The 71756-nt window shown below is 38.9% G+C and overlaps 6 protein-coding genes and 1 pseudogene across 6 annotated transcripts in view; 6 read left to right on the plus strand and 1 right to left on the minus strand.

The window, feature by feature from the left end:
* Positions 1-4346: 4346 nt before the first annotated feature.
* LOC140949128 (uncharacterized) lies at positions 4347-25650 on the plus strand. The gene is made up of 11 exons (XM_073398363.1): positions 4347-4569; positions 16929-17110; positions 18616-18697; positions 18786-19031; positions 19917-19980; positions 21762-21924; positions 22722-22920; positions 23593-23659; positions 24078-24127; positions 24407-24670; positions 25480-25650. Exons 1-11 carry the CDS (start codon positions 4347-4349, stop codon positions 25551-25553), a joined length of 1614 nt encoding a protein of 537 aa, XP_073254464.1. The 3' UTR covers positions 25554-25650.
* A 5110-nt stretch (positions 25651-30760) lies between these two features.
* LOC140949129 (tachykinin-like peptides receptor 86C) lies at positions 30761-31789 on the plus strand. Its single transcript, XM_073398364.1, has one exon. The coding sequence runs from the start codon at positions 30779-30781 to the stop codon at positions 31787-31789; it is 1011 nt and encodes a 336-aa protein (XP_073254465.1). The 5' UTR covers positions 30761-30778.
* Positions 31790-38143: 6354 nt separating this feature from the next.
* On the plus strand, positions 38144-39577 carry LOC140948582 (neuropeptide Y receptor type 2-like; annotated as a pseudogene).
* Positions 39578-42129: 2552 nt separating this feature from the next.
* On the plus strand, positions 42130-43490 carry LOC140947924 (neuropeptide Y receptor type 2-like). The gene has a single exon (XM_073397151.1). The coding sequence runs from the start codon at positions 42260-42262 to the stop codon at positions 43391-43393; it is 1134 nt and encodes a 377-aa protein (XP_073253252.1). The 5' UTR covers positions 42130-42259; the 3' UTR covers positions 43394-43490.
* Positions 43491-47072: 3582 nt separating this feature from the next.
* Positions 47073-49619, plus strand: LOC140947817 (rhodopsin-like). Its single transcript, XM_073397018.1, has one exon. The coding sequence runs from the start codon at positions 47387-47389 to the stop codon at positions 48617-48619; it is 1233 nt and encodes a 410-aa protein (XP_073253119.1). The 5' UTR covers positions 47073-47386; the 3' UTR covers positions 48620-49619.
* A 4874-nt stretch (positions 49620-54493) lies between these two features.
* Positions 54494-57532, plus strand: LOC140948666 (diamine oxidase [copper-containing]-like). Its single transcript, XM_073397935.1, has one exon. It carries the CDS (start codon positions 54673-54675, stop codon positions 57046-57048), a length of 2376 nt encoding a protein of 791 aa, XP_073254036.1. The 5' UTR covers positions 54494-54672; the 3' UTR covers positions 57049-57532.
* A 2547-nt stretch (positions 57533-60079) lies between these two features.
* Positions 60080-71756, minus strand: part of LOC140949290 (transcription factor EC-like) — a 14491-nt gene continuing 2814 nt past the window's right edge. The window contains exons 2-11 of the mRNA XM_073398525.1: positions 69249-69492; positions 67641-67898; positions 66965-66993; positions 66258-66318; positions 65352-65414; positions 64352-64409; positions 63139-63195; positions 62526-62598; positions 62263-62410; positions 60080-61822 (exon numbers count right to left, since the gene is read on the minus strand). Coding sequence (XP_073254626.1) covers positions 61559-61822; positions 62263-62410; positions 62526-62598; positions 63139-63195; positions 64352-64409; positions 65352-65414; positions 66258-66318; positions 66965-66993; positions 67641-67898; positions 69249-69492 — 1255 coding nt within the window. The 3' untranslated portion in view covers positions 60080-61558. The remainder of the gene's footprint in view (positions 61823-62262; positions 62411-62525; positions 62599-63138; positions 63196-64351; positions 64410-65351; positions 65415-66257; positions 66319-66964; positions 66994-67640; positions 67899-69248; positions 69493-71756) is intronic.

Consider the following 71756-nt stretch of genomic DNA (forward strand, 5'->3'; position numbering starts at 1 on the left):
CAATATAATTACAACTAATTAGGCCGTTATGAATGAACGAGGTGCTGTGATTTGCATACTGAGTGAGCAGAAAGAAATAATAGCACTATGATTGATATTGAAATTTTTGGTTTGTCCTCGATCGAAAAACAACTGAAAGTAGGTAAGTAAATGCACAGGCTGCTTCGACCTAAATCAAATGGAGTGAAATACGGTCAGAAGTCCTAATTTGCCCTTAACTGACTCTGGAAGATGGCGGGGTAATTTCCAGTTGACATGATTTATATTCTGCCGTGGCCACAGGAGACGCAGGCTCACAACAACCTCCTCAGTGAAGCCGAATTATAATGATTTGTATGCATGGGAATTTATCGTATGATCAATCAAACGGTTAAAATGCACATTAACAGTACTAGTCGTTAACGTGTACATACCTCATACAGAGATGTCTCTACCAGAACACCAAAACTTGCTATAAAAATGTCGTGCCTTGATCAGAAAAGGTGGAAATTGAAAGTACCTTCTCATACAGAACTCCTGGGCCCAGTTGCTCGAAGCATGGTTAGCGTTAACCAGCGTTTAATACCTTGACAACGTATTGGTTTTGATACTGCTTAGCCAATGGTGAAAGCTAACCATGCTTTGAGCGACTCAGCCTGATCTATAGCCTCCTGCAATGAGGCAGCTGTTAAAGTCAGCCAGTCACAAGGCACTTCATTCCGCGGGGAGTACTGCCATATATGGGCTATACTGGTATGTGCCGCTGTGAAGGGTATGATTTTCAAGCAGTTTACTCTAGGATAGGGTATATAAATCAGAGCGTTTGAGTCTAGAATAGGGTATCATTTTTCAGGAAACTGATCAGTTGGTTGAAGATTTTATGTAGACTAGGGATTGTGTTATAAGGTTTTGTTTTGGTTAGACTGTGCTAGTGACCCCAGTAGTTTCTGGAAAACAGCTACTCTAGGATAGGGGGATTTGGGGAGTTTACTCTAGTATAGGGTAACAAAATTCAGCTGAACTAGCTCTGGTATAGGTTAAGGGTTCCAGGGTCCCAGCGGCACATCCCCACCCAGAAATTCCTAAAGTACCTCCCCCGGGCTTCATTCCAACGAATATTAATGGCCAAGTTATTTGAGACTAAGAGTTTAAGGACAATCGAGCTATGAAGGTCGAAACTTCCTTAGTTTGATTCACATACCCTCCAAGACCTAGCAGCTAAGAATTTTTTAAAAAAATACTTTGCCACAGAGTAAAACGAAAGTGCATTGGCTTTAAGGTGGCTCGATACAGTTTTTCAAGGCCAATACCTCCCAAGTTTGAGCATAGACTACGTCGCCATAAACAAAGTTTTGGAAAAATTGCCACCACAGTTGTATTAGATAAAGATGAAAATCTTTTATGATCAGGGTTGCAATGACATCGGAGTTGTCATAGCAACGAAATGACGCTATTACCTATTTTGCTTACAGAAGTATTTCTCGGCACTGCGAACTGTTCTTCCAAAATTATTCACGGGAGCTTTTTCCTCCAATAGCCGCCTCGATGTTCGTGAAGTTTAAGCGAAATCTGTAAGAGCGTTATCGAGATATTTTGGGATCAAGATTTTGTGGTTAGAAATACGGTAAAAAATGGATAATCTTTAATGCATAATAATGCAATTTCACCTGATAGTAGTTTCAATCTTTTTAAAAACGTGTGTGAAAGACCGTGGAGATAGCTCCAGCCGATTGCTAGAAAGAAGGATTTGATTAGTATGTATCGAGGCGCTTTTGTTAGCGGTTTTTGAACATTTTGGTCTACTTTAACAAATTAGCGAATAATTTTTAAACCACTCGATAGATTTTTTTGAAAAAAAAAAGATTCTTGAGATTAACCTTCCTTTTATATGACCCTTTAGTTTTAAGATTATTGATGTATTGTAAGGCAGTAAAATAAGGGTTACAATTCGCCAATATTTTAGCAGAAATTTTGTGTTTACAAATGTGAGCCTCTCATTATTCAGGGTTTTGTCTCCAAGTTTCATATTTTCGCGCATAACAATAGCTAGCATTTTTGCATATGTCAAATGCATTGTTAGTTGCTGTTGTTCACGTGAAAATGAAACTTGGAGACAATGCCTTGAATAATGAGAGGCTTTCACTTGTAATAACGAAACTTCCGACAAAAGAGTAACGAGTTGTAGCCCTTATTTTACTGCCTTACAATGTATCAATAATTTTGAAACTAAAAGGTCATATAGAAGAAAGGTTAATCTCAAGAATATAAAATTTTAAAAAAAATCTATCGAGCGGTTTAAAAATTATTCGCTAATTTTTTAAAGAAGACCAAAATGTTTACAAAACCGCTAACAAGAGCGCTTCCATACATACTAATAAAACCCTTCTTTCTAGCAATCGGCTGGAGCTATCTCCATGATCCTTCACACACGTTTTTAAAAAGATTGAAACTACTATCAGGTGAAATTGCATGACAAAAGCGCGTCATTTTCTACAGATAACGGCCAAACAACAATATTGTCCACTTTTTACTGTGTTTCTAATCATGAAAACTTCATCCCAAAATATCTCGATAACGCTCTTACAGATTTCGCTTAAACTCCACGAACATCGAGGCTGCTATTGGAGGAAAATTAAAAGCTCCCGTGAACGATTTTGAACGAACACTTCACAGTGCCGAGATACACTGTTGCAAGTGAAATAGGTAATAGCGTCATTTCGTTGCTATGACAACTCCGATGCCGTTGCAACCCTGATCATAACAAATTTTCGTCTTTATCTAATACAACTGTGGTGGCAATTTTTCCAAAACTTTGTTTATGGCGACGTAGTTTATGCTCAAACTTGGGACGTATTGGCCTTGAAAAACTGTATCGAGCCACCTTAAGCATTTTTGAAAGGTCACTTTTACCTTTTTCATAAAAAGGTCAATGATGACCCTTTAGACTTTAGCCAATCAATTAATTGATGTATTAATTATTATTTTACATTTCTAGTTATTTTTCTTTTTGCATTGTAAATAGGTTATAGGATATATTTAACAATTATTCCTCTCGCCCTCATGGCCTCTGAATCAATAGCCCATTCGGCCTTCGGCCTCATGGGCTATTGAATCAGAGCCCATTCGGGCTCGAGGAATAATTTTTAAATATCAAGCCGATTTTTTGAAAATCAACCTAAAGAAATTTGCAGTCATTCGAATGAAACGTCGTCAAAAGGCAGGTTTTTTTTGGACACTAACGAAGGAAAATGAAAGGAGAAAAAGAAAGAGCGAGGAGGAAGAAAGGAGGAGAGGAGAAAAAATGCAATGGTTGCACACTTAGTTTTATAATGACTACTTTGGAGATAGTCAGCTAGTTTTGGGCGAAAAAAAAAACTGTTGGACGCAACATTTCGAGGTAACCCTCTCAAATATCCGACTAAATATACGTATGTAATTATCTTAGTTAACCAGATTAAGAGACATTCAGTTGATACGCTGAAATAAATCCATTAATATTAATTATTATTATTATTATTATTATTATTATTATTACTATTATTGTTATATTATTATTATTACTATTATTGTTATATTATTATTATTATTATGGCAGTACAAACGACTGGATGCCCAGAGTAAAAAATAAAAGCTTTGGCTGGGCGGCAAACCGTAACCAGCCGCAGCATCGACTGAAATTTATGATAACAATTATACAAAAAAAATAAATAAATAAAAACCTGGGTAAAAATGATTTGATAAGAGTGACATAAAAATTGAATAAATAAATAAATAAATAAATAAATAAAAACCTAAAAGCTTTATGGACGTCTTAATTACGAAATGAAAATGTTCGTAAGTTGAAACCCATCGTTCATATACCTGTCCATTTAATTATGGGAACGTCTAAGGTATGGAAATAAAATTTCGATAATGTACAAGATTAAGTATTCTGTTAAAATAGGTGTCCAAAATTCCTGTAGATATCTAAGCGCTCAGCTGGAACATTCTAGCAATTTGTAATGAACTAGACAGGGTTAACGCCTTTTGCATTTGGCGCATAATTGATTCACACTTGTCCCCCTACAAGCTCTTTAATATTTTTCTCGACCTCTTTCGAACAGCCCCCAAGGACATCCTTGATGATGTTATACTGATTGACCTTGTACTTATTATTATTATTATTATTATAATTGGGAAATCCGGAAGTGAAATCCGGAAGTTTCGCTGACAAGGGATAAGGAACCAGTATAAACTGGAATCCGGAATCCACAGCTTGGACTCTAGACTCCAACACGTCTTGCGAGATCCTGAAAGGGGTGCCTTTGGATTTACTCAAATTTGATCTCATGGAATATCTATTTGTTAAACACTTTTTCAGTTTGTTCATGGTTAAAACTGGCGTAGCATTTTCTGGTGGAGGGATAAGGTCAGCGGCCTTCTGTTCTGGAGTCTTACGAAGACTGCTGCAGAAGGATGTAAAGATCGACTACCTCAGTTGTGTGTCGGGAGGTGGTTATACAGGCACGGCCTATCTGGACTGGAAATACAGGAACGGCAAAAAGGACGACAACGAGTGGCACGAGGAATTCTTTAACCACATGAGGCAAAGTGCCGGGTTCATATGCCACTATAATAAACCGCTGTTCCCGGCAATTCTAGATTTTTTAGCAATAACCTTGGTTATACTATTTGTGTCCTTTCTTGTACCGGCATTAAATTGGTTGGCATTTTCATAAATCGGTTGGCCTTTGCTGTAGATTGGCTATTTGGGGACACCCTTAGAAAGGAAACTCCTTACTGTGACGAAGATGTGCGAAAAAAATCCAAACCTAACCTTACAACAGTGCAAAGAAGAGCGCGAGTCATCTGGGACAGATCACGAGCTGCTCGCTCTGTTTTTGACGCCCCTGGGTATTGCATGTACATCTTTTATTCTCAGGGGAATTTTCTCAAAATGGAAACATCTTTTCAGTCTCTCTTCTCATTTTTCTGCTGGGTTTTTGAGTTGGTGTTTTTCCCTTGGTTCATGAAAGAATTTTTTCATCGAGCTCCGACTTGGATAAAGTTTCTTGTATTCATCCCTTTATTCTTTCTTTGGATTTCATTTCCTCCCATCCGTTCTACCACTACCATCATGAGCTTCATGTATCTGACCTCTTTTGTGATTTACTGGAGAGTTTATAACGAGAGTGTCTTTGATTGGTTTTGAGTACAAAGTAGTCACTTTCGATATTCTCCTGGGTGTGGCAGCTATACTGCATTGGATCCTTAGCTTTTTCATCGTTCAGCAACGCCTTGTTCACACCGCCGGGGGCATGATATTTAAGGTAAGCTGAAAACTGAAAGTCTTACAAACCTTGATCACTGTTTTCATTTTTGCTCTCTTTACCGGGGGTTATGAGCTGAAGATAGCGTTTCGGAGCCTCCAAATTGAAAATGTTTTAGGGGAGGATACCCCCGACCCCCCTACAAGGCTCATGCCTTTGGCACTCGCGATAATGTCCCCCCGTTAGCAAATCGTTGTCTTACGTTCACCTCCTCCATAAAACGTGAAATTAAGACGTTTCACATTGTACTACGTGCAACGACGGCAACCTTTCAACCTGTGTGATGCGAGGGTTTTAAGTTGTTGCTTAATAGGGAGCTTGAGCGAAGATAAAGACTTTTTGAGCGACGCACGTCAACCGCAACTTGGAGTGGACCTCCTTTGGAATTCCTGGGAAGCGGTTTTACAATTTTAAGGCAAATCGTCTACATAAGAGTAAAGACAGTTAGTAATACAAATTTGGTAGCGCAAGACATATAAAAGGGAAAAGTTAAATTCCGGTTGACGTGTAGCCTGCGTAGCATAGCAGTTTTGTCGGGAGCACTACTGAGCGGCGAAGCCGCAAAAACACACGCGAAAGGGCGCTAGAAAAAATGAAAACGGTGGTTTCTCGTTACTCCCGCCCCAATCTCCTCGCGATTTCTCTGCCCTCGCCCGCCTGACCATCCGCCTATATTACTTAGCGCACCCAACCGAAACCGCCATTTCCCAGGCTAGTTGACGTGCGTCGCTCAAAAACGTCTTTGCCTAATCTCTTTTATTTTATCAAGCATTCCTTGTCTCGCACTCGGGTCCAGCCTAGTCCTTGCAGACGTCTTTAAGGTCTTTTTGGTTTTAGATCACGTGATGCAAAAATCATAGTCCGCGATGAATTTTATGAGGTCTCGTAACGCCGCCAAAATTAGAAGCATCACTGCTGATCGAGTCACTATGAATGGACTGATTAAAACCAAAACAATGACGCCCAATGTAATATCCTTGATGTCGAAATGTGTTTTGACTGTGTATTGCTATCTAATAACTAAAATGTTGCTCTTGAAATCGCTAAGAGCCTTCTTGTCTTCATTTATAGACTGTTAGGAGACGCCGGCGATGAACTGTTTTTGTTCATGAAAATAATGCCTTAAGTATCGCCTCAGGCCTCAGTCAGATAAACCAAACTTAAGGAGCGAAGAGGGGATATTGATTAGTTAGGGTGAAAATAAACCCAGCCAGGAAAATCAGTGAGGTATTGAAATGAATAAAAGATCGACGGATGACATTCATGCGTGGAGCTGATAGATCAAGGCTGAAAGAAGAGTTTTTAAATAAAAACACCATGGGCGCAAAGCTGTTTTAATGAGCATAGGCCTTCCATTGTGGTAATGATTCTGTCTGCAATTCGAAATCCGATTTTGAGGCCTTTGTTGTCGGAAGAGTCAAGTAGCAGCAAGTAAGGCCTGTTTCAAACGTCGTGCTACTGCCGTGCTAAGCTGGCTCGACTGTAGCTCGACTGCAGCACGACACGACTTGGTTTCAGACGTCGAATTTAATTCAGTCGAATAGAACGGCTGTTGCCGAAATCAAAACACACAAAAAAGAAACGGCTTTGCAAACTTTTAAATATATTCTAATGTATTTATAATTTATGAATTGAGTTCGGCACGGCGGTAGCACGACGTTTGAAACCAAGTCGAGCTACTGCCGTGTAGTAGGGCAAGGTTTGCCGTGCTACACGGCAGTAGCACGACTTGGTTTCAAACGTCGCGCTACTGCCGTGCTAAAGTCCAATTTTAATTCGATCGATTTAGTTCGGCACGGCAGTAGCATGGGCCTAATCGATGGTTAAATTAAGTTTACAAATCGATGGAAATGTTGCCTGCTGGTGTTAAAATCTTTTGTTCACGGAGGTAACGTCGAGTTCTAAAGGAGCATTATGCTGTGTTTCATATGTGACGCTTTCAATGAATAAAGTTTCGTCCCAGGTAAGCTATAATTAGAGCGAGAGCGAATTAATTTTATTTTATTTTATTTTTTTTTATAAAATACATTAGGTACATTTAATTTTAACTAATATTTAACGCTACAGCAAACATCCGACGGAACATCAGAGAAGAAACTTCTCCGCTATGATATTGCATCGTTACTTTTAATAACGTTATGTTTCATCGAAAACAGTATAAACGCCGTGTTATCATATCGATGTTACAGATAAGGTAATTTTAGAATATAAAATACGAGAACAGTAACCCAAACGCAAAAAGTAAACATAACAATTTCCTAACCAAAAAAAGCCTTTTGTGGCAAGTTGATTAGTTGGCGAAAATTGGCTATTTAGTCATAGTTTAGCCAAAATTCTGATTGGAACTTCAAGAAAATCAACTTGACTAGAGTAACACCGTTTGTTGATGATTGTTTCCATGATCTGAAAGAAATTTTCATTAGAGGGCAATAGTTTTCGGCCACCTGTGTTTATTTTTCGTATCTTAAGCTTGCCACCTAATTGATTTTACTATGCATGTACGAAAAGCTGTTTATAGAAATATGAAATATTGGGAATTGGATCATCTTCAACGTTGGATAATTTTCATATCTTACCGGTCAGCTCATTGGCTGATAGCAGTTAGGTCTACTAATAAAGGAAGTTTCAGTTATAAGTATCACTAGGTTCAATTTACAGTTCGGCGGGAGTAACATGGCGCTTGGTCAAAACACGGGGAGGCAGACAATCGCAACTTTTTTGCTCCTGGCAAACGGTCAGTATTCTGCTGTGTTATATTACATACAATTTAACATAAGCTACCTATTAAATGTTTTAAAATACATTTACTGAGCTATTTCAAACGTCCATGTCCTAGATGGAAAATTAAACAATCGCGTTTGGTCATTTCGTCAGAACAGAATGAAATAAAACTGATCTTTACAAGCAGCACCTCGAGCTCTCGTTTACTAAAAACTTGAAACTTGTACATGTTTTTTTTTTTTTTTCACTCTGAAGAATGACATTCTAGATCAAGTTCACTTTCGGGCTTGAATAGTTATACGAGCCTTACTAAATCGATCACCTTTACTGCTGTTAATTTTAAGACTTAGTGTTGGATTCTTGGCCCGATTTCATTATTTCTATTTTTTAAGTTGTTTTTTTTCTTGTCAGTTTTTTTAATGGTTGCTATATCACTAGACATCCAACAAATTAAAGCAGCTTGTAAAGTGACAGCGCTTTTGGCGTGTTAATCAGCCGTATCTGTGACAATGTTAGCTCTTTGGTTATTGGGTCGGTAGATTATGAAATACGGTATGACATTTTCATCTTTCTGGATGTTGCGTTGTATCGTTATAAAAGTGCGACGGATTCTTGATTACATGATCGGACGCGTATGAAGCTTTAAAATCGATCCTTGACGCAAAAGGAAATTAAAGCAAACATCGTGGTATTGCAAAAGTACATTTACTGAAAACGGTGCAACACTTACTGTGAACATGGTGGAAAAGAATTGAACTTATCATTCTAAAGTGACTGCGGATTATTGCACCTGCCCGCCGACGCATATCTTTTGTATTTGATGTGTGAATTTACCAGTTTGGTAAACGGAACTTATTAACCCAATATAACACCTTCGCCCAGACTCCCTGAAAATACCTCGATAAATCCGCTCAAATTTCAGCTGAGTAAAAGAAATATGGACTGAAATTTTAAAGCTTAGTCAAGGAAGAAGCGAAATGTGAAGAGGCGAAAGGAAACTTACTCTGAACAGTTAACAGTGCTAAGACGACTCAGGCCCATTCCCTGTGCTTTGTTTTACCTGTAAAGGATAAAAGCACATTTTATTCAGAAACAAAATGACCTAAATTGTTGAGTTGAATTTAGAAAATTTCCTTTTTTAACAAAGAATTTATTCCGGAATGGTTTGGCCAAAGTATGTTTGGTGTCCAAAGAATTTGTTCCTTCGTTGCCCTGATAGAGGAAACCACCATCTAGTCATTCGAATGCCTGAACTTGACTATTGAGTATGTAAAATACAGTCGTTGAATACCCCAACAATTATTTGACTTTTCCAGTCTGCAAATGACGTTTTGAAGGCAGGGAAAAACGGGAGACCGGCCTGAGAAAAACCTCTCGGCCAAATGGACAAGAAACAGCTAGCTAGAACACACTCAAGCCTCTTGTGGCATCGACACGAGACTTGAACTTTAACTGGCAACAATGAAGGAAGACGACTGTATCATCTTTGCTCACCAAATCTGTCTTTTCCCTTTTTACCCACTTCTACAGACCGTGAGTCGTTTTAACTGACCTTTGTCAGATGGACACCACCGTTTCGGGGTGTTGAGCTCGGCCCTCTTCACAACCTAATCAATCTCATTCAATAACTGCTTAGTATTTTACTCTACATAACTTTTATAGATTACCTCTTTAAAGTTGCTTGTGTCAGGAGACGCTTGGCGCCAATCGCAAAAGTGTTTGACTACTGAAGGCCCGGTTCAGATGCCGAACTTTTCACATCCTCGGAGACCCAGGGGCAGTCAGTCAGTTTTCAAGCACAGGCGGAAGAGCCCCTGGGTACCGACTCTCACCGGACCATTTCCAAACGGTCAAGTGAATACTGGCTCCTGATTGGGCACAAAAAATGCTTTGTATTATTGTGCCCAATCGGGGAACAGCATCTCCTGAGTTCTTTTCGTCAGTTCGTACACGACGCGACAGCTATTGACTCGATCACGGCTTGTCTGGCTTATGCACCAAACAAATGCACGCAGTCAGGAAACTTTCAGTTTGATATAAACACTTTATTTCAAAATACTGGTTGGTTGTCTTTACACTAGGCTGTTAAGTAAGACTTAAGAGCCGCTAAGTTTTACTTTAACCAAAAATTCGTGTGTGAAGGCCTAATTAAAATCTCAAGTAACTTTGATTTGCATCTCATTAAAGTCGGAAAGTTGAAACGGTTCAAGAAAGTTTCAAGCGACTTGAAAACCATCCTTATGACCTACTTAGCTGACTTGCGGTTTTGCGGTTTCTTGAGCTTTGAGAAAGGCGAGACATGTCAATCAATCTTAATTTTGTTGCGTGGGAAAATAACCTGAAGTAAAAAAGAATCGGTTGTGTGTGAAGCTTTATTTTACTTGAAGTAATTAAAACTTACTTGTCTTGAAATATTTCTTAGCTTATTTAGGCTCTAGTGTAAAGACTACCACTGTCTACCCGAAAACTAAAGACGCTTTTCCAAAAATACAAGCTTGAGCTTACAACAGGTATTCACACTTGCATCGATCATGCCTTGGTAAATCTTAAGGAGTTTAAGATTCCACGACAGCTGACAGCCACGAAAACGTCGCATGAAAAGTGAATTCACATTTTTCAAGTCTCTATCGTGATTATCCGAACTCGCTTACTTTGTCAAATGCAAGCGAACTCTTCTGGAGCTGATTTTCTATCAACCATATCCAAGTTCATAAAGAGAAAGAAAATTTTGTCATTGTTTGTTTACCTCCTTCACAAAACCTGAAATTAGGCATCTTCACGTGGTAGTCGTGCAGTGACGGCAAAGAAATCTGCAAAATGCGTGATGCACGTGCAAAGTTGTTGTTTTGCCTTGTCAAGCTATTGCTTTTTTATTATCTCGTCGCCGCCGCATCTTAAACTTCCTATTATCTGATTATTTACGATACATTGTGATCCGTCAGAAACAGAATTTTCTCAGTGCAAAATGAATTGTTCCTGCTGATAGCATCCGAAACGTTTTTCGACTCATCGGTAGGTCCTTCGTTTCTGGTTAGGAAAGTAGAAAATGGAAGTTTCCCTTGTACGCACAAGCTTGGTGAACGAACCGGGCAACTGTGGCTACATAATACCCATCGTGTACGAACTCACGAAAAGAACTCACGAGAAACTGTTCGCCGATTGGGCACAATAATACAAAGCATTTTTTGTGCCCAATCAGGAGCCAGCATTCACTTGACCGTTTGGAAATGGTCCGGTGAGAGTCGGTACCCAGGGGCTCTTCCGCCTGTGCTTGAAAACTGACTGACTGCCCCTGGGTCTCCGAGGATGAACTTTTCATGAACCAAAGCTAATTCATAAATTATTATAACGTATTTGGTAAGCAGTTTGAACGAACAGATGATTTTTCGCCTTTTGAACTTAGTTCAGCTGAAATTAAGATCGGCGTCTGAATCAATTCAGGCGGTCTAAATCATTTGGGTCGGCCTTAATTCAAATTAGGTTCGGCTAATGAAAAGTTCGGCGTCTGAACCGGGCCTAATTAAAAGAGAGTTGACTGGATTTTTTTTTTTTATTTCAGTGGCGTTATTAGGAGCTCAACGCGCTCTCACCGGAACAACAGACTTTCACGTACGGCGCGGCGAAGAGTTTACAGTCACCGGTCAGTATTATCGTATCAGGCAAGATTTAAAGGTGCTGTGTCACGAAATGTATGACCATTTTAACAGTAGGAACTGCCAGAATATATAAGAAGGTATAAATAGAACGATTTTCGTATGACCTTGGAAAGAAAACGCGCGAACAAAACAGAAACAACAAACGAACGGAAATAGATCGATTTCATTGGTTTATCGAATGGATTCAAACACGCGTGGCTTTGGTTAGCGTGGTTAAGCGAACGCTCGGGTGAAAATGCCCGAGAACTTTCTAGAAATCAATCGATACTTTGCTTTGACATTATACTGCTACACGCTGCAACACGATTGGCCAATCGAACAGTGCCTTCCCCATATTAGGGTTTTCTTTGGCGAGAAAACGCAGCGGCCGTGTTTTGATCTTTCCATCCACTGGCTCAAATAACGAAGACTTACCGAAACCATAAAAGGTCATACGAAAATCGCTCAAATACTTAACAGCAAATAAACAGATGGCAGGGATGGACAAACTTGAAGAAGTTTAAAGGGATTGCAATTGCAGGTTTTTGCAAACTCACGTAACAGTTAGGCCCCGGCCGTTTACACCGGTGTGGACAAATTTTTGAACGGACAAAGACTTGCACGGATCCGTCTTCCGTTTACACGGTTCTCGCGGAACCGTGCAAGTTTTTGAGCGGCAAAAAGTACTGCAATCTGTACCAAAAGTTCTGTGTAAACTGGTTGCACCGTTAAAATTCGTGAGTTCAAAAATTTGTCAAAAAAATCGTCATCGATTTCTATCGGAAAATCATCGATATTAATCGAAGTCATACTTTTTTTTATTTATCGATTCCTGTCGATCGATATCGGAAATCGTTATTCATCGATGATTGAAATCGATTACTATTGATTAATATCGATTATCAGCTTATCGATTAACTACGTCTGTTATAGTGTCTGTTTAAGGTGCGACTTATAGGTGCATCTCATAATTGCACGCCAATGTCATATGGAACATTACTTCAGTCTCTTAGGCCGGCGGTTCAGACGCCCGAACTTTTCGTGAACCGAACCTAAGTACAGTGAGTTACATGAAAGTTCGGCGTCTAAATCTAGTGGGAACGCCTGTTTCAATTTGGAACGGCTCAGCCGTTCTTCCCGCCTAGCCCGGCCGGGAATTTCGAATTTGGATCGAGTTTGGAACGGCCTTGCTTCAGACGCCGACCTTTTCCGGCTACGCAAAATATATATTTACTGAAAATTAATAAAGAGCTTTAGTGTTTTCAGTACCTATGTAGTCGTGCTGACTCTGTCAGGGCCATCGAAAAAGTCTTATTACAGGAGAAAACTCCTAAAAACTATTCTTGGAAGGGAAAAAATGAAATTCTTGCAGCCAGAATAAAATCTTGTTACACTGCCGGCCCTTTTCTACGTCTTTTGGATATTCCTGGGACTGAGCCTTGACGTTTTTCGAAAATTTTTCTCAGCTGGGATTGATGCCTAGTATAAGCCCACTTGAAGTGAAAACAAGAAAAGAAAATAAAGAAGAAATGGAGAAAGGGGACTAAAGAAAGCCAAAGATCTTAAGATCAAATCCAAAAAAACGCAAAATCCAAAAACCTTGTACCAGAATAATTTCAAGCTTATTGCATTCCTCTAAGTTTTTGACTCTTTTCAACCGCTATAAATGTAAAAACTTGTATAGAATAACTCCGAAGAAAAGGTTCTTATTGAAGCTGAGGAAAAAAATATCCAAAAAGCTCAAATTTCACGAAATGAGATCTTTCGCATGACAATTTTACCTGTGTTTTCTCAATTCCTCTTAAGTTTGTGATTTATTTTCTCGGGCTCCCGTCATAGTAAGAAATTGTCTTTGGTGTTGGATAACTAATTCCATCTATACATAATAGCCCTTGAAAAGTGTAAAAAAGAATGCGATATTGATTAAAATATTTTGGTACAATTTTTAGTCCACAGAAAATTAAAATGTCCTTGTAGATAATTTCCGTCCTAACAGTAAAGCTTGCAATTACGCCGTCCAAAAACGTTTACCCTCTGCGCATACCCTTCTTATTTGATCTCTCACCGAGGTGTCTCGTGTCATCGATTGGCCTGACCGAGCGAAAGAAAGCAACGAAAAAGATAACAAGTTCTTATAAATAATTCTCGCGGAGCGAGTTTATAATTTTGTCGCGCGCGCTTTAACTAGCTAAAATTTCTTCATTCTCGATATTTTTTACCAACTAGTTGGATTTTACTAAAACAATTATTCCTCTCGCCCTCATGGCCTGATGGCCGATAGAAAGATTTATGACCAAAGCGAAATCGTACTTAAAGCTAGACTTTTAATCCCTTTTTGCCGTCAAAAAGCCCGCGCTTTTCGCTACTAGTGGGCTCAACACCAGCATCATTCATTTTGTACAGTAGAACTTCGACAACTCGAACTCGGATAACTCGAATTTCCCGCTAACTCGAACTGTTTTTCATTTCTCTTAGAGTTCGAGTTGCCGCGGCTCTAATGTATTGCCAGCTAGTGCCCCATTAACAGAACATGCGTGGCTGAAAATTCGCTAAGCATTTTTCGGGTAATGTGGAGATGAGATGTAGAGATGTATAGATGAGATGTATTATGGAGGACAGAAGTGGAAGATAGTCGTTATGGAGATCACTGAATATATTGCATGGCAAGTATTTGAAGGAGAAGAAAAGCAGGGGGAATGAAGACGCGCGTTAACGGAATACCATTTATAAACTCAAGCGCTTGTAACGTAGATTTGGGAGATAAAGTGAGAAGGAGAATTGGAAACACAACGCTCTGTGTGAAAGTATTTAGAAAAGCTGGGAGAGCCTGGTAAAAAAGATTCAACATTTTCATAGTGATGAGTTAAGCAAAGACTTCAGTTTTGAGCGGCGCACGTCAAACGAAAGTGAACTTTTTGCATCCTTCGCTTGGGCAGTATGCTGCCCACATTTTCGGGAAAAGCGTTCTACATTAGAACTCTGGTAACTCGAACTGTGAAGGAAAACGAAAAACAGTTCGAGTTAGAGGGGAATCAGTGAGTCATCGAGGTAAATTTCAGGGAAATTTTGATCAAGGGATCAAAGGAAATTTGTTTCGATTTAGCGGAGAATTCAAGTTATCCTAGTTCGAATTATCGAGGTTCTACTGTAGAGGATTAATTAAAGGCACTTAGAAATAGAAATTTGGGCTTCATGACATATTTAAAAAGAAAAACGTCTCACTTCCTATTGACGCGTGCGTCGCTCAAAAACGCCTTTGCTTGAGCTCCGAGGAGACAATGTTGCGCCAAAGTTTAAAAAAAAACTGTACGAGGTCACCATGTCACAACGCTAATGCCAGTGGTTAGAAAGGATGTCAAGAACTTTGCATTGCGGGCTCTAAAGAAATGATGAGGCAGGGACATTAAAAGAATGTCTATTTGAGTTGGTCGTTTTTAGATATAACGAGTAAAAAATAGAAATAGTAAGTCTTGTTTTAAGCTCACCACCGACCTCAACTAACCAACAATGGTCAGAATGGTTTCCGCAAACACAATAACAATTTGCATAGTTACTGTTCCTCTAAAACAAAGGGTGTTATGATTCGCGTTCGATGTTTTGTTTTTTATGAATTTTAAAAACAAACTCGGAAAAAAGCATAAACACACCATGAATCAATTTTGGTTTGGCGAAAACCAATGCGTCAGTTTGCATTGTTAGCTCGTTGTTGAATTTCGTCGTTTACACGTCGTCATTCTCTTCTCCAGCTTCAAATCAGTGGTTAAATGAAACAGTCTTTGTGTGCACCAAAAGAAAAAAAACAACAACAACTATCAATATTAGTACAGTTTTGGTCGTTCTGTGAAAGCGCTAACGTTACAGTAAACTATAAATGAACGCCGGTCCGCTAAGGGGACATGTACAGTGGTTGATTTTTCCTTCTTGTATTATGATTTGATGTACACAGTTTCACGGTTATATCTGATTAGTTCTTTATAATAATTAACGCAGTTTACTAGCCTCGCCAAAACAACGAAGAATTCGATGTAATATAAGCGTCGCCGTTTCATGAATCTGGGAATGTCTGCATCGATAATCAGAATGCCGTTTCTTTCAACGTACTTTAAGTTCTTAAAAAAAAGTTTAAATCAAACGAGCAGGCCAGCAAAAGTTTAATTCGAAGGTTCTTCCCTTTGCCATTCCAAATCACAACAACGAACAAACCAGTTACAGATAGAGGATCAGTATTGTCCAATCAGTTTTATCAGTTATAGTGACGTCAGTATTTTCTGATTAGCTGACATTTCCTCTATTGTTCTGTTCCCTATATATTTGCGATACCACCCGGATGGTTTGGGCGGATCAGTAAAACCAGCGCACAAAAAACTTCTCTTGCCAACACCTCAGGATAGCAAAATACAATCCCACCCTCAGTCTCAATCTCAAGCACCACCCGACATAGTTATGCATATTCACTGAGGCGCTTTTAAATCATTGTACATCTTTGTGGACAACCGCGACTCTATCGTTTGGTATCCGCAATTGCCTAGCAACAAGCCATGAACAAATCCACCATTCAACATGACGTCATCGTGCATTTCGGGTTTCCGACTTTTTATTCATCCTCTGTTTATTGTACGTTGGCGAATCGCAAAGTATTTCTGAGGCAAATAACAGCGGGCTGCAAACACAACAGTGCCCAGTTGGACAAGTGACTGGAAATCCTTGCCGTGGAAGGTTTAACAGCTTATAGAAAGCCCTAGAGTGAATACTAGAGTGAATAAACTCGGAAATAATGCGAAATGGTTTTGAAATACTCGTTTGAGCTTTTTTTCCTCAAATGTATTTTTGAATTCATGATAAATACAGCTTAATAAGGTTCAAACAATTTGAATAGCAGAGAAAAATACTTCAACACTATTAATTTTGACATGTACTCGGCGCAGTGGTCGCATGACCCAGTGGTAGTACGGTGGCCCATAGAGGACACTGTACCTACATTTTTATATCGCGCGCTAATTTTTAGTTTTTTTCTTTTGAATTTAGTTCTGCTGGAATTAAGATCTGCGTCTGGATCAAGCCGGTCTAAAAAATTTCGGTCGGCCTTAATTTGAATGAGAGTTCGGCTGATGAAAATTTTGGCGTCAGTGAACCGGGCCTTATTTAAGACGCTTCTTAAGTAAGACGTGTGTTATTTTGTCCACTATATAATGGCCCTTAATTTAGCTGTGCTTTTATCAGTAACTTGCTATATTATTGCACATGCTATAAACTAAAGGATATATATTTTTTTACCTTTTTCCAGGATTTTACAAACACTGTGCTAATTCCATTTATTGCCCAAGTTGTATACGGCAGGTGTACTTGAACCTGTTCGGGAGAAGTTTGTGTTTGGCAAGTGTATCACCATCAGAGTTCGACTGTACACCGCATCACTTTAGCAGTATATTCACTGCTCCTGATACAGCAGGCACCTATAACATCAAGGTAATCAGTCAAGAGAAAATGAAGGGATCGGCCGGTAGTATTCATACTAATGCACACACATCAAGTATTCAAAAATTTATCTAGCCGAATTTTTGAAAAAGTTACCGCCAAATAATAGACCTACTCTACCAAGCAGCTTTTTGGGCCACAACAAAGGCAGTATAAAAGCTAAAAGTGAAACCATTGCCTTTTTCTGCTCTTTTCCTTTCTTCCTCCTCGTTCTTTCTTTTTCTCCTTTCCTTTTCCTTGCTAATATGCATGAGCTTATCAGGCGCTAAAGGCTACCTTTTGGCCCTTTTTTATTTTTAACGATCACTCATACATCATCATCATAATCAACATTGTTATATTCGTCATCATCACCATATCATCACAATTTCGTCGATATTCTTTCAACATTATCAAGCATCATCACTACCATTCTGATCTTCCCCTTGTATCTTTCTTTTTTCTCTTTTCTAATGCCCGTCTGCAACAAATAGTTATTCTACAGGTGATGTTACACGAGACGATTCGCAACGACGATTTTTAGCGCAACACAGCGTTGCAACATTGTTGCGACATTGTTTTGAATAGTTACAACATTGTTCCAACATTGCAACGCCGTGTTGCGCTAAAAATAGTCGATACGAATCTTCCCGTGCAACATCACCTTAACGTGATAACGATTTCAAAAAAGAACCCATCGCGTTTGACACGAAAAGTTCAGGAACAAATATCCTCATGTTTTTCAACCAAGATAACGTTTAGTGGCCAGAGTTAAGAAAGAGATGACTTCACCGGTGTACTGATAGTAAAGCTGAGCGCAAAACTGATTTTTATAATTATTATACATTGTACTCGTTATCTCTCTTCCGATTAGCTAGAGCGTACAGTTGATCTCGGAAATCAGCGTAACCTACAGATTAGTAAGTTACCCTATTTCCTCGAATAATAGCCGTCCCTCGATTAATCGCCTTCCTCGAATAATCACCCATCCTCACCCCTTTCGCCATCTTCTCCTTTTATTACCTCCCTGTCAAGTTGAAATGGAGTCTGATCCAGCAAATTTGATCATTGGCGATTCAAGTTCTGACGCCTAAGATAATGACACTGAAAATTAATCAAGGGACCAAATTTGGAAGCCCATGTTCAGTTTATTTGATGTGATCATTTTTTGTTTAATGAGATGATAAAACAAAATATTTAGGGCACGACTTCCAGTGAGCAGAATTTAAAATAATCGCCTCCCTCGAAATAATCGCCCCCTGCCAGTATTATTCGAGGAAAGAAGATCCATAAGGTTTTTGTGCAATCCGAAAGAACGAAGAGCGCTCGGACTCCCCTGGTAACAATTCAGTTATCTCGACCTCGATTATTCCAGATATCAACCGAATCCAATAAATTTTTACAATCAAACGCTAATTCAGCGATATCCGACAAATCTTCCAAGCTTTTTATTGCACTCCATCCCATAACAATCAAGTGATTTTTATTGTGTGCGTGCATTTATTCTTTCTGATTAGATGGAGGAGAAACTTGCTTATAAATGTGAAACAAGTCGCACTTCAAGCAAGGGATCAGTTGTTGGGACAGTTTTTATCGAAGGTTAGATCCAAACGATTTAACTATTAATGTGATTTCTTTTCAAGTTATCTTCACAGTTTTGTTCAGTTGCTTATTGTTTTTATCTCAGAGCCTCCTTCCATAGCGAACAAGACCGCCCCTCCAACTGTTTTCACTGGAGATTCTTTCATTCTTAATTGCTCGGCAAACGGCTATCCTACACCTGTAGTCCGATGGTTTAAAGACGGAAGTTTGATTTACCAAAATACCAGCCTAGCGTTCCCCTCTCTAAATCAGTCAGATACAGGCCTTTACATGTGTAACGCGTCCAATATTGCCGGAAGCGATACGTATGAGGTGCAACTTGTTGTGAGAGGTAGGGAATCAGTCGCCAAAGTACGTTCACGTCTCAATAGTTTATTATTTTAAGATCTTATTCCTCTCCCAAAAACACAACCATAACTGTAAAACTACCACTACCACACTGTCACTAACACCAACACTAAGTAACATTAACACACTGACTTATTAAAACTATTACTATCACCAAGACTAACAATACAGCGACAATATCATAAACTTGTAGTAACGCCTCCAATAACACTGGCTGATAACAACATTAACACCAACACTAACAAACCTGAAATTAACAACGCTAACAAACATTACCACTAACACTGCTCTACCACTAACTCGATACCACCAGCACTGGCGTAAACATTACCACTATAGCACTAACACTGACATAATCACTAACACTAATAGTAACACTAACAATACCGCTACTTTACCACTTTCCTCACCACCAATACTCTACAACTGTAGCATGGAGTACTAGGCACGAATTATGTCGTTCGACTTCATATGAAGTAACTTTATTTAAAAACTCCTACCTAGCATTAACATGACGAAACATGAGAGGGCCTCGAAGGAAGGTTTATCATAAGAAGTAATTCAAATGAAAAACAGACTGGTTGATACATCCCTATAATAATCTGCGAACTCAATGCTTGTTGAAAAGAAGTCTTTATAGTAGCGAAAGCGGACATAAACAAAGAGGCAAAATACAAATAAACTATAAAACCAGCTGTCAGACAACACGTTTATCCGTGTAGACAATGATTAAGTTGGGCCCAGTCATTCGCAAGCTTTGCGGCCCACAGCTCCCCTACATAAATGATGTCACCATTTCTGAAAGATGGATATCATGCATATAACCGATATTATAAACAGCTGGTTTTTTCTTTTCTTTTCCATTCAGAGCGAAGACCTATTCTTCAACAAAGAGTCTTAATCCTAAATGCTTCTGGCAATTTGCTTGCAAAGTAAGTGATACAAATGACAGAATATCCCTTCCCCGGAGTAGTTTTAAGACGCGAAGGGGAATTAACTATAATATAGCTCTGGACATTCATAAAAAAAAAGTAGTGAATGAAAAAGGCACCCCATCTGTGTTTATTTATTTTTCCGCTACTTTAAGTCTTAAAAGTATTTATAACACAGGGGCACCCGTTGGGAAAATTTTGAGAAAAAGAATTAAAAAACAACAACAAAGCATAAATAAAGCTTTCTGATGCCATTTTGGGGGATTGCCGGTAAACGTATATCTGTTCCTCACTCCCAGCAAGACTGATGGAAAAGTTCCCAGCCAGCAAGGTGCACCTACAACCTGGAACCTGACTTACTGGGACGTTTCCCAGCAGACGTATGGCCAGACATTACTGGTCAGTTTGGGTGTGGTCATATGGTCATAGAGCAAAATTCACCCCTTCAGTGGAGGGGGGGCAGGGGGGGGGAGGGGAGAGAGGTTGCTGAAAAATAACACGTAACAGCTATTAAAGACATCTAATCCTCTCAGACACCCTGAATTGTCAATTTCCCAGCAACACTTTCCTTCCAAGGACAAATTATTTTTTCCCACATTTCCCAGCCAGCAAAATTTTGCCTGTAGAACAGTACAGTACTAGTGCTAGAAGTAGAAGTCGTAATATTCCCATCATAGGAGTTGAAAATTCCTCATTTATCCAAAACCTCTTAAAAGAAAAATACAACGACACTACAGCGACAACTAGTAAGGAGTGACCTGCATCTATATACTATAACCGTAACAAAATAACCGTAATTAGAGCGATTTTCGTATGACCTTGAAATGAAATCGTGCGAACAAAACAGAAACAACAAACGAAGGGAAATAGAGCGATTTGATTGGTTTGTCGAACGGATACAAACGCGCGTCGCTTTTGGTTGGTTAAGCGAAAGCTCGGCTGAAAAAACTTCATGCCCGAAGAACTTTCTAGAAATCGCTTTGACGTCATACTGCGACACGATTGGCTAATCGAACAATGCCTTCTCCGTATTAGGGTTCTCTTTGGCGGGAAAACGAAGAGTCCATGTTTTGATCTTTTCATCGATTGGCTAATAAAACAAATAACGAACACTTACCGAAACCATTTTTCAAGGTCATACGAAAATCGCTCTAAATTCCTGTGACACGGCGAAAACGCAGAGAGGGAGAGACTTTGGGCGTTGGTGGGCGTTGGCTAAACTGGGATAATAATTTCAAATAGGGTTATTTATTTCACTAAGGTTAGTTATGGAAATCTCAAGTTAGTTGACAGTGAAGTCCGCAAACCTTAATTGTTACGGTATTTTCATTCGTGCAGATTGATACCTAGTGTAGCAAATACGAGCCATTGATGACACGAACTTTTTTGTCGTTTTTAAATCTTATTAAAATATGTATAACTGTATCCGAAAAATAAACTTGTCAAAAAACTTGCAGAACTTTTTTTCTGTTTCTTTTAAAACACGCAAATTTTCAAGGCTCCAAAACTGTCCTACCCAGTCGCGCGGCCAAATTAACAAGTTTGACTAGAATGAGTAAAAGCATGTAGAATAATTAAATACGAAGGATTTTCGATGTCGAAAACTTCCCAACATTGCAGTAAGGCTTCTAAAATCAACACTGCAGAAAGTGCCAACTGCCTATGTTGCAGTGTATTTTTTACTGTGTTTGTGTTATATTTATTTTATTTTGTTTTTCTTTGCTTTGTTTTGTTTTGTTTTTTTGTTTTTTTTTTCACAATCGACACTTTTTTCTTTTCAGTGATTCTGTGACATTTACAATCTTTCTCACCCATGACGCCTTATCAAGTGACCATGCGTGGAATGTAGTATTGGTTTGGATCTTACCTCATTACGCGCGCTTCCTCAGTCACGTACCAAAGAAAAACATCACCAATCCCTACCCTGGAGAGTATAGAATTAAGGTAGGATATATAATGGACGACTTTCTTGTTTTTTATACAGGATCTAAAAACTTTGCTCCATAAAATTCACTAAAATGATCTTGAATTGATATTAAGCTTAACTTCTGAGACTAAGTGGATGAGAAAATTGTTTGGCTTGGAATAGTACTGAAAAATATTGCTATTTCCTGCCTTCCTTTTCCCGACATATTTTTTTCCACGAAAAGAAAGTTTTTGACTTTCATTTCTTCTCTCACAGCCCATTTATTTTTTATTTTCCACGAAAGTAAAATTTTTACAGCCGACATTTAGATGTCTTTTTTTTTTCTCGTTTTTGAGAAATAAATGAAAACTAAAATAAAATCTTTACATATAAAGCTTCTTTTCGATATGGATTTAAACCTGTTGTTAAAACGAAAGAAAGAAAGAAAGAAAACATTGGACCTAGGGGTACACCGTTTTACAACAACAACAAAAATAACTTAATTTACATTTCTCTTAGACTTCGTTGAAAATATATTTCTGCTTTTTTTTTGCTTTTGTTTGGAAAACAGATTTTTAAAAGTAACAAAAACTGTAAGTATAAGTTAAAGAAGGAAATGCCCAGAGCCTAATTTTTACAGAACCGCAAGGTTTTCGGATTATTCTCTATTTTTTTATGTAGCTAGACTCACAAACAAAAACATGCATGTCAGTAGAATAAAACAAATAAATAAGAAACCATATGCCAAGGCAAAGCAAAAGAGGGGGAAGAGAGAGAAAGAAAGAGATGCAAGTGCACAGCACAGCTAAAGCAGTAGCTTACCTTTTTTGTCCAGGTTGGTAAGATTGAGCTGACATTCTCAAGGGAAATCAACATTACTGTTCAAATTGACCCGGAAAGTAAGTTATCAACGGGAGGTCACTTTCTTTCCATACCGACCTACATCATGTACGAAAAGCGCATGTCAGGAGATGCAAATGAAATGTTTGTAGGCTCAATTGAGGCCGTGACAGTCAATTTCACAGTAAAGGAAAGTAAGTATATCTACCAAGTTGGCGTTATTTGTGTTTTATTTTCGGATTAATTTAGGTTTCTGGGAAACTGCCCACCTACCCCTCCCCTAAATCAACATTTTGCTCTAAACAAGAATTAAGTGTTAATGTTGGTTCAGGGGAGGGGTAGGTGGGCAGTTTCCCAGACACCTAAATTGATCCTTATTTTAACCTCATTTGCGTGCTTTTGTAAACAAAAGAGTGCCAATTCACAGGCTCAAAGGTGTTGAACGTTTTCACTCACGTGGCCAGCAGATACACAAAATTTATCTTGGAACAGAAGAGTACATGTAAGGTTTAACTCTCACAGGACTGGTTTGGGACACCAATATGGCCTCCGTTTCATTGTTTTACGACACTAATAATTAGGGAGCTTTAGTAAAGGCGTTTTTGAGCGACGCACGCCAACCGGAAGTGAGGTCTTTTTCATTTTGTATTTCTAAATGTCTTTACTATTAAAGAGACGATTTGTCCAAAAATTTGGGCAAAACCACCGTCCAAAAATGAGAAAAAGACCACTTCCGGTTGACGTACGTCCCTCAAAAACGTCTTTGCTTAAGCTCAATAATATGGCGGACGTGACGCCATGTGATAACGCTCCATAATTGGCAATAAGGAGCATTAACAATCAGGTTAATTTTCATCGTTCGTCAGGTACCCCCAGAGGATTCTTGATGCACCCACTGTCCAATGAAGTGTACCTTTGTAAAGAGAAAAAGAGGTAAAGTACTCGCTAGGTATTGTTCAGTGGTTTGATTAAACCAGTCAGTTTTCATATCTTTGTGTATTGAATATAACCAGCGTTTTCCTTAAGAAAAAAAATTGACAAAAATGGTCATTTGGTTAAAATTACTGGCGTTTGGCGGAAACCCTTTTCCAAGGCTCAGCGAAGTAGAGCTGAAGGTCTAATGACAGACCGTTTAGAACAAAAATGCGAGGTCTGCAAGATGAAACAATCAGTTTAGTATGATAACTTTAATCTTCAACAAGGATCTTTGAAGTAGGTTAATGAGTATATTAAGTATCCCTAAAAAGAATATGTTGAGTAGTTCTTCTGATCCACGTTGAATTAGCTTCATTTTATTTTGTTTATCTATTAATCTTTTCAATAACGTTTTCTTTTTACTACCAATTTCTAGTGATTTAGATCCCTCATGCTATGTTTCGACGGACGGTGTTAAGTGGACCGGTAAGTGCTTTTAAATCATTACTTAATCTTTCACTGCGCTTGATAAACCCCGGACGAAATAAAAATGAATTAAATTATGTCGTTTCTTCGGTGGCTACGAATATCACCTGACCTTAAATTTAACATGAGAGCAATTGGCGAATTCGAATTTATTTTATCAGAAGTTTAATTATCACGTAAGCGTTTTGCCCTGCGCCGGGAGTACTATGATGACCACGATTGAAATGACCCACTGATCTCTGCTTCAAGATTTACTACCAATTTCGTTTTTATCTTTAGGAATTGACCGGCGAGTTAAGATAATCCTTGGGATGATTGTACGTGGCTTAGAGAAAATGATTTTCGCCAAAACGTCCGATAACCAATGTCACATGTTCAGTGTGAATGGCCATATTTGGAGTTGTATTGTTTCCGAAGAATGGGAAAAGGAATCATCTTCAGAGGATTTTGCGCATGTTGTCTATGTTCCCCCACATCTGAAATCCGAGACTCCACAGGATGGTTTCATTTTCACTAAAAAAGATGGAACAGTTTCTTATGGAGGTATTAAACACTCACGTATGTTTAAAACGCTGGCTTAATGGGTACTGTTGAGTTAGCAAAATAGTCCGAAACAGGAGCCGATTACTCCGAAATAGATGTGAATTTAAATTGTTAAAAGTATTAAAATCTCTTCGATTCTTATGCTTTTTCTTTCCGTTCTTCGCTCAACATAAACATGAATAGCTTTTTCCAAAATTATTTCTCGCTGTTTTATTGATATAAAGGGCATTGTACCCCCCCCCCCCCCCCCCCATTAAACCTGACGTTTGTTTGAGACCATTCTATCTTGTTGAGACAGAAGTTCTTACATCGACAGGATCGTAAATCATTTTTTTAACTAGCTGATTTTTTAATGAAACGCTTGTTGCATTTGCCACTAAACTAAATTTCAGGGATATTCAATATACTTAGGGTGTGGGGGAGAAGTAATTTGTCACAAAAAATTTCAAAAGTCCTTTCTTAACTAATTTTGGACTCCCCCGGTCAAAAACTCCTGGATCTGCCCCTGTAAATTGGCACAGGGGAAGCCCCATGACTGAAGGAACACAAAGCAGCCCTCACAAATTGGGGTAGATTTTGCTCGATGAAACGTTTCACTGTTTTAAAACTTGAAAACAATGATAAAAACAATTAACAAGCAAATGTGAAGGCCATGTGCGTATGCTGCAAATAGTCTCCCCAAGAAACCTTTTTTCTTAACCCTGCTTTTCGTTTATAATTTGTATTAATATTTAGCCCTTTCTTGATGAACTGTGATTCCAGCTAGCTGTCTGTGCACTTGCCTGAAATTAACAATATTGTGGTTTCAGGATCAGCAAAGGGATTACACAGAAAAGAAAACAACGGGCACTGGCGTCTTGTTGCATTATGGGATTGTCCATAAATAAACTCTGCGGGCGCGCTAACCGAAGGTGGATCACGCCCAGTTGGTGGCACATGCAAGCACCTGCATGCCAAAGTCAAAGAAGGATATCTCTTTCAAACTATTATTTCACCAAGCGGCGGTCTGTAGAGCTCTCCAGCCAAAGCACCAATTAGCAGCAGGGTCTTTACATGACTGGGATCGAAAGTGCTGCCTTTGCTGTGATATCCACTAAAGATTAAAGGACCTACGTCATGCACGAGGATACTATCTGCTGTTGAAAGTGAATTTGGTGTTTAAGTCATTTAACTTCATGACTTTTCCTATACACTGAAAAAATGTTCCTGTAGCGGTTATGAAGAAAATATCAAACAACTTCATCAGCTAGCACTAACCAGTAATAATTTTTTAGCAGGCATAACAATATCATTTGAAAAAAGTTCATTCCATGCCTATCATATTCGTAGCAAGAGAAAACAAGAAACAGTTTCAATACCACGTTTTAGCTTTATAAAAGGATAGCATATAGTGTAAGATAGCCCCTATATTATAATCTATTCTTCACGTGACTCGGATGATCACGTAGAAATGAGCACATAAAAGATGCTCTGAGGCCCTATCCACACTAATGCGTTTTCGTTGTCAAAGAAACTCGCGCATCGATCAATTCGCGTCCACACTACTGTTTTGATGTGTTTTCGACTGTCCACACAAAAACGTTAGAAAACGATAGAATTGCACGTTGTGACGCAAGTTGAACTCTACAAGCACACGCGCCTGCGATATTTTCGGTTTCGTTTTCATTTTCATGCGTTTTTGTCCGTCCACTCTAATACGATATGAATGCGTTTTCGATGAAAACGTGTGGACGGAAGGCCTAAGTTCATCGAAATTTATGCCTGATTACGAGGGGTCTCTCAATGTCGACATATATTTACGCGTTGCGTGGACCTCTGTGTTCAACAGTTTTTAGACATATAAGGGTTACGTAGCGTCTGGGAGATGATACTAGGGAGTTTAAGATATCACGTCGACGACGGCCACGAAAACGTTACTTGAAAAGAGAATTTGTTTTCATTCAATCCCTAAAGAGATTACTCCAACTCATTTACTTTGTCAGATGCAAGCGAACTCTTTTTGAGCCGAATTCCTTACTAAGAACCATATTCAACGTCAGAAAAAGAAAGAAAATTTAGCAGTCGCTTGTTTACATCCTCCATAAAATGTGAAATTAGGCATTTTCCCGTCGTAGACGTGCAGTGACGGTTGTTTTGCTTATTCAACCGATAGCTTTTTTTTACTTTTCGTTGTCGTCGCTGTCGTGGCATCTTCAGCGGGCCCTAATGATCTCGGCTTTGTGTCCGAGATACCGTATTTCTTCGAATAATAGCCGTCCCTCGATAAATCGCCCCCTCTCACCCCTCTCGTCATCATATCTTTCTTTTATCCCGTCCCTGTCAAGTTGTAGTGGAGTCTCATCCAGAAAACTGATCAATAACGATTCAAGCTCTGACGCCGATCATTTTAAAAAGCTCATGTTCAGTTTGATGTAATCATTTTTTATTTAATGGGATAGTAAAACAAAATTTTTAGGGCACGACTTCCAGTGAGCAATATTTGAATAAATCGCCTCCCTCGAATATTAATCGCCTTACCTCGAATAAAAGTCCTGCCCCTGGCTATTATTCGAGGAAATACGGTATCTACAAGAGCTTCTAAAGACGTCAAATCTAATCTTGAAGGACATGTAAAACGCCAAGATACTATTGTGATATTTAACTACATAAATTCATAAATAAAGGATTAAAAAATTCATAAATTTATATGTCGTCATTTAATGTGGGCTACGCCTTCGGGCTGAACTTGTCGTCTGAACTTGGGCTGAACTTGTCTTCGTTCTAGCGTCATTTGATAGATAGGAAATGTGCCGTTCCCAGTGCAACAATGTCGTCATTTGAATTTCCTGGAGTGTGATGTTTCCTGAGTTGCAGTGATGAACTTCTTTGAACCTTTCTTAATCACTCCTAGCACATGCACTTAACTGACCACTGGAATTATTTCTGTCATTTGAAAGATATAAAAGTCAAAGTTTCTTTAAAGAATTAAGCTATTATTATTTATGCCAAATCTAGTATGCAGAAACAATTGCTTCCTTCATAAACAGTCCTAACTTTAAAGAAATCTGTAGACGAAATACTTTAGGTAAAAAAATTAGGACGGTACTATTGTTTTAGACTTTTCATTGCCCACTATTTTTTCGTAAGATCGTTGGGATCGAGCACCCTACCTCCTCTTAAGCTTTCCCAAGGCTGACTGGGGAGCACGTAATATGAACACAAGCAGGATGAATTCTGTCGGTCCGGATGGTATCTTCTTGCGTTACCTGCTGTATTTCCACATCATAAGCATCCCATTTAAATGCAGTGATACAGCTTTAAGAGTTGCCGAAGCTATGATAGGCGCGAAAGTTAAATTTTTTCGTGTTTGGCCATGTTTGCTTTGTTTCTCGAATTGGGCACCAGAACCCGTCCCCAGGATCTTTGGCCTTAATTTTCTCATCTCGGAAACCGGGCTGAAATTTCTCGTATGAACACATGGGGAAATTCGACCCGGTAACCGGGCCAAGGATTTAGAGGTAAAGCGAGATCTCGGAAACCGGGCCAGCCGGTCAACCCGGCTCATGCGAAGCTCAGTTTGCAACGTTAACCTGGAGGTGATGGGATTAAATCGCGTTGAAATCCTGAGGGTTTTTTTCTTTAATCCTCAAATCTCAAGGGCAGAGCATATGACTGATTGGCAATATCTCTCTTTAGGATGCATAGAACAAAATGAGTTTTTCCCCAAAAGTAAATCTTGACGTCTTCGTGTCGTGCCTTAAGGATTAATTATTCAAAAAGGAAGGATATTGGCGAGTTGATGGCGAATGTACTTTGTTTGGATAAATAAATTGGTGTTCTGATCGAGGGTAAACATATCTTCTTTTCTACGTTTGGAATGAATGTACACGAAGTTTACAATAAAAGATTTAAATAATTAAAGATAAAATTTAGGCGTTTAAAATGCTGTTTTCCCTCATAATTTTTTATTGAAGTGCAATGAGCTTGCAATGGACAGTCATTCGAAACGTGAAGTGTTAGAAATATTTTCATAAATAAGAAAATATGAATGAGAAACATGTTATTACTTGATTTCCTTTTTTAAACACGCCACAAATATGTCAATTATTGAAGATTTTAATAAAAATATAGAGACGAGACATATCACGCGACTTCTTGACACAATATTATGATGATGATGACGACGAGTTTTTTAGGTGTGCCAAATTTTTATTCAGCTCCATAATCTGTGCTGATGTTATAGCGAATAAATCATTTTCCACAGCTAAACCCGTTTGACCCAACCCTTAATAACCGCGATGATTATGATTTCGTAATAGACCTTGTCACGGTTTTCGACGCCATCTTGACGAGTAGGCGAACGTGTCAGAAACTACAGCTTGTATAAGAATCTAATGTCGCATAATTTTCGTAAAACGGCTGTTCTGGAAAAAAATATGAATTGTAAACTAAAGCTGCACAGCAAAAGATTTTGCTGACAAAATTTGGGGGCCGTTACTGAGCTTAAATTTCTCCTGAAGCTTGCTTTAGATTTTCCATATATTTGTCCGCATTTTGTCCCGGGAAATTTTTACAGACAGGTGTATAGAAAATTTAAAAAAAAAAGGTTCTAGGTCTGCTAGCGCATATAACACCCTCAAATTGTTTCAGTAGAATCCTTAAGAGTGAAGCTTTAGTTTGTAATTCGTATATTTTTTTTTTAAATAGCCGTTTTACGGAAATTTTTGGACATTAGATTCCCATACTATTACTCTAATTTCTCACGCGTTTGCCTACTCGTCAAGATGGCGTCGAAAACCGTGACAAGGTCTATTCAATTTCATTTTAGCTATCGTTTCTCATACAAAATTAATTGTATGTACATCGCCTAAATAATCAAATACACCCTTTTTTGTCATCTGATGGAAAAAATTAAATGCTAGGTCAATTTTTAATCATGTAAGAGCTTTTTCGCAAGTGCAAATAAAGCTATGGAGCGAAACATTTCCCTTCACCCTAACCTCAATAAACCCTTTAAGTAAAACATTGATTTCAATTCATACTTTTAATTGTGAAGTGATATATAGACATTGCTTTCCTTGTTCAATAAAACTTATAGACCGGTCGTTATTTATGGGAAAGGGGGAGGGAGAATTAATGCATTGCAAGTTTTGAAAGGACCCCCCTTCCCTAGTCCTGGCAAGGAAACTTGCTCACGGGCTAGAAAAACACAAGTGACCCCCTCTTTTAAGCAATAATTTAATTCTGACACCTCCCCCATAATTTTGAGGTGTCTGTAATGTAGTTGCCTTTTTTTTTTTTTCAATACTTGGGTGCATTAAGTCGACTAGCAATACACTGCCAGATACATTCGGCGATAATAATTACCATGTTCTAAGCGGTGCCCTCGCTCCTGATTTTACTGTTAATGTAAAACTGATTCTGAAACTTTATTTCTTTAGTATTTAAGTCTGTTTTGGTAGAACATAACTAAAAAGATATATGATTAAAATTTTCGTGATATTTAGACGAATTCCTCAGGCTATCAGACTGACACAAACATTTGGCGGTGATATTTTTTCAGCTGGCTGGGTTATTGTAACTCTTACCTATTTGGATCCTTGATAGGATTCCACTTTTTGAGACGTTTTTTGAATTTCCCTAGGCCATAAAAACACAAATAATTTATTGAATCTAGCATAACCTGAAAAAACTGACCGCCGCAACACGTTTTCGTTAATTACAAAAACAGAAATAGCCACACTGCTAATCACTCTAAAGTACCCTCCTCCCCCCAACCTTCCATCGTTTTTTTATCCCCTCTCCATAAAAACTGACCGGTCACTCACAACTCTATTTACTATAGCTCAAATTATGGATAGCTTTTTGTACAAGTCGAGTAAGTTTTAGAGGCCGGATGTATTATGACGTTTACTAATTTATTTATCGAGACGACAACTGACTAAATATACCGTTAATTACAAATAGCTGTTAACAGAAAAGTTTCAATCGGACGCTGATTGCAATGCAAAATGTGGTATAACTACAGCAGGTGTTGCTTGCTTTTTTTTAAATCGAATCAAACAAAGAGGGGTTTTCATTTCAAATGATATCAACACCCGGGATAGGCCACATAAAACATTTCGAGAGATGGCAAATGCCACCAATTTCTCCAGCAGTGGTACTGATACACAAAACGTTGGGGTGATCATCACAAAAACCACAATTTGCATGTTTCTCCTTGCTGTATCCTTGGCAGAAAACAGTCTTGTCCTTTTAATTTTTAAACAGAACTTTCGAAATCGCTTGAGGAGCACCAACTGCTATTTTATCGCCAATATGTCTCTAGCTGATCTCCTGTTTGCTGTACAGAATTTGCCGCACGCATACAATAACTTTGTCTTGAATGGTCACTGGGTCCTTCGGGAAAGTGTTGGGTTGGCTTTGTGCAAGGTGGATGTCTTCTTCTCGTTGATTTCTATGGTCACCACTAATCTTACGATCCTTGCAATCTCCGTCGATCGATGTTTCGCCGTGTTCATGCCGTACAAGAAGCTCATTACTCGCCGAATTTGCTTCCTCATTATTTTTCTGACCTGGTTTATCTCGACAGTTTACGCCTCGCCTCTGCTCTATTACTCCACTCTTGTCGAACGAGGATTCTACACCACATGCACACTTTCAGATGCACACGTTTTGAAATTGTGGTACACCATTTTGGCAGGAATTCTTGCTATAACTCTTGTCATTATGCTAGTGCTCTACACCGCCATTGGACTCAAGATATGGCAGTACAGAACGATTCCTGGCAATCCAACCCAGGCAACGCTTGCAAGAAGGGAAAAACAAAATCGCGAAATTTTCAAAATGTTGATCACCCTTGTAGTTGTGTTCTACGTTTGCTTCCTGCCTTTTGTAATGCTGAGTCTTTCTCATCTTTTTGGCTTCTACTTGGTTTTGAAGAGAAATTATGGCCGCTTTACTGTACTTATGCTTTATTTTATGAACGCGGTTATAAACCCTATGATTTATTTTATATTTAACGAAAGCTTTCGTGAGGGTTTCAGGTCGGTCTTGGCTAAGAACATCTGCCGTAACAGAGGAACTGTGCCCACTGTAGAGAGACCATTGACACCGGCTGTGATCGAAGCGAGTGGCTGAACACCTGGAAAACTCCAACCGACTGTGTATGGATGATGAGTAAACAGTGTATAAATGAAATAAGGCCCCTCCACACGTATTTTTCTTTGCTGATTCAAAAATTTCCACGTCCACACGTATCCGTATTCAACTCGAATTTGCTTGTCCACACGTATCTCGACGTATCCGGATTCACTCTCAGTTCGTCAGCTAATTTGTACAGCGATCTTCGGCTTATGCGAAAATTTGATCGCCAAACTTCTTCAATAACCGTTTCACTGACAAAATTGCCCTACCAAGCACTATTTCGCTCGTTTAACTTGTTTACGGCGTCCAATTCGTCCGTCCTACATGGAAGAAGCTTCAAACTGTCCAGCCGCCGTTTGACGTAATTGAGATGTACAGTAATCATAGCTAGGTTTAACTGCACACACGTTATAAGACCTGGAACTGAAGTAAAAAGAACTGGGCTCGATCTTGTGACGCCACTGGATAAAAAATATCCAGATTTATCGTCCACACGATTCCGGATTCATAGCGTATTCAAAAATTTCCGGATTCAAAACGTTATGGGTTCGTATGCCGGATACACCGGATACGTGTGGTCGCAAGCCGAATCCGCAAAGAAAAATAAAGTTGCGGATTCAAAAATATCCGGATAGTGTGGACGAGGGCTTAGATTACACTATTCTAGGAGCCATACCCCGATTATGATTCCTAACTATAACCTACTACATGTAGTATCGGTTGAATACTAGCTTAAAAAATACATGAAGGCGCGCGACAAGAATCCAACAGAAATACGTCATACTCAAAAAAATTCACGGGTAAAGAGAACAAACATCTATCTGTCTCCTTAATTAATAAGAGAGTATCATTGACTTTGCATTTTGAGGTCTAGATTTTCGTTATAGGAGTTGCCACCTGGCCTACTCTCATAGTGACGAGGTCATCATGACTGAGTTTGTTAATCGGCTAAAAATCCTGTTGAGATAAAATAGGTTGCAGATCACTATTCCGTTTACACTAAGCGGGTGAATTCAAACACGACAACGACAGGTAAGTTAAACCCCCGGGTTAAACCATGCCCTTAGAAGGATGAACCGAAAGAATTATATCGAGGAAGAAGGTCAAGCAATCACAGCTTGAATCTCGCATTGTTCTTCTAGAATTTGTACGTGAAGTGACACAAGATAGTTTTGTTGGAATGACAGTAATTTGGTTTCAATTCTTTGATGACTCTTTGGTCGTTCTCGTTCTCTATGTAAAAAATATATAACATCTTTCTTGGACCTTTTTAATAATAATAATAGATAATAATAACAGACACTTAAATAGCGCGGTATCCACTAATTGCTCGAAGCGCTGTACAATAATATGGTAAGAAACTAGAGTTAAAAACTATTATAAGATAAAATAAAATTAAATAAAGCTACTAAAATCAAACATCGGAGGCTAATTTAAATAAGTATGTCTTCAACTGCGTCCTGAACTGGTCGACAGATGTAACACTCCTGAGTTCAGGGGGGCAATTGGTTCCATAACCTAGGAGCAGCTGCGGAAAAAGCCCTATCACCATACGTCTTTAACCTAGTCCTAGGCACGGCTAGAAAATTCTGGGAACTAGAACGAAGTAATCGTGGACCATTAGTGTAGCGTAAAAGTTCGGATAGCTAAGTTGGTGCCAAGCCATTTAGACATTTGTAAACTAGGAGTAAAATTTTCAAATGTATGCGATAATCCAGCGGCAACCAATGAAGTTTGAACATGATAGGAGTGATATGGTCAAACCGCTTAGATAATGTAACAATGCGTGCAGCAGTGTTTTGTATCAGTCTTAATCTGTTTAACAGGTGTTTAGGAAGACCATATAACGAAGAGTTACAGTTATCGAGTTTAGAGCTAATAAACGCATGTACTAAAATTTGAGAGGTATCTTCATTTAAGTACATCCTGATCTTAGCTATGACCCTTGTAGTATCTACCCTTGTAGCATCTATGCAAACCGCTTTAATGAAATTCTTGAATCTTGCAACCTAAAACAACACGTTACTGGAGCAACTCACGCTAACGGACACACTTTGCATCTTGTAATTTCTAAAAAAGATAATTCTCTCATTACTGAAATCAAGATTTTCGACCCTGTAATCTCGGATCACTGTTTAGTTTAAGCGTTTAAGTCTGTAAAAAGCAAATTCAGCAAGGATATAGATCCTCAGGTACTTCATTTTGAAAACTTTAGGCAATCGTGTCAGAGTTATAGACAACAACAATAAAATAAAAGTAAAATTTGGGGAAAAAACTCACCACCAGTTTTGCTGTTTACCTATTACTCCTTGCAGTTTAAATTTTCCCTCTCCTGGAAAACTGGCCGGCAAAATTCCGATCGAAAGAAAGACAAAAAAACTAGAAAAAAAGAAAGGCAAAGGGGAAAAAGAGATTGAGAAAGAAAAATCGAAATAGATTCGCTAAAGAAAAAATGGATAGCAAGAAAGCAAAAAGAATAAGGGTATAAAATGGGGATAAACTGGATTGTCTGACCCTGTGGAGGGGAAAATTCGTAACATTGTTTTTTAGTCAGTGGAAAGAGGAGGGAGAAATCGAAATTTTGTAAAATCGCGGACGGCAACCATGGAGACGTCGCGGAGATTTAGTGCCTTTCCCAGCCCATGAATATATGAAATATAAAATTGCAAAGGTGAAGGGGGGAGGGAGCTGCCTATCCTGCATAGCAGTCCCTTTCGCTCACTTATCTTCTTCTTTATCTCATACCCACTTGCGTCTCGTGCTCTACTTACTGCCGAATTTCTTTTGCGGGCCTGGGGCCCGTTTCTTTAAAGTCCCGATAATTAACGGGCCCGTAAAGCTGCCGTTGTTTACACGCAATATAGAGGTTTGAATAGTTTTGCATCTAACATGATAAAACTATCAGTTAATGAAACAAAATGGAGCAGTTAACCAGCCAGGACCCGCGCTCTTATTCTTTATAATTCGATTTGAAAATTTGATTTCGGGCCCGAAATGTTAACGGGACTTTCGAGGAATGGGTTCCTGGAGATCTTGGGCGCGATCCATTCAACCACAATTCCGACCGGTCCAACCGGGAAAAGTATTCCACCTAAAAAGGTGGACCAGTTTTTTCGAACCTTGTCCGGTTGGACCGAACCGATTGATTGAGTTTTGGACCGATATTTCCGTAAATTTTGGTCGAATGGATCGCGCCCCTTGGGTACAAGCTTGGACGTTAATAGCGGCAACATGTGGCGAATCGAATTGGTAGTGAACACGAAATTGGTATAGAATACTTCATGAGAGTGCGGGCGTATATTTCCGCAGGAGTTGTTGACCGGCGTATAAGAAATCGAACGAGTGAGAGCAGCGAACTAGTGAGATTTCTGGTACGTCAACATTTCGTGCGTACGTATATACCGTACAAAACACTTTCCATGTCATATTCTGTTTATTATATACATACTGAGACATTCATCATTTTGACAGCCTTTTTTATTTCAAATCTTTCCAAAATGCTTAAGTTTGCCGCTAAGTGCGAAAAGAAAAACAAAACGATGCATCAGCTTGTTAGTAAAAAACGTTTGTTAAAGGAGCTGTGTCTCGAAATTCAGCCAAATTAGGTAATTACAAAACGCCCGTTAAATTAAGAGAAACTTAAAAATAAGCGCTTAAAACATTAAAGGAAGGTTAAAGTAACACAACTGAACAGATACAACAGATGCTACGGATGGGCAAAACTGACGAAGATTTACACGGATTGAAATTAGGGTTTTTGAAAACTGTTCAGCCTAACAGTTTTTCAAAGTTGATTTCTGCTGTTTGCAACTTCAAAAATAGTGCTCAGGAGACTTATTTGTTTGTCTCGAAAATTAGGGTTTTTGAAAACTGTTCAGCCTAACAGTTTTTCAAAGTTGATTTCTGCTGTTTGCAACTTCAAAAATAATGCTCAGGAGACATATTTGTTTGTCTCGAATCTCTGCTTGTGTCATTTACACCGTGGCATCTGTTGTTTCTGTTATGTTTCCTAACCTTCCTTTAAGTTTTTAAGAGGTTATTTTACGTTTCTCTCTTGATTTAACTAGCAAATTTTGTAATTTTCTAATTTGGCTGAATTTCGTGACACAACTCCTTTAAGTAAGCTTAAATAGAAAACAAATAGCTCCGATAAAAGCACAGCTAGTTTAGTTTACGTCTAGTTCTGTTTTTCCCCTTCCGCTGTTGTTTCTGTTGTTTAGCCGGCCGGCTCTCTACAATTCTCTTCATCGACAGAGAATACACGAAACTATTCTAGTCCAGAATTTCCGAGTTTTTCACTTTTTTAGGCGAAAAGCTCTTGAGAAAAACGTTTCTCGTTAAATGTCTGCGAAGCAATCGCAAAGCGAAGGCCCTGTAAGCTGCAAGCGTCTATAAAAGGCGGGAAATTTGGCGCGAAACTCACACCACAGTCTGTGACTTCTGATTGGACGTATCCGTTTTCTCAGACGTGAAAAAAGTTGTTTGCAACTTGTTTGTTGAGGAGATGACTACGCCCACAAAAAATGCAATTGTATGGCTTTATCACATTTTTATCGACGATCCTCATCCTTCGTAAGATTAATTTAGTGATTTCCAGGACTGTTCTTTCTTATGAAAAATGGCAGAGCATTAAGGGGTAAAAGGTACCCGCTGATCGTATACACTGTATTTTGGCACGCGCGTCCGCATATAGTAAATGCTTGAATTTTCGCTAGTTTCGCTTAATAAATATTTTGACGTCGAGAATGGGGAGGGAGCTTATTTTCGTCTTCGGGATTTCAGCCTCAAGATTGCTTTTTCTAAATCTAGTACAGTAACTTTATGTTGTATATAGCCGCCCCGAGCTAGTCACCGTCAGCGTTCAGACTTTATTACCCGCGGTCAGGAGCCTGACGCAGTACGTCCACCAGAAAGTGCAGTCCATCTCTTCATTTCACATGAAACACTAAGATATCTCGAGAATGAACCAGTATTTTTTTAAGACCTGAAAAAGTTTTTCAGAAATTTATCGAAAGAAAACTCTTGCTTTCTTTAACTGAGTTTCGAATCCATTATTCGCCATTTTGTGCACAAGTCTTCTACCATGTCTTCTTCATTGTTGTGTTACTCATGATTAATTTCGTCGAAACTATTGGATATATTTCTGGTTACTTCAGAGTGTGTGAGGAGAAGATACCCAAAAAGTGCCCTTCGTAGCAAAAGTTTTCGTATTTCCCTTCACACATTTTTTTCTTGCTGTCGCTCTAACTTGCCGAATTTGGCGCTTTGCTTCCCTGACTGAGCTTGCAGACAAAGGAAGTGGTCTCATACTGTTTTCCACGAAACTGAGCGCCGTGGACTGTTTTTTCAAATGGCTTGTCTGCAGATTTTTTTAATTTTTTTTCTCCTCAGCAAACTTCCGGATCGAAACATTATTTGCATCGACAGTAAAAAAAATTGAACTCTTTCAATAGATTAGCAACCGGAAAAAGAGGACAAGGAAAAAGATAAAACTTTAGCCATAAAAAATAAGCCAGTTAAAGCATTGTGCAGTTATCGCATGATTCTCAGCACTAATGAAAGCCGTCCAAGATCAACTTGGTTGTCGTTAGAAGAAAATTTCCGCTTTACGTTTTGCAGCTGAACTAGCAATCTCGACCAGCGACAGTCATTAAAAAGTGACTAAGTGACCCACAATCAAGATAAATATAATTATTCTGCTGCTCAAATAAGCAATCTTCAAACTTAATTCGATTTACCACTGGATCCAATCGATCGTTCGAAATAAGGGCTTAAAATGGAAATAGATTCTTCAAACAACCATAACTCCGATCTTAACAGTACACAACTGGGAGGATGGCAGAAATTGAGCGCTGGATCCAACAGCAATGGAGATTTGCTTTCGTTTTTACTAACTAAAGCTGACATTCTGACATGTTTACAAAACTGTGACATAAGTGCACGACTAGTATTTAAAGAAACTAAAATAAAAGTGAACAATTACTATTAATCTTTATCAGTTTCACACTGCTTTAAGTCTCTTTTCTTTTTGCGGTGGAGAAAACAGGGAGCTTTGAAATAGTGCCCGGCGGCAAGGAAACCGTCCTGCGATTACGGCAATTAAGTGCCTCTTAAGAAAACTAGGAAATAGATTTCATCCAGATTAATTGAAGTCTAATCGAAAGGAGAGATAAGACATATCATTTAGCGTCTAGATCTTCCACGCGCTGGCTGTCTGTTACTTGCGTCGTATCATTACGAGAACACCTAAACTTAAACTGGGAGTTCCCGAGCCCGGCTGCCGGTCTGAGTTCGCACTCAGTTAGCGCTCAAACCCATCTAAAGCTGAGAAAGCCTAGAACCTTATATGCATACGCGAAATCAATGGCTTTAAAGGCAAACACGACGAATGTCAGCATCCAAACGTTGGTAAATAGCACCTCCAATTTAAATGGCTCGAAGACAGGTTTAGAAGAAAGTCAGCCAACCGCCTTCACAATCGCCCAAGTCATTGCCTACTATGTCATGATTCTTCTATCCTTGATCGGTAACACAGTGGTTATCAAGGCTGTTAGAAGAATTAGAAAGAAAATCACAAGAAAAGTACACTACATTTTTATTGTCAACTTATCTGTGGCAGATCTACTCTTTGCAGTAGAGAACATCCCTTTAACATATACATATCTATTGATGAATGGAGCATGGAAAATCGAAGGTTTATTTGGGAAAATTTTGTGCCGGCTAGATCTTTTCCTATCCTTGATTCTCATTTTGACCACAAATTTAACCATTCTGGCTATCGCTGTGGAGAAATTTTGCGGTATATTTTTCCCAATGAGGACATTTATCTCAAGAAAACGGTCTTATGTAATCGTCATGTCCACCTGGGTTATTGGTGCGCTCTACGCGTCTCCTTTGCTCTGGTCAAACTTTGCCAACCTCGTTCTTCATCCTGACGGAAATTTTAAATGTTTTTTTCTTTGCTTCCAGTGCGAAAAAGTTGTACAGTGGTTTATTGTGCAAACAGTACTACTGGCCACTGGGTTCGTAACGACTCTCATTCTGTACTCTGCAATTGGGATTAAAATTTGGCTTGGTAAAACGCCCGGGTTTCGCCTTGACGAAGTAAAACGCAAAGGAAAAGAGAAAAAATTACAGAGCGATAAAAATGCTTGCAATGTTGGTGGTCGTATTTTACATTTCCTTCATACCATTTTGGATTTTTCAGATTTCAATTTATTTCAGCTTTCATGAGAGTCTTGGATCAAACTATGGTCAAATTTCTGCATTCCTCATGTACTGTAACGGGGCCATCAATCCACTCATTTACAGTGTTTATAACTTGGACATTCGCGGGGAATTTAAAGCCTTGCTTAAGTGTAGAAGACCAATTGAAAGGCCATCAAGCTTCACGACATTTAGGACCAGAAGACAAACTGAAGAAGTGCAACTAAGGAACTTGTCTCGACTGCAGTCACCCAGGAAAGCTGATGAACAATTGAACTCTGTTTACATTGCCCGTCACTTCGAGGACTGACTAAGGAAATTCAGTTTATTTTTATTTACGAGGACGAGCGTTTGTGTTCTAATCATAGCTGAAAAATATTGGAGCGGATCTAGCTAGCGTGATAGCCCAGTTACCTAGGAAAAACTGATGAACAATTTAACTCTGTTTACACTACACGTCACTTCGAGTACTGACCAAATAAATTCAGTTAATTAATTTTCATTCACGAGGATGAGCAATTGTGTTCTAGTCACGGCTGGAAAATATCGGTGGGGCGCTCAAAAGATAGCCCAGTAAGCAAGAAACTGACTGATAAACAATTTAACTCTGTTCACACTACGCGTCACTTCGAGTACTGACCACGAGAAATTCGGTTAATTTTCATTTACGAGGCCAAGTGTTTGTGTTCTAATCATAGTTCGAAAATATCGGTGGCGCTCACGTGATAGACCTTCTTCACTCTAAAGAACTAAGGTCTGACGCGCGAAACCTTCGAGCATTTGAATCTATACGCTAGCCAAACACCCGAAACTTTGTTTGAAGTGCAAACAGAAAAACTAAAAACTTGCAAACCAAGCAAGGCCATGCTAAAAAGATGCTCGGTAATGGGCTTCTGTCATAAGGCGTTTACAAAGCAGCATGGTTAAGTAAAATGAGAAGGCGCACACCAGCCAAAGGTCAAAACGGTCGGAGCTTATCCTGGTTTCATTAGCATGAAGCATGCCTAGGAGTATTGCTACTCCTCCCCTGGACGGAATACTAGTTCATCACAGGGTTACCCCCCAGCAGTATGTCGCCGGTACTCATTTATACACTCGGGTGAAGAGAGTGGAGTAAAGTTCCCGAGTCTAAGGTGAATGCCACGGGGGAGGCTTGAACCCCGGACCTCCAGATCCGGAGTTCAAGGTGTCAAGCGGTCGGCCAAGCACGCCTCCAAACACAAATCAACATAGGGACCTAAATATGTCAGTAGCAACTTCATAGCGGGTTCTGAGCATCTTCTTTGGGAGAGAGTAACTTTGAGCAGCTTTTCTGAAGATGATTTTATTTGGTTCGGCATTTTGAGATATATCAAAACCAAATGTTGCTCTTTTTTTTAATTTTTTAACATTTCCTGTGGACGATACTACAACTAAACTTAGGAACCATCTTGCAAGTCTAAATACGCTGTTTTGTAGAGTTGGGTATCCTGTGATGATTAATTCCAAATATAGATGTGCTGCGTCAGAACCAAATGGGGCACAATACGTTGTCTTTTTCCAGCGACGAAGAAAGAGTAATCACAGTGATGGCCCTAATAAGATTGCAAATTGATCACCTGAATTTCGGAGCCTGAGCAAACATCAGTTTAAACCAATATCGATCGGTTATAGGCATCAATTTTTGAGAGCAAATAATTTATTCATCGTTTGGCATACTTTGGAGGCACTTTTCGGCAATTTTCGTCGGACACTTGGTATAGGCCTATTTTTGGCAATTAAATGTCACCTGAAGAGTCTGAATTGCTGATACAGATGACCTGCATTGCAAAATGGATTACCCGAAATAATCTTCCATTCAATCAGCCGGTTAAGAAATAGTATCAATCAGCAAAGCACGACCTTAGATTGTCATTAAAGTAATGTGATGAATTAACTTCTACATATTGCATCCTTATCTCGACGCCTTTTATCGTAATACACAATTATGTAAAAGTGCGGAAGATTTTTTCAAAAAGCTCAGTAGAGCTTGCTTAAAATCCTCCGGCCTTATGTTTCTTGAAAACTATTATCTTATGTTAAGCCTAAGAAATTTGATGTAAAGGATGTAAGGCAAATAAATAAATTTCATCTTATTTTATCTACGATCCCGCTAATAATAGAACGGATCTAAAACCAAAGCAACGGTATTAGGGACGGACCATTAGAAAAGTTATGGGGGGCGGGGGGGGGGGGGAATTTTTGAGCCGCAGGAATTTTTTTTCGTTATCAAATTCCTTGTACAATTTTTTTTTTAGGCCGTAGCATGAATATTTTTTAGGGTTAATTGGCGTGCATGAATTTTTTTCATTTAAAGTTCCCTTGCGCGCTTTTTTTTTTTTGTACTTCGCCCCCCCTCCCCCCCCCCATAAGTTTTCTAATGGTCCGTCCCTTATTTATAGGCTCATTTTGAGATAATCAACGTGGCATCCTTGAAAAGACACAAAAAATTTACTCTGTCTGTAAAGAACTGGGAAGCAAAATTAACCGGTTGACTAACTTGTCATGCCAACCCCACCCCACCCTCCCCTCCCGTATAATATCAAGTTCTAAACAGGCGCCACAGGCCGTTAAAGCTGTCGATCTTTATTTCATCCATGGTCCCCGTGAGTCAATGTAAAAGGACCGATCACATGATTATTAAACCATGTTACTCCACCGTAGTTAGTGAAGGGGACTATCAGCCAACGAAATATGTTAAGGTTCCCTTCTTCAGATCAGAGGCATCACTTTGTGTGCTTAATGACTTTTTACCCGCGAATATGAAGTGTCTGTCACCTTACAAACGGAATTGTAAACCGGCATTTTCGCTAAAACTAAAGAAAAGTCAGAAACATTCGTCGCTCCTGATGAATTAAAATTATCCATAGCAAAATTATTTGCTTTTCATACCCTGTCCTCTCCCACGCTTGTCTAGTCGGCACACACCCACCTAGCCTGGGTAACCAGCGTTTCCGTTTGGTTTCGGAGCAAAGAAAGACCGATCCTCGTTCTTTGCTCCGAAACCGCACGCAAACGTATGTTTTATGACTATGTCACCCCCACTACCCCCGGGGAGGGGAATTCAACAGCATTGTCGTAAACAGGAACATAATTAGGGGGATAAAGCCTCCACTACTTTAAGCACTTCTCGCAATACTAACGTCTTAGCAAGCTGGTACCCACAAGAATAATCGACAGACCCAACAGTGTTCGGTGAATTTACGTGCATACTTGAACGCAAAGAAGTTCTGCGTCCAGATGTCTTCAAATTTAAGTTCGCATTTAGATGGATCAGAGACACATCTTGAAGGAGGTCAACCCACCACGGCATGGAATGTGATAGTGATACAAGCCTTCGCTTACTACATAATGATTCTTCTCTCCTTGATCGGTAACACAGTGGTTATCAAGGCCATTAAAAGGACTGGAATAACTCTCCGAAGGCAAGTACACTATATATTCATCGTAAACTTGTCTGTAGCAGATCTTCTCTTCGCCTTAGAGAACATTCCCATGGTCTGCACTCATCTGCTACTCAATGGAGCATGGAAAATTGAAGGCAACGTGGGCACCTTTTTGTGTCGGTTTGATCTTTTCTTATCCATTATTCTTATTTTGGTCTCAAATTTGACCATTCTGGCGATCGCTTTCGAGAAATTTTGTGGTATATTTTTTCCAATGAAAACGTTTGTCTCAAGAAAACGATCTTATGTAATTGTTGGGTCCACGTGGCTAATCGGCGCGCTCTACGCCTCTCCGTTGTTTTCATCTGGTTTTGCCAAACTTAAAAACTATCCCGACGGAAATTATCGATGTGATCTTTGCATCATGTGCGAAAAGGTTGTTAATTGGTTTATTTTACAAACAGCAGTCCTGGCGACTGGATTCGTAATAACTCTGATTCTTTATTCAGCAATTGGTAAGAAAATATGGCTTCGAAAAACCCCTGGATTTCAATTCCGCGAATTCCAACGCAGAGCTGAAGTTAAGAAACACAGAGCAATAAAAATGCTGGCAATGTTGGTGTTCGTATTTTACATTTCCTTCATACCATTTTGGATTTACCAGCTTTCAATATATCTCAGCTTCCACAAAATCCTTGGACCAAAGTACGGTCAAATTTCAGCATTCCTCATGTACTGTAACGGGGCCATCAATCCGCTAATTTACAGTGTTTATAATTTGGACATTCGTGGTGAGTTTAAGGCCTTGCTTACGTGTAAAAAACCGACAGAGAGGCCAAGAAGCTTGATGACAATACAAACAAGAAGACAAACTGAAACGACTGCAGAACTAACTGTCAAGAACAAAGTTTGTCCATGTAACAAGACTCATCAAGAAGTCACCGGCATGAAAAACGAAGGATTTATTTACGAGGACACACGTTTGTGATCTATGTAATCAAGACTATAGTGCTTATAAGATAGCGAAAACATTACCTGTAGTTTTAGTAAAACGATACGGAATGACTGTAACTTTCGCGCCATGTCATGGATGGAGGAAACTAGGGAGGAAATAATGAGTCACGCGAGCAAAACGTAAGTCACGCTATCTAAATGAACTCACGCTATTTTGTGTCATGTGAGCTTTATCACATCATGCCTATTTAAGGCCTCTGACGACTCGTTTTGTATGTCTCGACAGCACGTGCACACTTAGCAGTGTTTTTTTAATTTTTGAAAGTGTTGCTTTCCAATTGTTGGAAGTTGTGGAAATGATCAGTTTTAGTATTATCAGTCAAATCAAATACTTTGTAGTCTGATCAAAATAAAATCATGTAAAAATGTCCAAAATGTTCCTGGCATCGCTTTGTGGTCACAAGTGGGACTGTTTCATTCAGCACCTTTCAAGCGAGTTTACCGTTTTCTCGTAGCAAAGTGTTAGTAAACCTAAAGGCGATGCTAGGCAAGAAACAGTTCAAACGCATTTAATTCTTGCTTAATGAGACAGTTTGCTTGCACGGTTATTTCTTACTTACGGCTTAGGGGGAAAAAACTCGCCATTGGTTCAGACTCTTGAGACGAGAGTGACGTCACTTGAACTTTGGATGTGAGTTCTTTTAAATCAATTCTTGCTCAAGAAGTGCAAATGTAGGGTTAAACGTTGCCCTTTGTACCTTAAAGGAAAATTTGAAAAGATAACTGCGGTCACAGACACTCATTCCCGTGTGCTTTCAGTACTTAATTATTCACTGAGAAAATAGTAATTAAAATGCAAAGAGTTCTGTTCTTCCGACAATCGCTTTTAAAGGTAAAGCCTCAATAGAGATGCTGTTTATAGTTGTGAAGAGACCGTCTCATAGTCAGCGTGAAAAATAGCAAATAAGACCAGAGGTTAGTATGCGAGTAAGCTCTCTTGAATCGGTGGTAAAGAGATTGTTTGCAGGCAAGAAATGTTATGGGATCATATCGTAGGCGTTAGTCTATCATCGGCATGTAATCAACCGCGCGCCCAGGGCTATTTGCGCCGCTCCGTTTCCCGAGGGTTTAACGAGTCTTGAGACCAGATTGCTCATTTTCTGATCATAAGAAGCAACAAACGAAACTGACTTCACTTAAAAATTGAATTCGCGCTGCTTCAAACTTAATCGCGCTTATTCAATGTCCTTCAATTCGTCAAATGCTGGTAAATTTTTCTGGAGTTGATTTCTGAAAGACTGTCTCAAAGTTCGGGAAAAGAAAAAGAAAGTCGTTGTCTTTGTTCACGTCCTCCACAAAACGTGAAATTAGGCACCTCCACGTCGTAGTTGTGCAGTGACGCAAATAATATGTACAAAATGCGTGCAAAGTTGTTGTTTTGCCAATCTAATTAAAAACCTATTACTTTTTTGAATCGGCTCCTGTTTGAATACAATCTAAGCGGCGCTATAAAATTTGTATCTGTTCGGACATCCTGTGGCAACTCGAGTATTTGCGAAATTACAAGGGCTTCAGTATAATTTTCCCGAAAATTTTAGATGCATTTTAAGGCTTTAAGAAAGTAAGAATTTTTCTGATTTCTCTGTCCACCGCATTTTCGAATCCGAAAATGTTAGGTTTTCTTTCACTACCAAAAATAGCCTTAGCGTGGGGAGTGAAATGAGAAAAATTAAACTTTAGAAAGTGGTAGAGAATTTAAAAAGATAAACTTCTGAAATTGTACATGAATGAAACGGTCATCTAGAAATTTTTAGCCTTCCTCAAACTCTAGAAAATTCTAGGCAATTTTTGCTTCTTCGGACAGCCACATTTTACAGAAAACAGTCATTGGGTGCCCCTGAGGAAAGGATCTTCAGAGAGCTTTATAAACTGAACTGGAGTTATTTGTCCTTAGCTAGAGAAGGTGAGGTGAATAGAATGATTGATCGTCTCTTTCTAATCTTCAAACTGATATAAATTTCGTGCGTCATCGAGTGGAAGGATTGGAACAATAACCCAAAAGTTTTTTATCTCAAGAGTAATGATCCGGGGGGGGAATTCGCATATGAAAGGGGTGGGGACGCTCATCGGAAATTTTGAATTAAGCCCCTAAAGGAGACCGATCTAGGCGTGGCCCAAGCTTTTTTTGATCCCTAAAAGAGACCATGTTGAAACACAGACAAATGAGAAAACTTGGGTTATATGAATGGAGTAAATAAGACGAATTAAAAATACACATATCAAATATATATTTTTATATTTTTTCGCGTGCAACCCTAAACGAGACCTTCACGGCTAAGTATGATGGCGTTTTGCCCAGAGCACCCTAAATGAGACCAAAATCTGAAATTTACACCCCTAAGCGAGACGACGAGCATCCCCACCACTTTCATATGCGGAGTATCCCCCCTGGTAATGATCGTGATAATAATCGATGAATGGAGACAGGAAACTTAGTTTTCGACAGTCTGTATTTAAATTTCGTGATTTTTAAAGGCGAGTATTTAACATCCAATTTTTGTGATGTTAAAGAGTTTTAACTTAATAGTAAATAAACGACCGATGTTATATCTAAGATTTCAAATAATGTTTCCAATGAAAGGCAACAACAGAAACCATATAGTTTACGTGTTGTCCGTCCTACAAAGACCCCGATATCAATAGAGTTATCCACTGAGGTGGCTTTTTTTCCACGAAAGTTATCACTTTTTTGGCTGCTTTTCAGTAAAAACAAAAAAAAAAAGAAACCTATAAAGCAACAAATTTAATCAATTGCAATTGGAATTAACTTCTTACAATTTTGCGCTGTAATATACAGATGGAGAGGTAATCATTAACACTATTGTATGGTAACTCAAGTTAGTTCAAATATAGCCTTTGAAGTTGGTTATGGAATAATTTACTGATAGCGCTCGTAGTATTAAAATGAACTGGCGTGTAGAAATATTAAGGCTAAAATACGCCTTCCTTTCTGCCTCTCCGCCAAAGATTGAATTCGAATATACCGAAAAGTAGAGACAAAATTGGAAATGGCAATAAACGCAGCGACGTATAGCCGGAGACTAAACTGACGCGTAGGTGATAAAGTGAGCCGTTTGCGTCATTGCTGATGACAAAGAAAATCCCTTACAGCAATTTTACGGATGCAGGACTGCGCAGACTTTCTCACTGTACATTAATAGGAACAAGTCCATAACAGATTTTGGTCTTAACTGGAGAAATATTTTACGCATTACACACTCTCATTAACAACATTTTATAATTCAATATATTTTTGGATTGTTCGCCCACTTTAGATTTCATAAGAGGTTTTGGAGTAAATTACAAAAATAATGCACGAAACTGTCCATTTATAGCACCAATTTTTCTCGTATGTTTGCGAGTTTAGAGAAGTGATCAAAGAGCGGGGGGCTTCAAAATATTCTCTTGAAAACGAAATATAATTATTTCTGCTAAAATACCCTGTCTCAGTGAATAGCCTCCATAACTAAATGAACATTTAAGCCTTGGCTATTTGTGTTTTTACGTAAAGTTTTATTGTTCTAACCACGGTAGCTCAAAGTCTCTAATACAACTGTATTCCAAAAAACCATCTGAATCTGAAGTAAGGCAACGTTTTTGACAGAGTATACTACTTTCCATTTATTTCATAAAGTTAACTGAGGAAAGAGGATTATAAAAGCCGACTTTCACCTGCTGCGATTGTTCAAATAGAAATAAAGCCGTATTTTGGAATCCCACTTTATTTTTCATTAGCGAGTTTGAATATTGATGACCACGGACCTGTTTGTCAACTTCGCGATGCGTGTTTTCTCGAGAGGGAGATAGCGTTTTCGTCACGGCTGTGAAGGACAAAAGATTTGCCCAGCTACAGGCTCTTGTGTAATATCACAAGATTTTAATTGGAAAGTCAAAAATCATACTGATGATGACTTTAGAAAGAATCAATCAGTACCTCTGATGACTGAGCGATATATGATCGGACGACATGAACTTCACGGAGAAAGCAGTGGTCAAATCAGCAAGCTCTTTTCAGAAACTGGAAAACAGATCATTACTACAAGTTATTCTTGAAGTAGGATTTGCGTTTGTTATCCTCGTGTTGGCTGCACTAGGAAACTTTTTAATGATGGCAGTCATGTATAAGAAAACACAACTGCGGACGACACCCAACTTGTTTGTCCTCAATTTATCCGTGGGAAATTTTCTCCTTGCTGGTGCAGTTCTCCCCGTTTTTATCTGGACGCTGATAAAAGGAAAATGGACTTTTAGCAAGACATTTTGTGAAATTCACGGGTACCTGAACTATCTATTATTTGCTATTACTCTTTTCACTCTAACAGCAATCAGTTTAAATCGCTACATATTAATTTGCTATCCTGGCAGATACCACGAGAAATTTAACAAGAAGCTTGTGGTAAAAATAATCGCTGGTATATGGATTTTGTGCATAATCTGCTGTACCCCGCCACTGTTTGGTTGGGGTCGTTTCAGCTTTAATCCTCGCACAGCTCTATGCCACAGCGACAATACCAGTAACTCTTTTAAATACGCGGCCAATACCTTCATGCTACTAGACATAATCATTGTGGTATTTTGTAACATCAAAATTGCTCACGTAGTGAAAGCTCACCGTAGAAGAATTGCTGTCAAGAGCAGAAAATTAAAGAATGAGACCCTAGGGAATGACAAAGTTATTAGCTCAAATAAATGTCGAACAGAGGCTGTAAATGTCCTAGCTTTTCCAAAACTACAGGCCTGGCAGTCATGTTTGAGTGGAAATCCGACTGGGTCGATCTCGCCGAGATTTATCTACGTTTCCCAAAGGCCGGAAGAGTCTAATATTGTTGAAGCGAAAAACGAGGCAGGCACTACCAAAACAGAAGAAAAGAATAAAGAGACTCATTTTTCGACCGTGTGCTTTAGAAAAAACATTACAAAAGAGGTACAAAACAAGCCGCAACAGACACGAGAGCTACGCGGCGACGAGATTCACATAACCAGGACCGTATCTCTGATTGTCCTAGTTTTTTGTTGCTGTTGGCTTCCATGTTTTATCATGGACAGTATGGATGCATCTGGCTGTTACCCCCCAAGGAATCTTCGAATGGCAGGAATTTACTTAATCTTTCTGGACAGCGTTGTGGGGCCATTCGTGTACGGTATGAGAAATAGAAAATTGCGAAAAGCTTTCGTAGACATTTTAAAATGCGGTAACTAACCAACTAGACGTGCTTGGATAAAATTATTATAATTTATTTTCAACGTTTAAAATGGTTCTTCTGGAGTATCAATTTTTTTTCCTGATTAATGATTAAGGAAGGATAAATTGGAGCAAAAGTAATAACATGGTCTTAAGCTAGTTGCTGCACAAAAAGAACAAGTAAATACCCGGCTGAGGATATAATTTCAAGCCTAGCCATTATTTGTTAGTATTCCTAGAGGTCGTCACATCTGCTTAATTCATAACAATTCTCATCAACCAATCCGGCTGAGTTAGCCTATCAGTGACTGACAACAACTATTGACAATGACAATGTGATTGTTTCAACCCTTTAAACGACCACAAATCACCGAGCTTCAAGATAAATAAGAGAGCTATGAGAATTTTTAGGGGAATGATCAGACTGTAACAGCTACAATAAACCTACCAGCGAAGTTTTAGATGAAGATGACTTGGGAGGAAAGAGCGTACTAGTTATAATGGACAAAACGCAGGTCCGACCGAAAGGACATTCGTCCCAAGTCTACTTTCACTCTTGTTGAGTAACCGGCCAACGCCCGCTTTCCCAACCAAGGGCGATACTATTAAAATTTCAAACGCTTGCAAAACCTGTTAAGCTGGCAAGATAGATAGCGATTTCAAGTAGCTTTTCAGGAGGACGATTTAGCGCTGTAATAACTTGGACTTTTTTATTCCTACTCTTTCATCATAACATTATAGCTACGAAGGTGAAATAACAGAGAACTCATTTTTTGTTGACTTATCAAGAAGACTGAAAACCTATTGAAATGAATATGTAGAATCTGCAAAAAATTAAACTATTCTGCTTTTAAAAAGTGAGTTTAATGAACAGAACAAACAAACTGTCGTACTTCTTATTCTGAACGTCTCCCTTATCTTCAATTGACGTCATTAGAAATAAAAAAACTGTTTTATGACCAAATAGCAATTAGCAGTATTATTCTTCGAAAATAAACTACATGGCACGCAAACCAACATGTTTTAAGAATCAGTCAACCTCGTCCCCAGGGCTTTTTCCCAGTGAGAGAAGCGTTATAATATTTTTTAATTTAAAATTGTGCGCTTAATTAAATTGTTCAAGTTTGATCCGGATTAAACCACTGAATCTCATTTCTAAGCTAAAAACACCATCTCTTTCTGCAAGCTCCCATCTTTTAAAGAGGTAAAGGTTAGCTAGTTTAGTTTAGTTTTATCAGGTTTCAAAATGTTCTTTGAATAATATAAGGATTATCTGGTTCAGGAAATTAGATTCCGAGGCTAAAACCTCGGCTGTGTTTTATCAGATTTAAACGCACACTGTTGAAGACATTAATTGCTTTTTTTTGTTTTGAGCTTTTATGTTGTGAACGGGATCAACCTACGGGTAGCTTGATCGGTTCGTGGTAGTTTGTTTAACTTTGTTTGCACAGTTGGTGCCAGTCAAAAGGACTTTTTCACTGAAATATATTATTCCCGACTTTTTGGCAGTCAGCTTTGATGAAAACAATGAAGGCTATTTATTAAAGAACATGTTTGTCAAATAAAATCTTTATGAAGTCTATTAAAACAAAACTAATTTTTGAAAAAGGAAAGTCATGCACAATGATAGGCAAATTGGGGTAAAAGGGCTTATCCAAATTTTCAAATTCACTTTTAAACGAGTCTTCTGGATACATGTATCTCATTAATGGCAAAGTGGACTATCGGGCGCAAAGCAGATCACAGTCCCCAAAGTTCTAGCGCATACGCCAGCTCTCGATTTTGTAAGCCCGTCGTGTGCAGAGCGAGATGTTGGTACGAGATTCGCCCTGTTAAAAAGGATAGTTTAAACGATAGTTGGGAGAATTCTTGTAATATCGCTTCTTTTTTTAAAGTCGATTTGATGTAAGGTTTAGTATCACCCTATACACTTTTTGCGTCAGTTTACTTGTACCCTGCGTACCAGAGGTTATTTTCGCGAGTGGCGATTCTACGGGATCGGCCGAAGGCCGAAGCTACGACCGGCTATGGCCAAAACTAGACTGACTGTGCATGAAAAGTCTCTGCATGGTATCCAGGGTAGTTAAGTCGGTGTTTAACTCTTTTTACTCAGACGTCAGTTCAAGGCTAGGGGAATTATGTGAAGCCTACCGGTTGGAAATTATGGAACATCATAACGTTCTTGTGATTTGTGATACATCTGTCTTTAAAGCATTATCGCAAGTGAAAATGACCCATGATGACTTACCCGTGATAACACATATTTTCAGTATTTCTTTTCCTACACAGCGAGTACCCAAGATTTGGAAGACTGCAAATGGGCGGGCTATTCTCATCAGGGGCGTAGCTAGGGGTGGGGGGGGGGGGGGGGGTCTTGGGGTGCCCGTGACCCCCCCTTGGTAGGCCTTCTTTTGAGCAAACAACCTACAATATTCAGGTGGCGAAAACGCCATGACAATATCTTGGCCGTAAAAGCCATTGTTGAAAAGCCCACTTTTTTAAAATTTGTTTTTTAGTAAAGTATTTTCGTCAACGGCTCTTGTCTTTAGTTAGTATGGGCCTTCATGCCGCGTTAATACGACTGAGCCCGCTGATACACGAGGGAGAGCAGCGGTATAAACCATATATAGTCGGCGATCCCCGGATGGTGTCCCTGTCTGTGACCCCCCCTTTGAAAAATCCTGGCTACGCCCCTGCTCATGATGACGAATACCGTAAAATTCCGAAAATAAGCCCCTCCATGTATAAACCCCTCCAAATATAAGCCCCCCAAACCGGTAACGCGAAAAACCCTCCGTTAATCGCCCCTCCAAATATAAGCCCCCCCAGGGGCTTGTACTTGGAAAATTGCCCTCAAATACAACGTAAAACAAAGAAAAAATGGTAAATTTACTTCCAACTATAAGGCTAGCCCAATCGAGTTTGAATTGAAATTTCCCACCGTAGATAAGCCCCTCCGAATATAAGCCCCTCCAAAAATAAGCCCCTCAAAAAGGGCCTTTGAAAAATATGAGCCCCGGGGCTTATTTTCGGAATTTTACGGTATTTCTCCTTTGGGCCAACTTAGACAGATATCAGTTAATGACCATTTAAAGTCCTGGAGTTCGAATGAGCTGAAACCTGTTTCTTGTTTTATTTATGCAAACTATGAGTCTCACTCCCTATAAAAACGATTGTTAAACTGAGACGCTGAGACTGATCTCTTGGCTGCGATAGCTTGATCGCAGTGCCAACTTTGTTAGAAAGTTTTTCTATTGACTTCTCGAAGGCTTTTAACCGCAGTTTTCCAAAGCATATTCACTGATTAACTTAAGAAAGTGCCTATTAATTAATTGGGTTTTCGATTCTTTACTGAGAGACTGTCAGCTAATGATATGAGTCGGAGTGTCATAGTTCCATTCCTCCCTATCAATCTAGGCGTACCTTAGGGCACTGTTCTGGGACCTGTCCCTTTTACCGACATGGTTATTAAAGATATGAGCCCCACCTTTCAGAGTACCCTGATGACTAGATGCTGACGCAGATGTCTTGGCAGACGGGAATTTGATGAAGCTTAATCCGAGTAAGACTGCGAGGAACTTGTCATTTTATTAATTTAGGGAAGAATTGGTTTCGCCATATGTTAATATTAAACTTGTGTTATACCTGAAGCTCCTAGGGATAGTTGACCAACTGGGATATGCCGTTTTCATGTTTTAAGAGAAAAAGCTCTTGCTCGTTCGTATAAAAGTAATAGTTAAGCAACTTGTCTCCAGGGTCTTCTCGAATTCCAATATGGCGGCGATATAGTGGAAAACGAGAAGACCCTGGGGAGGAAATTGTAATTATAGCGTATGTGTTCTTCCGGTGTTACCTTTTTAACTCTCTCATTTTATCACTCTTTATTTATTGCATCCTTGTTTGAGGTGATGCTGGGAGTCTCGTGAGAACGCGCGAGCGAGCGGCGAAGCCGCGAGGGGCAGGGGAAAGGCCCCTCGCTCGCGCGTTCTCAAGAGGCTCACTTCGCTTACCCAAATAGGAGAGCTTGCTCGCAGGCTAACTTTGGAGCGACACTGGCACGACATCTGATTCAGACAGCGCACAGTGTGTCGAGCCTAAGTTATAAGTTCGACAAAATTTCGACAGACTATGTCGAACCGCACCAAACTAAACGGCTCCCGCCGTACCAAATTGATTCAGACGCCGCTCTTTTGCTGTTCTTAATTATCAGTTAGGTTCGGCACATGAGTGCTGAGCGTCGTCTGAACCGAGTTTAAGTAAGATTTGGCAAGAGAGAATGAGAAATAAAGAGAGAATCAGTTCATTCTCTCTTAGATTTGGGTATCTCAGTGTTCAACACCGATCCAACATGATGCACTGTTTAAGAGAGGGATTTGAGGCTCTAGAATGGTATCCCTAGCGTCCCCTACAGGATCTTCTCGCCTCACGTATTACTTGAAGAACAGGGCCTACCTTACAACGGCCCATGTGTTAATTCTGAGAGGGTTAAGAAATGCTTTGTAAAGATGTCTGCTTGATTTTAATTGGATTTTAACTTAGTAGTTTCCTAGCCTTACACAGTTTGTTCATTTTATCATTACTTTTAAGTTACTATCTTGAACGTCTCTTCAAAACAAACCTTATCATTATTAATTATTCATGTAAAGCTGAAGTTAAAAAGCAAAGCGTCCAAGTAGTATTCTTTTTTTGTGTTTTTGTGTTTTTTGTTTTTTTCATTTTGCTATATTGAAAACAAAAGGAGTTAAACTGCCCGACGGTAGGTAGATTTTGCGCCAAGGTTTATCACAGAAACGTCGGCTAATTTATTTCTAATTTAAATTGCCAGTTTAAGACGTGACTGCAAAATTGCAGATAACTGTCACTCTGAATAAGAAGTGGAACAAAACCCGACACAGTCTTTTGTTAGCTTACCTAAAAATAACACGTGTTTTATTAGAATATCAAAGCCCTGTGCAAAACGTCCTGCTACTAAATCGAACGGACATATAACTTGGTCAAGTAAACTGTGAGATTTGTTTCCACCGTTTCTCTTTGTTCATTAGCGATTTGGCCAGAGGTAATAGTTTGTCAAAACCACGAAAAAGCTGTCACTATAGTTTGTTGAATTTATGTCCTTTCATTATCCGTTGACAGAAATGTTTACATATTCAGATTCAAATTAAGAATAAAAATAACATTGACGCACCACCGTTAGAAGCAATATATGTTTTATTTTCTTTCTGAAATCAATAGAAAAACATCTTTCAAAAATCCTGACTCTAGCTTCAACTGTACGGCTTAATAATTAAGCTTAATATACCATTTTAAGTGGTCACAGTATCCGAGTATTAATTTTGTGGATATGACTGAGAAGACCGCAATTTACTGAGAAACTCCCGACCGTCAATAAACATATCATTCATAAATATTCTATCCACCAAACCTCCGGGCGGACAAAAACTGTTCTTGCTTCGTCCAGATATAAAATTATCGCGTATTTTATCATCGTTTGGTCACTGAAAAAAGTAAAACAACTCAAAAAATCAACTACAACCTCTTTTGAGAATCCTTGTATGAGTCTATAATACGGTTAAATCAAGATGGGGTCGACAGTAAATGCGTCGATTTGCATAAAAGACTATATTTTCCTTTTCTTCCATTTTTTCTTCTTGCATAAACAGACGAGATAAGTGTACCTTATGGTCGGCTCATAATGCTGTTAATTTCCGTTTTCTTTCGATTTTTAATTTCGCCACCTTAACTGTGCACAGAAAGCCTCGCCACGTACGTTGCCTTGGAACATTTAATTCACAAAAATACTTTGTAGAGAATTTTTATTCACAGAATGACAGCTGAACTGAGAAGGTGCCACGCCACAATAACATGAATATTTATACATTGAATGAACGTGATTTTCGCCAGGAGTAAACCCGCAACTCAATTCAAAAAAACGTACTTGGTGTATTGTATATACGCACCCAGAGGTTGCAATAACGTGATTTGCCCACAACACCATCTTTTCGCGTGCTTATCAGAAGCGTGATTAGGTAGTAACAAAATATCCGAACAGTTTAATTCTTTCGTCGATCGTCATGGGCGCAAAAACAAACGTAGTGCCTATCAAATGGCAAATCGCCGTTACTATATTATCGCTGTTCTGTTTAGGGCTGCTCATTGCCTTGATTGTGGTAGCAGTAGATTTTGCCCAGTACAAAGATAAATACCCAGGCAAGCAAGAACAACACGACTGCGCAGATGGCCTTCTGGAGGACGGAGAACTTCCGAAGTCGCAAGCCATTTTCAATGACCTCTCGAGCGAAGAACTTGTCGCCGCAAGGGATTTTTTGCTTCAACAATCTTCGCTCAAGCTGAAGACCATGGACAAAGCTTTGGTGAATGACAACTACATATATCTAATCCAACGACACCTTCCCGACAAAGATGAAGTTCTTAGATATCTAGATAGCGACAGCGATCGGAAGCCACCAAGAAAAGCGCTTGTTGTTGTTTTTCAAGGTTCCGCAAACCCTCCTAATGTTCAAGAATACATTATCAGCTGGCCAAACGACACTGCGGAAATGACATACTCAAAACATGGAGACGCGCTTGATTTTAATGTGAGACCTTATGATATGGTGCAAGAGAAGGCCATTCAGAAGATTGTGTACAATGCAACAGAAAAGGCCTTTAGACTTCTGAATGAGAGCTATGATGGGTATTGCTACCATAACTGCACAAACACACGTTTAAGGTTTCGACCACAAACTCCATTTGGAAAAACAAGCTATGAACGCACGACTTGGCTCCAGTTTACCCGCGAAGGCTTAGTTGAAGGAACATACCTACATCCAGTTGATTTTCAGCTATACATAGATTTTGCAGGTGCAGACGTCTCCAAATGGAATATCAAAAAAGTTTACTATCACGGTATGTCATTTGACACGGTCGATACCCTTGTATCTCAATACGATAAGGACAACATTCAGAAATCGAATATCCCCGCTCCGCAGACAGTTTACCAGGGCGAACAGCCATTGTTTTCCTCTTTGCAACGCCGTGGAATCCCCCAGCCCCAGAAACCCATGCGCGCCCCACGAATGTTTGAGCCAGACGGAAAGAGATTCAGTGCCAGGGATAGCTACATCAAATACATGGGCTGGAGCTTTTATTTTCGGATCGACTCGGTTTCTGGTCCCCAACTTTTTGATATTCGATTCAGTGGCCGAAGAATCATTTATGAGCTCAGCTTACAAGAGGCAATATCATTTTATTCTGGCTACTCTCCGTACTTCATGGCTGCCAATTTTGTATATGGCGGTTGGACAATGGGAGCGAGGTCTGTTGAGCTGATTGGTGGAATTGACTGTCCAGAAACGTCCAAATTCTTCGACGCAATTTATTTTGTCGACACGGACAAACCTAAAGTCGTCAAGAATGCGTTGTGCGTCTTTGAACAGGACAGCGGCCTTCCGCTAAGGCGTCACTTTGAAAAGGGCGGTACTCAGGAGAAGAAGGGATACAAATTTTACGGAGGCCTGCCTACCAATGTACTCGTGGTTCGCACCATCACTACCATTGAAAATTATGATGGCATCTTTGACTTCTTGTTTTATCAGAATGGTGTTGTAGAAGTGAAGGCAACGCCCAGCGGCTATTTGTTAACTGACAACGACAGATTTAACAATGATGACTTGTATGGACAAAACGTTTACAGCAAACTAACTGGAAATCTTCATGATCATATCTTTCATTACAAAGTAGATCTTGACATTTCCGACAGAAGGAATTCTTTCGAAACCATAACGATTGCTACGGAAGACAAAGAAAACGCTTGGCTCCCAAGGGAAAGAAGAATTTTAAAAGTTTTTCGGAGAGAACTAAATGGAAATGAGGACGATGCAAAGTTCACGAAAATCGATTTTGACAAGCCCACCTTTTACAACGTTTACAGCAGCGATGAAAACAAGTTTGGGTCCAAGAAAGGATATCTAATCCAACCAGAGTCAGCAGTGAAACAGGTTTTACCAGTAAATGATTACATCACACAAATGGCACTATGGTCTATGTACCCACTCGTTATTACAAGATACAGGGCATCCGAGCGAAAAAGCAGTTCTCTCTACAATCAGAACAGTCCCACCAAACCAATTGTCAATTTCCCAAGTTTTGACACGGTCCAAAACGAGGGAATAGTCGAAGAGGATCTCGTCGCTTGGCTCACTATTGGTTCGATTCAAATACCGACTTCCGAAGATGTTCCGAACACTGCGTCGGCTGCAAACACGGCAAGATTTTTCCTTCGGCCGTTTAATTACTTCGACGAAGATCCCTCCATAAATTCTACTAATGCAGTGCTTATTAGACCTGATAATCCGAATAATGTCGTCCTAACATACGGAACGCCGCGTGGAGAAAACGTTTGTGTTCCCAGAAAGTATGACATTAACATAAAGGGAACATACGGGTAGAGACTTGACTGCCCCGAGGGATATGTTATGTACGAACATACAGAGAATCCAGTACACTCCTGCCATGGGCAACTGTCCGCATGAGCTCGTTGAGTACTGAAACCGAGTCGGAAGCGACAAGACTGTGCTGTTTGCCTTCCCAACTGATTAAGAACGCAAGTGATCAGTCTCTCGTGAAATTAATCTATTTCACTTAAATCATTGAAGTCAAGTTATACCAATAGATTGATTAAATCGGATGCAAGCTCTAGTGGCCCCGTAGTGGGAAGGAGACGATAGAGGTTCTAGCAGTTTTCTCAACGCGGCTTCAGATTCAAATTTTACTTGCAGTAACAAAAGATGCGGTAGGACTGAAACCAGTCCGTTAGACCTTGAGGAATTCGCCTCAGACCCATCTGCGCCACTTTAGAGCGGTTTTCATTTGAGTGTCGAAAAGTAATTGGTTTTGCACTTTCTACACGATACGATTGGCTTAAAAGATTCGCGCCACCTTTTCATCCAATCAGAAGTAAAACCAAAGCCAATTGTGACGCGCTCGCATGCATTTTCCCGCGCTTTGCGTCAGCCACATGTAATTACTTCGAGTTTTGATTGGTTCAATGTATTGTCTGTGTCCTATGTGATTGGCCAGAGTAATTACTTTGGTTTTGGTTTTACGACACTCAAACGAAAACCACTCTATGTTCCCTTTAATTCCCAACTCCTCAGGTCGAGAGCTTATATTGGCAGGATGAAATATGGCATCGTGACTCCCTTCCAGTTAAAGGTAAAATAGCCAGAAGATCATGCTGAAAAGAATCATATGGTATCTTATTTGGGAAGAGGCTGAAGATGGGGGCCGGGTCTCAAGTTTCAAGTCGAATCTTTCTGAGAGCTAGTGTTAATTACTTAAATACTTAAAGTCAATAAAAATAAGGCAAGGTTGCTTGGCTTTTTGTTCGAAAATCTCTGATAAGTCTTTCGCAGGCAGGGGGACATCTTTCTATCTTCGTGCAAGAGGGCCAAAGATAACAACTGATCTGTTAGCATTGTAGATCGTATTAGCCTGAGAAAACAGCCGACATTTGGCGACGCTATCACAGGTTTCCCTGCCAAATGACGTTTGAGAAACGAGCGCAGAACTTTCATACTGATGACGCGTCACTTCCCAGATCTGGGTAGTGCTTCTGATTGGTTGAATCAAATTTCCCACGCGGCACGACCAATCAGAAACACTACCCAGATCTGAGTAGTGACGCGTCATCAGTATGGAATTTCTGCGCTCGTTTCTCACACGTCATTTGGCTGGGAAACCAATGGTGGCGTCGCCAACTGTTGGCTGTTTTCTCAGGCTAAGATCGTATGTACTCTTTTAGCCTCCTCATGGTAGTGTATGATCTAGACTTCTCAAACGTCTCTGTAAACGTTTCTTGAAACCCAAGAGAAGACAGGAAATGAAACAGAGGGAGTGAGATCGACTTTCTGATCAGTGGTGCCTGGCAGTTGCTGTGAGACTTTAACGAAAACGTAATAGCTACAGGAAATTTAGGGGGAGAATCAGAACGAAAGGAGTTAGCTGCCCTTTGCGGGCAGCAAATGGTGTTGCCAACAGCAGACTCCTAATTGCCAATCTTAGTTCGATCGAGAAGAAAAATAATGTGATCTAAATTGTTTTATGAACACGTGATATCCCGCGCTCATTTTGCCTCAAATTCCTGTTAAGCCCGGGCTTAATAACTTATTAAAAGCAGCTATACGCACCTGCCTGTGAAAAAGACAACTGACAGAACAACGGAAAAGGAGTAACGGGAAATGGGGAAATGGAAAATCAGGAATGAGAAATAGGGAACGGGGAATGATCAATGTTGTTCCCATGTTTTTTAATTTTCCCGTTTCCTGTGCTCGTTACCGGTTCTCAGTTCCTTATTTCAGCAACTTCCGCCTCACCTTCCCCACCCTGCTTGATGTACTCAGTCTTTTCTGGACTAAATTTAATTTAAACTTTTACAAGTGTAATTTACGAATGTAGCTATTGTTTTCCGACTCTAAAACAACAGCTTCACTTGTCAAAGTTTCATAAAATTGGCCCCTTTGTTTAGGGACGGACCATTATTATTGTTACAGGGGGTCCGGTGGAGTGGGGAAAAATCAAAACACAGTCATGTAACCCGAGATGCCTGGAAAAAAATGTTGCGCACCCACACGACAAAAAAAGCTCTTGCGGATAGATTGCCTCTTACCCTGGGTGCTAGAGGCTTTTCATGCGCCGTTTAAGCTACTCGTCGCACGCGAGAAAAACCCTCTGGTACCCAGGGTAATTGCCTCTTCAAGTTAGGTTAGACTACGAGTAGTCCCCAATTTTTTCTCAGGGATAGTAGAGCGAGCGGAAACGCGTGAAAATCACGCCACGCGCGCGCAAAAAAAGGCGACACGCGGCGGGAGAGAGAAAAATTTTTTCTCTCCCCGCCGCCTGTCGCCTTTTCTCGCGTGGGGTGATTTTCACGCGCTCTCGCGTTTCACTCGCTCTACTATCCTGGAGGAAAAAATGGGGGACTACTGGTAGTCTAAGTTAGGTAAAATGATATTCATCTGTGAAAGGTTTGAACCCAGGAGTCATTTCAAAAGTAGGTTGAGTTTGATGGTCCGGGTGAACGTAGTCCTGAATAGGACTGTTGTTGTTGACAGTGACTACAACAGTCCTATTCAGGACTACGTTCACCCGGACCATCAAACTCAACCTACTTGTGATATTCATCTCTTTGCAAAACCGAGACATAATTTCATTACCTCAAAAAGGTGATTGTCCAAGTAGCCAAGACCTTTGCCTTTTAAAATAAAAAAAGGTTCACCACGAATGTGGGCGGGGTGCTTCTTCCTTACCCATATTCTCTACATGTAATTGTATAAAGGGGGTTCTGTATATTTGAGCCTGCCACCAAGCTCTCAAGGATGCTCTGGCTCTCCTTTTTGAGAAGAGAACTGGACACAAAAAGATAACTTGCCAATGTTAGAAAAAATACCCCTTCATCGATCAATAAACTGATACAACAAATCAAGGTCAAATACAATAAGCGTTTATTTGTGACATTGTAAATGCACGTAAGGTTAAAAAAAGATGACTCGATAATATTACTATTTTAACCGTAGCTACTGCACATCACACAAAATTACCTCTAATATGCACTCCTAATAGCTATACTTATCGTTTTGTAATGAAATAATTATAAAAATGATATTAAAAGATACTCTTTTTAAAATTTATTAATCTTTAAGCACATTGTCTTTCTTAGGCAGAGCTGTAATTTGTCAGTTTACCTTTCTCTCTGTAAGTAATAACAGTGAATATTTGTTACCTTCAGGATCATAAGCTGACAAGACAAACCTTTGAAACACTGAGACTGTGTTGTGATTACATCCAATTGGAAATATCCTTAAAGTTGAATTATTATTTTCCTTTAAAAATGTTGCAGTGAAGCTGTGATAGGTAAAGGAGAATAATAATTTAACATAACAAAATTAATATGAACACAAACAAGTACACAAACCAATATGACCTTAAAAGAGTTTTACACACCTATCTAAGAGTAGTGTGTGTGCTGGTTTACAAAATAACGATCAGTTGACCAGGGCTGTCACAAATAAAGTAGCCTGGGTTTGATACCCTTGTCTGCTGTGAACATGTCAAGTAGCCAAGCTCACATTCCAAACAGCCACACAAAATTACAGGTTCCTGGCTCCTAATGACAGCCCTGATCAAGGAAACCGGAAATTCCTGAAGACCAGAAGGGCATTTTTCTCTGCTGAACTTCATAGATAATGACAGTCTATCATATTTCGTTATGTATGCGAAGCATTTGCCATGTTATGATCCTGAATAATTAACAATTATTATCAAAAAATTTAACACAGTTCTATGAGTTGCTGTTGTGCTGTAAGTCAACGCCGGTTGGTGAAAACAGGTCCTATTCCCATCTCCATTCACACAATTCCCACATCATGTCAGTTAAGAAGCAGTGTTGATTAAAACTCAACAAGCTTATATTACTTTTTTATGTTATTTTTCTTTGCATGCTATAAATCTCGGGTCCTACCACAGGTACTGGCACACAGATTACATTAACAAACGAACAAAATAACAGAAGTCTCCCAAAAGACTTTATTCTTTGACTCTTCTGTTTCTGTTGTGCCCGTACATGTCGAAGGACCCCAAATCTCCCTCTCTACAAGTATAACAATGTTAGTCTACATTATGTTTGCTGCTCGCACAATGTCAGACTGAATTTCCTCTTACAGCTTCTGAAACTTGTTGCCACCTCAACGCACTACGCCCCTGAAGATTCACACTCGCGAGCACTGTCTCTGCTGCTTGAACAATGAAACACCTCCAAGTCAAATCTGGACCATTATGAACCAATCCATTGGGCTCAATCTAACAGGTTACCAAAACCAACTCTAGGGCCCAAACGAAAATTTGTGCCCAAGGAAGGCTTCCATGAGCAACGAAGCATTGATTAAGAAATATCGCTGCAGCTCAGTCCGTCATGTCATCATCCATGGTGCTGGAGCTTGGGCTAGGGTTACTTGACGATTGTATTGAATAGTCGTCCATCGCCTCTTGGCTCTCTTGGCTACATGATGTTGGTCGACAAACACTGCTTTCTACAGGTTCTTGCTTTATTTTGAGAGCCTCGGCAGTTGGTTTCGCAGAGAGAATTGATGACAATAGCGCTGTTGTCGTGTCTGATGTTAAAGGTGTTGTAGGAATTCCATGAGCACGAGCATGCATCTCAAGTTCCTGGGGAAATAAACAAAACAAAACAAAAAAGTTAACCTCAGCTGTTTTTTATCCTTATTCTGCATTACTTTTACATGGTGCTATTTAAACAATTACATTGTACTTAACAAAACAACACAAAACTCAATATGGCACTTGTTTTTAAATGCTTTACAAAAAGAAAAAATTAACTTTTGTTTGATTATTTGTTTTCGGCACATACATGTAAGGCACTTTTAAGCAAAAGGTGACTTTTTTGTGTGCCAATCACAGTTATTATCAAAGCATAAATTATTAGGCCATACTGTACTAAATTTTAAGTTTCTGTACGAATTCTAGAGTCCAAAGCAAAACAAATAAATAAACATGATTTCAGATTTTCCCTCGCAAAAGAAAAGGTTTAAATGAGGCTGTAAAAACTGATTTGATAGAAAATACATTATTTTATGTCATTAACTTACTTGAACCCGTAGTAAAAGTCTTCTGTTGAGTTCCTCGCTATTTCGTTTTTCCTCTTCCAACTGTCTTATACGATCTTGCTCCTTTTTCAACCGCCTAATGTAATCTACTGATGCCTTTAAAATTGTTCCTTTGTTTTGACGTACATCACTACAACAAAAATTAGGACATCATTAACTTTATATATTTTCCGCACAAAAACAGGTCAATTTTGAAAACAAAGAAGGGGTGTAAAAACTTCAAAAAACGGGAACTTTATACTTACGAGTCTTGTCGAGGAAGAAGGGTGCCTAATTCTTTAATTCTGTCATTTATGTTAAATCTTCTCCTTCTTTCAACTACGACAAGAAAAGATATCAAGCATTAGAGTCTATTACAACAGATAAAAAAGGGTGAACAAAAGTAGCAAGGGTTTGTTGTTTGTTTGTTTACTTTCTCGAAAGACTTGGTCCTTTCTCTTAGGGTGATCAGAATATTGTGGTCCTAAGAATGGAAGAAGCATATGCCTTACACATTCCTCTACAAAATGAACCTCCATAATACCCTTGGATATCTCAGTTAAAAAGATTCAACTGTATCTTGGTTTGTCAAATACAAACTAGAACATTTGCATGATAATGATTTGACTACAACTCATGTACCAGAATCTTTCAGTTCATTGTTTTCACGTGCAAATCAGGGCTATTGCTTTATAAATCTCAGTGGGATTGATAAATTTCAATAAGGACGCAAGCGACAAACTTAATTCTTCCTGGTAGTTATAGTTTACTGATGTCATCATGAAAGTGGCCTATTTCCATAGTTACTGGACTAAGAAATGTGAGGTGAATGATGTGGAAAAGGGGTATGAGAGTTGAAAGGTTAGATAGGACACTTACTCATATTGTGATTATCTTTCTTCTGTCGGTCTTTGGCAAATTGATGCTCCAACAATTCTGGAAAATAAACAGAATAACACTTGTTTTAGAAAAAAATGAGGTCTTACAGACAACAAATGTACATTAAAAGCAGTGAAATAACCACTGTATCACTATGAAAATTTGAGGCAGAGTGGTTAAGCAATCAGGGTGCATGGTGGACTTGCAATCCAAAGGCCCCAAGTTCAAGTCTCACCTCCTGACTAAACTCTGGTTACACTGTCAGCGAAATAGCACCAAAATCTTTGTTTTCAGGGTGTTCATTAGGCACTGGAGATCAGAGAATTCTCTGTTTACTATGTAGAATTCTTGGGCTAACATTTCATAGCCTAAGGCCATATTTTTATTCAGACATGGAGCCTCTTTCAGCACCTTTCTCTGCTACTAAAATTTTTAATGAAAACCCTGTGTTCTGGGCCATGATTTGGGTAAGCACCATGACTGGCCTGTTAAAACAGCCATTGTCGATTTGCCAATCTCGTTGAAATGAAATTGGAAATGCATTTTCGGTAATTCATTGAGTCCTTTAGGGACCCAGAAAAATGATCTCAGCACTGCTTCGCAGACATTACTAACCGGGGTTACATTACATCTGCGATGCAGGCTACCTGAACGCTGGCTGGATTTTTCAGGGCAGTCATGAGTTTGACTCGTCAGCAATACATTTCACTTTTAAACAGCCAACTGATTCAGCTATGATTATGCTTCATTTGGGGGTCATCCTCAGTGTAAAAACCTGTGAAGTTTTTCTTTGTTTTCTAGCTATTATTTTCCTTGGCCCTGTTGTGTTGACTTCACAGTGGCTTCTTTGTATTAATTGTTTTACATCGTTCGTGAGTTTCGCAGGTTTTCAACCGAGTAAGAGCCTCATTTGGTTTAAAGGGGCTGTGTCAAGTTTTCTAGTTCATTTTGTTTTTAATGCCAATAAGTGTCCTTATTCACCATGGAACTTGTGAGATTAGTTATAATCGGCAAAATCACAGCTTCACATCAAACAAATACAAGGTTTGTACGTTTGAACAAAAAAATTCAAGGACTTTTCAAGGACTTTCAGGGACACATTTCGCATTTTTTAAGGACTACTGAGTACATTCAGTGCCAAAAAAGAGCCTTGAGTCTATGTCTTGTTTTAGTTCTTCCACTAAAGGCCAGTAAGTTTAATTTCATCACTTACCCTGGGGTTCCTGTTTTATGACAGCTGGACAACTGGTTGAAGGTGGTGGAGCTTGAAGCTGTCATTAAAACCAAAAATAAATTGTTCACAATGAGAGTCTCCAAGAAGAAGAATCATGATAATTCTTGCTCTTTTTGTGTACATTGCTAATTAAGCTACGAAAAGTAATGTCAACTCACTGATGCCCATGAAAATTAGTACGAATATCTTCTCTAAGGAGTAGGCAGCTATAATCAAAGGGCTTTGAGAGACTTTACTCAAAAACACTAAAATACATGTAACTTGTAAATGACGGCAAAATTTTTTAAGTTTTTTTTCCACCTGTCCTTTTCTACTGACAATTATTTCAGCATGACCACATCAAAATTTGTCAATTCTGTTGGACTTTCAAGTAGTAGTAAGTATTGGTGTCATTAGAGATCTTAAGACTTTAAGACATGGACGACCGCAAGTACGAGATTTTCTCAATACTACACTTAAGAAGTGTGCAAACACGAACCAGTGTCATCTTGGCGGGAAAATGTGATAGCCTTCGCCATTCTACTAAGAGTTTTGGTGGGAATGTCTCAGTGGCTGAAGCAAGTAATCAAATGTTAGAAGATTTATCATTTTACGATTGGGAGATACATAAAACCAGTGCCAATTTTTCTGGTTAAGAAAAAAATCAGTTAATGAAGCATTCCGGGATACATGAAAAATATTTTTTGTCAAATCTCATTCTAATAGTCGTCCTCGTCCTTGAATCTTAAGGTCTCTAATGCTCCAGTAACCAAGTAATATCTTTCATCATTGAACAAAATCAAGGCAACTAAAAAAGGGGTTCATGCTCAAAGAAAAGTACATGTAGACTGTACATGCAAGGAACTTGAATGTATATTATAGGATTACCTGGAACTCAGATTAGTATGTGTAATCAAATGGTGGCAAGTGAAATTAGGGAATAATTTCATGTGATTTTACGATAACTAATGAATTGAAGGAAAACAATAATTTTACTTACCAAAGGAGCCATCCCGAGACCATTATACAAATCGAACATATTGTTTGTTGGAACTTGTGGAACCTTGGAAGAAATGAACTTTGGTCAGACAGACAAAGCAAAAACTCACGAAAAGATATGCCCTTTCACATGCACAGACCAGTTATGTAACTATGAACATGTCATAAATAATATTGCCTAACAACCTCTCCCTGACAATAACAGCGGAGGCGTAAAGTGTCCCGCCCAACAACAGGAAATCAAGATTGGGTTACAAACCTTGGGTTGAAAGTCTGATGTCCAAACTCATAATTATTTCCCACCAGGGGAAATCCTTAATTTTGGGATTAACAAAATATATGTACAGTAAATTTAGCACAACCACATACATTCCTAGAGTCATCATTCCTTCTCTGGATCAACGGAAGTGAATACAGAGATGGTGATTATAGTGTTTTTTCTAGTTTAATCAATTCTCTTTCAGTTTCTTCTCCTACTTCAATCTACATATAATTATGTACATATTTCTCTAGAATATTAGATGCATCTGACACAGGTTTCAAACTGTGACTGTCTTGTTTTAGCAGCTACATGACAGTCAAATCATTTCTCATTTTTAGGTGCAAAACTTAGCCAAAACAATGTTAACTTTAGTGACATTCTAAGCCACAAAATGCCTGGTGAAGTTATCATACAATCAAAGTGCCAGGACATTCTACATTCAGAAATGGATATGCCCCAAAATGATATTACCGACAAAAAGTTCTAATCATGTTGAGGCACAATTTAATCTTTGGTTTAACTTTTAGAAAAACTTCCCCTTTGGTTCTATATATGGTAATATTTGTAAATTTTTAGAAACCAAAGACAGATAACTTAAAGACAGGATTAGTTAAAACTAAACTACAGCAAGTACTGTTAACTTACAGAGCCAAGAGTTAATGCAGTTTCCCAAGGAAGTCCGTCGTCAATAGGATTTGACTCAAGGCTAAGAAGAGAAAGTAAGAACATCAGCTTGAACCTCAGAGATGTGTGATTAAAATGAACTAAGAAATTAAGGGCACAGTTACAAAATAATGTTTACCACTATCATATGACCTTGTCATGACTATAGTGACATCAAGTCACACTGTCATCTGATTCATTAATGACTGGAAATCAAGGTTAGAATTTAATATCTTAACCTATTAACCCTTGACAGTGACAAGCATCTAATTTCTCCTTAATATATCGCTGTTTAATCAACCAAAAAGATCATGAGAAAAAACTAAACCAATCTCCAAGGTTAAACTGACTGTAAAACAAATTCTCCTCATCAGTGCCATATGAAATGCACTGAGAAAAATGTGGAGAATTCAGCTGTGCATACACACTGATTCAGAGGTTTAAAGGCTAAATTTTATGTAACCTTTTTGCTTTTATAAACATACAGCAAAGCAAACAGAACCACAAGCAGTTTGCACCAATTGATAGCTTCTTGGCATGTACATTAAAATTTTGATAAAGTCCTCACAAAGCTTGCCAAGGGGAAAGAAATGGGTAAAAGCTTAGAGGTGCATAAAGAACAACTGACTTGCTTAAATAACATAACATATAAAATTAAAAGAATCACATTAACAGATTACTTCACAAACCTTATAATATCATCCACAATGTTGTCAAACTATAAAATATAACAAGCAATAAGTTATTACAAACTACACACAGGACATCCTAAAAAGTGATTCACTTGTTAAAACACTTGCTAACAGTCAAATCTGATCAACTACATGTACTGATTCCCACAGACTACAATGTAGAAGAATGTATGAAACGACAGATGAAGCCAACAAAAAATCCAAAACAAGGCCTTAAGAACACTGATGAGCTGAATTATTATCAAATCACATCACCTCTCTAGTGGTTAAGTCCTTTTTCAATGAATTGAAGTTCACTCAAGGTAATTACAAGTGACCCTAAATATCTAGTATAATAATCGGGTGTGATCAGATCAAATAAGAAAGAAAGGAAGACAAAAACTTTATTGATTTGCATGACATGTGCTGTCACGAACTCTTTGAATTCCGTGTTGAATTCCCTGGGCAGTCAATTACGGATGGACACATGTGATGTGCATGCAGTTCTCACTTTTGAATGTGTGGGGAAAAAATTTGAGGGGTGATCAATCACATCACATAAAACCTCTGCAAAAAAAATAATCTTCTCTGTTTTACAATCTCTCTTTCACAACTTGCACAATAAAATGAGAGATTTTTCTACAATTATGCTCTTGGAAACTCCTGGAAAAGATGATTCAAGTTGAATACTCACGTCGGAGGGGGCCTGATTCCCATCAGGACTCATGACAGCCATAGGACTCTCAGGCTGACCCATTAAATGACTTGTTGCTAGAGCTGCCACAGCCTGCTGGTTTATAGCATTCAATGTCGGTTGATTTGCACTGGTCACGGCAATAGCTAAATCTCCAGCGGTGGATGGCGAGCCTTGTGCTTTGAGATATTCTTTGAGTTGCCTTTTCTGTTTTTGCTGGATGAAGTAGCGAGTTGGATTTTCTAGCTGGGTTTTGACCTGAAGAAAATAATTTAAAGCTGTTATCTAACAGGAAACCAGAGCTACTTTGTGGCAAGTTTGATTAACCTATTTCCTTGTCACATACCATTTTCAATAAATTCTCTTTGTTCTAGAAAAGGTGTAGAAAAAATATATTTTGGCTCAAAAATTGTCTCTGAGAGTAATTATTCTTCTCATGGACTCCTAACCTAGCTTTGTAATCAGGCATTGGAAATAAATAGTTTTAATGCACACCTCTTAATAACAACATCGTAGCCACTTGACCAAACATGGACAAAGATAGTCTATTAGAAGAAGAGACAATTGGTGAAAAATGATCTATCTATCTAAGAAAGGTCAATCTTATGCTGCTATGTTTGGAAGAAAAGAGATATCATATCTGTTCCCCTGGGACTCCAACACAATCATAAAAAATGTGAATATGAGAACATGACACCATGATCTGTCAACACATCAAACAAAGGATCAAAATATCTCCACCACAAACTTTGAACATGACCACTGCAGTTTCACATGTTCACTGTGTGAAGCAGTGAATAATTAGGAAGGCAAGTGACTTCAATGTGATAGAGTTATTTCCCGAGAGAGTATCTTTTTCCTTATTTGCCTTTGCTTGTTGCTAATTCTACAAGCAAGCAAATTCTTAAAAATATTACATAATCAACATGAACGGCTCTAGGAATATAAAAACTGAGAAAAATAACAAAAACAAACCAGAATAAGAAAGCATCCTATGACTAATTGAGAGAGTCTTTTTGATATCAAATGCATGACTATATTATAAAGGCAATATTATTGTTTTCATTGACAAGTTCTTTGTAGATCTTTGCAAAACATCTAGGTTTCATGCACATGCATGTATAAAGCAAAATGCCCCCCCCAAAAAATTCCAACTTTCTGTAAAAATAAATCATATGTATTTCAACTCCAGATACGATGCTAGAATTCAAGCTGGTTTGTAGCTATTATATTCTGTGCTTTCAAATATCACTCCTATAAGGTTAATTTATAATATTATCAGGTATGCAAGTTGCACTTCATAATCTGCCAAAATTTCTGTATATCATGAACCAGGTAATAAATGCAAACTCCCCTATAAAACAAATACTAAAAAAGGCAAATCAAGTACAAACTTCATGATATTGAAAAATACGTGTAAGAACATTTCCCTCCACATCGCTATGTATTTCTGGGGCTAGCTATCAAGACATGATCCATCCACGAGTTTTCTTAACCACATTTTGCTGTCTTGTAATATAGTCTGCAGTTATGCTTCTCACACAAGCAAGCTGATGAACAACTCAAACCAAATATCGGAAAACAAGTGGCAATTTAAATGAATCATACCTGCAGCACACTTGAAGGAACATCTGGAGGAACTGTTGTTGGAGAGGACGTCCTTGGAACAGCGATGCTCTGGCTTTGGGAAAAATCAGGCTGGCTCGGTTTCTGTGTCTGAAACAACTGATCTTGCTGTTCAAGTTGCTGACGTTGTAGCTGTTGCTTGAAGTTGGTTCTTGTTATTGGAGTGGACATTTTCTTGATTGGGTCAACACGATTTAGCAGCACACCAAGAGCTGATAAATCCTGGCTGTTTTTACGAGAATTGGAATAAGTTAGAATCCATTTTAGTGGATGTTTTATATGAGGATAATACCCAGGGTACCGCACAGCAAAATCTGTAGACATGATTCACTTCAGTGAAGACAAATAAACAGTAAAATAACTCTAAGTAGAAAATGGGATAATATTGTGGAGGTTCCTGCTACTTGGAAAGGTTGTTGTTGCAAATGAATTCACATGGACATGCCATGACTTTATTAATTGACAATATGATAATTTGAGAATAGCCACAGTGACATCACAAAAGATCAGACCAGGCCTAGGGGTAAAGGTTAAAGGAATTAATTAAACCACTTCCTTTAGTAACACAACACTCTTTCTAACACTCCATAAAAGGCCATTGACACAACAAACACATCTCTGTATACAATGATAGCCCACTCCTTGTTAACACAAATCTTTGTATTTGACCATGTGCAAGAGGAGTGAAAATCCTAAATCACACCCCTTCCTATGCATGTTGTTTAATGGTAAAATCATTTGAAATTATAGGTTTAAAGTTCAGGGTAGGGCTTCATGCAACATAAAGGAATCCCCTCACATAATCACTTCCTTTCATGGACATTCCTAAATTAGCTCTGACACAAGGAGATATTAAAATAAGAGAAACGTGGCCTCACACTTCAAACACTCAGATAGCTTCACTGGACCATGAAATCAAGCATAACATAATGATATTAAAAATTTCATGCTTTAAGATGATTTGATATACTTTTAAACCAGAAGGAAAGTTACAATTCATTTCACTTCTGTCAAATTCAACTTCATCTTTTCAAAAAATTAGATATATAGTACACAAATAAAGAAACACAAGGCGGAACTATTGAAAATAATGAACCCTGGAATCAGCTAACAGAACTGTCTTAAAAAATAACTTTTTGCACCAGTTTCTCTACACCTTCAGCTCAACAACATTACTGATTCTTTCACTTTAAGAATAATATCCTACAATCAAACACTATGCCATGCACTGGAACACACTTATTATGAGCAAAACAGATACTGTACAGCAGTCCTAAAAAGAGTCGTACCTCAAGGTCCGCCCACAGCCACCCCCATAGAACCACATCCCTTGTAGGGCTTGTGAAATCATCACTTTTAATGAAAATATGATGCCTACTTATACCAAAAGGAGCATGATTATGTTACAAACAGTCCAGAGAAAAAAACACAAGATATCATGTAACTTAAACAGCTTGCCATTTGGGCAAGTCGTAGCTTGCACGCACAAGTCCAAAAATAATTCAAATAACCCAAAGAAGACTTTGATGAGCAGAATTAATTACAGTTCTTCTGTAATTTGATTTCCCCAAAAAATGTCACTTGCCTCTCGGGCAAGTTAAGAAAAGAATTCACTAGCCTGATAGCAACATTCACCAGCCACTGGCTATGGGGCACTACAGGAGTGTACATGTACGTTCGTTGCATGCTGTTAAACGGGAAATTTCAAGGAAACTCTTGTTCCACTATGCACCTTTACTTCCTTCAAAATAATTTCAAAAGCCTCACTTTATTGCAAAACCCTTTCCCATCAAAATGAAGAATGGTGAATGTCCAACAAGGAAAAAGAAAACTGGGAAAGGAAGCAAAAAAAGCAGGAAGAAAAGAGAGTAGCAACTGAGGGCGCAGTGAATAAAACATTTTGTCCACAGAGCATGAAAAATCTGTCGCCTGCACATTCTCAAACTATAAAAGCAGAAATTTAGCATCAGAAACTTTTAAGAATACTGGTAGTCCTCCTCTTGTAAACAGTAGTTTGTCAGTTCTGACAGCTAGACTAGTTCAAAACAACTTATTTTTTTCAGCAAAAATGACATCTGGGAGAAAATGGGTTGAACAAACATACAATACATACCTATTTACCTAAATAAAGTAAGCCTTAAATAGTTTAATGGGAAATGGTGTGATTATTCAAGGCATTGTTTTCAGGAAAATTGTAGCAAGCCCGGCTAAGGCTTTGAAGTTATAAAATTGAGTGCCCTGTGTTTCGTTATTTTGGCAAGAACTGAGGCTTCCTTATTGCATGAAGACAAAAGCGAGTCACCAGGACCTGCAATACTCATCAAAAATCTTGAAACACTTGTGTCTGTTTCCCCTTCCCCAATGTTGATTTGGGTATCACAGTGGTCTCAGTGCTTCCAAATACATGTGGCTCAACATTGGGGAGGGAGAAGGCACATTTCAGGGGGGAAAACAGTGTGAAGTAAAAATCTCAGGATTTTTCTAGAAAAT

This window comes from Porites lutea, chromosome 9 (genome assembly GCF_958299795.1).
Source record: "Porites lutea chromosome 9, jaPorLute2.1, whole genome shotgun sequence".
In the NCBI taxonomy this organism is placed as follows: domain Eukaryota; kingdom Metazoa; phylum Cnidaria; class Anthozoa; order Scleractinia; family Poritidae; genus Porites; species Porites lutea.

Bases quoted from the DNA above. Each gene is read 5' to 3' on its own strand.
- LOC140947817 (XM_073397018.1), top strand. From the start codon at position 47,387: ATGAACTTCACGGAGAAAGCAGTGGTCAAATCAGCAAGCTCTTTTCAG.
- LOC140949129 (XM_073398364.1), top strand. From the start codon at position 30,779: ATGGCAAATGCCACCAATTTCTCCAGCAGTGGTACTGATACACAAAAC.
- LOC140949128 (XM_073398363.1), top strand. From the start codon at position 4,347: ATGGTTAAAACTGGCGTAGCATTTTCTGGTGGAGGGATAAGGTCAGCG. The intron at 4,570-16,928 runs GTGCCGGGTTCA...ACCTTTTTCCAG, and splicing joins CTTTAACCACATGAGGCAAA to GATTTTACAAACACTGTGCT. The intron at 19,032-19,916 runs GTAGGGAATCAG...TTTTCCATTCAG, and splicing joins GGTGCAACTTGTTGTGAGAG to AGCGAAGACCTATTCTTCAA.
- LOC140947924 (XM_073397151.1), top strand. From the start codon at position 42,260: ATGTCTTCAAATTTAAGTTCGCATTTAGATGGATCAGAGACACATCTT.
- LOC140948666 (XM_073397935.1), top strand. From the start codon at position 54,673: ATGGGCGCAAAAACAAACGTAGTGCCTATCAAATGGCAAATCGCCGTT.